The following is a 72,089-nucleotide window of genomic DNA, read 5'->3' on the forward strand; positions in this document are numbered from 1 at the left end:
TTTTGATATAAGGTTTAGAACAGAATTTTATATTTAATTTAATTTTATAAAATCAGTTTATAAAATGAAATTTGTATCTGATTATAAATATGATTGGGTTTTATTTCGTGAAATCTCCAACTATATTAAAGATTAGAGATGAAGATATCAAACTTTTATGATTTTTAGAACAATGTATCCAAACTTTGTTAGTTAATTTCACCTGTGTGTACCAGACATTAAATGTTGTGTAGCTACAATTTCTCGATAACAAAATAATGAATATATGGTTATAATTCATATTTATTCAATCTTGCTTAAAAAATTATGTTTGATCTTCAACTGTTTACCCTCTCTTTAGAAGCTTACGTGGCAAAGAAGTTGCATAAAAGAACGTATATAATGATTGATTGATAATAGAGTTATTTTCTCCCTTTAAAGAAAGTAGAAGCATGGAAGCTTTGTCGCGTATGGCCTTAATTAGTGCCAACCAAACAGGTCATACGAGTCAAACATCGACCTTTCCCAACTAGAAATGTTTTTTTTCCACGGAAATTAGGGTTGTGGGTGATCTGGATTAAATTGTATTTATTTTAATTTATGACTCAATCTAAACCTTTATGATAGTCTAGTGGGTCAAATCAACTCATAATTAAAATAAATAAAAGTGAAAGTAAACATGTTGAATGCATAAAATTCTAAGATATTTACAAAGTTTGCGAAAAGAGAGTTCCAAACTTTATTTTTTTCTTTCTTTCTCGTCAACATGGAAGAAGACACATTATGTCTTTTCTATCAACACTAAACATACGAAATTTTGAAGTGAAAATGTAAGAATACTGATGTCATACCCATTGCCATGACAAGAGTTGGAGATATCTATAGAAGATGAACCTAGACTTTTTCTTTTGGGTCATATTAAGCCATAATGAAGATTTAGTAGAGTAAGAATAATTTTGGACTAAGTAGTTCACCTTATTGTGCTTAATTCAGCACCTTCTCCTCCGGCTTCCTTCCCTCTTGAAAGGCCTTTGTTGATGGATTGACAAGTGTACCAAATCGCACAAGTAATATAAAATGGTAAGATCAAGTATCGTATCCCAAAAGACTCTCGGCACTAAATAGTTGTGTGGTGACTCGATTAATTAAGACTTAAATAAAATGAGATCATTGGTTTAAGATGCAAAGACAGAAAATTAAATACGAATGCAGTTTGATCAATAGTAGAGTAACACAAAGATGAACGGATTTTGTTTATAATGAGATGAGTATGTTGTTGGGGTTAGATTTCACTAAGTTCCCTCTCATGTATGTAAGAATTCTTCTTTATGCATTAATGTTAACGTCACTCACTAAATCACCTAAACCCGATCTCTCGGCGAATAAGCTTGTCCTTAACCACCAATTCATGCAATTCCTAGCATTCCTAGCAATTAAATGTGAAGATCAAGAGCTTAAAATGGCCAAGACTCATACCCTCATCCTTGAGAAATATTACTCTTGGGAGAATTCAACAAAAACCTGAATTGTAAGGAACCTTCCGACACTCATGAAATTCATAAATCATGCGATGAATGAGTTAAACAAAGCATGTAATAAGCACAGATGAATTACTCTAACAATTAATGAAAAATCATATGGAATTAAGAATCAATTCATATACATGAGAGTTTATAAGGTTACATCATTTCCCAACAACAAATAGAGTTTAGTTCCCCATAGACATGGAGAAACTAGATGAATAATGGAAAAGCATGAGATAACAAAACCCTAAAAGTAGAGGAAGGATGCTTTCGCATCCAAATTTGCCTTCAGAGAGTGGAAGAGTGTGCTGTTGGGCTGCTATAGCCAGAGATGCAAAACCTAGGACGCTTGGGTCCTTTAAATAGAACAGAAGCATAATAGAAACAAAGCCCAAGCCCGGGAGAATGGCGCTTAAGCACCCCACTTAGGGCGCCTGGGCAGCGAGCGGTGGTCTTCCACGCTTAAGCCTATCAGAGATCGCCCAAGCCTTCTACGTCCGACGCTCAAGCGCCCCAAAAGGGGCGCCTGGGCGGTGGGCGGCACTTCTTGCGCTTAAGCCTTCTAGAGGTCGCCCAAGCCTCCTTCATCTGGCGCTCGTGCGGTGAGCGGCACTTCTTGCGCTTAAGCCTTCCAGAGGACACCCAAGCTTCGTGTTGTTGGTGCTCAAGCGCCCAAAAAGGGGCGCCCAGGCAGCGAGCGGTGGTTTTTTGCGCTCAAGCCTCCAAAAAAGGCACCCAAGCCTCGAGCTTCCTTCCTTCTGGTGCTTTTTCTTGACTTTTCTGAGCTTTATCTCCTTAGCACTTTATCCCTGCTTTCCTTATTAACTCATTTTCTATCAAAACAAAGGGAATTAGTCATAACATCATCAAATTCAACCTCAACTCTCTTATTCACACAACTTAACAGAAAAACATGATTCCTAGCAAGTTTCTAAGTAGAAAAGGGTGTATTTAGTATCAAAATTAAATCACAGATAGCAGTATTTTCAACCGTTAACAGCCTTCTAAGTTTGTGAGGCTTCAATATACACCAAAACACTCACTGAACCTTCCATCGAACACCTAGTGTGCACCTGCGTCTTCAATCATCTTTCCATCCCGCTGCATTCTTCTGATTCGTGGAGCTACTCTCGCTTAAAGTGTGGAGCTGCTCTCGCTTGAAGTGTGGAGCTGCTTCCATCATTTGGCATCAAGAGCCAGGTCGGCCACGTGTGTCTACAAGAGCTAAGTTGCTCTTACGCTAATTTTTATTCACTTTCGTCATGTGTTGTTCTGTTGTCATATTGTGTTTGATTTTTTTTTCACTTCTGTTTTGGCTTAAATTCATGTTTGCTATTGTTGTTTGTGTTCCTATAGTGTTCCTTAGTTTTTTTTCATCATTTTAATCGGTGCAATTCATTTGTTTCAGCTTCATTCCAACTTTAATTTCCAGTTTTGTCACGTCATGTGCCTTCTATGTAGTTTTCACTTCTCTCAAAATGTGTTTGAATTTGTTTCAGCTTTCATTTTTCATTTTAATTCGTGTTCAATGCATTTGCTAGCTATATATTGATGATATAAAGTAATGAGACATTGTCTACCTTTGATGAAAAGAGCTTTGAGCATTGACCGAGAGTTTTCAGTTTCAAAAATCTGCATCAAAATTCTTTTCTTGTTTCGAATTCTGCCAACTATTTTGTCAGATTTTGTGCTTCTGAACACTGCAACAAGTTTTTTTAATGTTCTTAAACATGTATCAAGTGATAGCAACTGAAATTACTCACTAAATTGCAAAAAGTATGGTTTAGTTGTTCAAAATGTTGCAGCAAAGTGTTGTTACGTTTTTAGTCAAGTTTTTGCACCGTGCTTGTTGTCCTAGCTTGGTTTTAGGCTTTAAAAATCTTCTAGCTAAAATTCTGAAGCTAGATCTAGTGCATTAGGAATTCTTTGGGTCTTTGATTGAGCCATCCCGCTTTGACTCCACTGATTTCTCAAATCTTATGCAATTTTTAGTGCATTTTTTTGCACTTTTAGCAACTACAACTGTGTTTTGATGAATCTGATTGTTTTGGTGCATTCTTACCTTTTGACCAAGTTTATTTTACCATTTTAAACTTGTGTGCACTGTTCATTTGGTCAATTTTGAGCATATATGCAAAATCACCGTCCAAACCATCAAATTTTGCCTAAATTTGGAAGTGAACTAGTGATTTTCTGCTGCAGTATATTTCTTTGTTGTTTGAGTGTTTAAACACTTTCAAAATGGTGATATAAAGTTGTTCAAAGCATCAAATTGAAATTCCAAACACGTTTGTGCAAATTGGCCATTCAAACCACCACTTTTTGACACTTTATTTTTTATATAAGTTGCAAAATTTATGATTTAGTGTTTGTTGTGATTAATGCCTCTAATTCAGTATTAAATTGGTAGCAAAAGCTTGGTTCAATTGAGTTATAAGAAGTGCACAATGCAAATTTAACAAATAGACCTTATGTTAAAAAGTTGTGTGAATCAGTGCCAATCCAGTTTCAAGTTTGATGCATTATTCACAGAAACTCTTTTAGGCATTTCCTCGAACAACTTTGCCTATCTTGAAATTGAGTTTGAATTAGTAGTCTATGCAACTTGTATTCGTTTTTTTCTTTCTAAATCCATTCTAGAGAATTTCCTAAGTTAATTTTGAGTGCCTACATCCTTTAACTCCCCTTAATTGCTTGATTTGCATTGTTTGAAATTCATGCACCTAAATTGTTTGATAAAAGTCCAATGGTGCAATCTGGTTCGGTATGATGTTGGTGTAGTAACCATGATTTTAATGTGACTGGTTTGAATTTTGTGCATTGGTGTGTGACATTCTTGAGGTCTCCAAGCAGCAGAATCCCTCCTCCAACAGGGTAGCATCTTAGGAAGGGGATATTTTTTTTAATTAGCTTCAAAAGTGGAACTCCAAGCTGCATTTTTTTTTTACATCACAAATTCAGCAACACTTCATCCAATTTTGGCCAGCAACGTGCAGAGTTTTTACAGCCACATTCCAGATTTAAAAGCTTCCTCTTTTATAGAATTTTAAGCATGGTTTCAAGTCATTTCCAACATTGTATCACGAAACCTTTGAGGTTTAATTGTTTTTTTTTTAATTTGCAACTTAAAGTGGCTTGGAAAAATGCTTTTAAGCAATTTCAAGTACACAATCAAACATTCTAATAGCTTAGTTTCCACTTCTTAGTGTGAAAGTGTGTCAAGGGGCTCAAAGTGTCACTTGCACTTTCACTTAGGACCGCATAGCATTTTCTATTTGCATTGTTTTACTTTGCTTGTTTGCTTGCCTTTTATGTTTTAAGTCTCCGTGATACATAGGAGCGCGTTTCATTTAGAGAAACCTTCCTTTGGTTTCTAGGTGCATTTCATCTTGCATTCAAAAAGCTTTTGAAAGATTTCTACCTAGAAACTAAGGTAAGAAACAACCAAAAAAACTCTGGCTAGGAAGGACAAGGTTCTTAAGCTTGTCCATTTGTGACTCATCTCTCCTTCCTGGGAGCTATTTGGTTCATTTTACCTCTAGACACTTTCTAGAAATCTTTCACACAAAAAAAAAAATCTAAAACAGTTTGATGTCTTGTTATAGTTCCTATAAGTGTTCTTGTTCATATAGGTCCTCTCGATCTTCTAATTTTGATAAGCCTCTTAGTTACAAAGACATTAAAAGAGAACATGACAAAGCTAGAAGGAAGACTTGTTCATTTCATGAATTTGAGAGGATTGAGGATGATTTATATCGTCAAGCTAGGGAAAATATTCCATTCTTTGGTGAGGATATTAGTGCATTAACATACGTAGCTTGGGAAAGGGAAATCGATGGCATGCATCCATTCATTGCTAGAAAAAGTAAACATGAATCCTATTTCCATTCTAGCAATAGTGAATCTTATGTCCTTAGTCTCTACATTTCTAGATTTGAAGAACATGCAAGAGAGTGGTGGGATGAAAGACAATATCATGTTAGGATTGGTAGAAAGTCCCTCATTCGTAATTGCTATGAATTAAAATCTTGCATAAGAAAAGAGTTTGTGTCTTCAACTATTAAGAGAAACCTATAATTACTGAGAAATTACATTGAAGATGGAAAAACATTTCTTGAAAGTTTAAATGACAATGGTTTCCTTATTAGAGAACTAGAATTTGAGATTAACCTTAAGGAGCTGAAAGCTAAGACGATAGAGTTGAAGGTTAAGAGACTACAAAAAGAGGTTGAGGAAAAGAGAAAAGAAGAAGAGAGAAAGGAAGAAGAGAGAGAGAAAGGAAGAAGAGAGACGAAAAAGAGAGAGAGAAGAGAAGAAGAAAAGAAAAGAAGAAAAGAAAAGAAGAAAAGAAAAGAAAAGAAGAAAAGAAGAAAGAAGAGGAAAATAAAGAGAAGGATCTATTGCTACTGAAGGCAACTCCTACTCTTGCAATTACCATGGAACCTAAAAGGGAAGGGTTCTCATTCTTTACATCTTTTCCAATCATTGTGCACTCTTCCAATATTAATTTTTCTTTTCAATTAATTGTGATTACATATTCTATGCAATCCTTTTCAAAATATGGCAATTCGAATCTTGAGTTAATGTTACCCTTGTGTAAACAAGTAACTCAAGATAAAAATCAAATAACCTAGGCATATGGAATTCTCCATTTTTCCAAGACTAATTCTCAGAAAATATTTTTCAAAACTACAAAACTTTCCTTTTGTCTTCTTATCTTTACATACATCTTATTAATCCTACTAATATTTGCTATCTTTTGTAGATATACTTTTGATCCAGGAGGAAAACAAAACCCAAAGTTGTGTTTCTTTCTTTCTGCCCAATTTGAGGACAAATCATTTTTAAAGAGGGAGGGAATGATGGCAACTCCTTTAAGGAATTCTCATCCAAAGAAGTATCAACTTAGACTAAGACTAAGAAAGGGAAGTGAATAAAGACTTTCAACAAAAGCTCTTTCCTTATCTAAGTCTTAGATAGATTTACTTTGCTAAATAACATTTACATTGTTTTGTAGGCCTTAAATAAAGGTTGAAGACCATGGAGAATCAATCAAAGAAGCTTAGAGAGCCAAAGGAAGCAAAGGAATCAAAGAAGAGTAGAAAATAAGTGTTTTCCGGATTGGAGAAGTTGGCTTCTGGTTTGGAAATACAAAGGAAAATGGATTCCGGAACAGAAATTCGCTCAGCCACCTGCTGCTCACGCTCAGCCATTCTACACCAAATTTTTCAGCATTTAAAACACGTTTTTAATGTGTTTCATGCGAGACTTGCGGCCCAAGCTTGGATTGCATCTTCAACACACTTCTTTTGGCATTCTTTAGAGCTTTGTAGATCAAGTATAGAGCCCTCTCTTCACCTATAAAAGAGAGGCACTCTCCTTTGTAAAATCGAATTTGAAAGATATGTTGAAGTGTTGTTGAGATTTCTCCAGACTCTATTCTTCAAGTTCACCTTATTATGCTTAATTCAGCACCTTCTCCTCCAGCTTCCTTCCCTCTTGGATGGCCTTCTGAGCTTGTGAGGCTTCAACATACACCAAAACACTCACTGAACCTTCCATCGAACACCTAATGTGCAACTGCGTCTTGAATCGTCTTTCCATTCTGCTGAATTCTTCTGATTCGTGGAGCTACTCTCGCTTGAAGTGTGGCGCCGCTTCCATCAAACAATCACCAACCAAAATGAATATGGTGATGCAGACGCCTGAATACATAGAGTAAAACCATCTGAAAAGAGACCAAGTTGCACGTTACGAGCATCACTAGCAAAGGATGGATGTTTACGGTTGAAGTGCTTCCAGGCTTCACCGTTAGAAGGATGACGCAAAACTCCTTCAGTTTTGTTACCATCATGCCCTATCATGTGTTCTGCTATTTGCATTGAAGCAAACATTCTTTGTAATCTTGAAATGATTGGCAAGTCGAACATGGACTTGAATGGAATTGGTTTTTTTTGCCTCCATCCTGGATGCAATGTTTGAAATCGAGGATGGCCATAGAACTTGCATTCCACCAACGATGCATCATTTTTGCCATTGTAGTTGTCATAGAAAAACATACATCCATTCACACAATAATCAATCTTCTTCGCTTCCAATCCCAGCTTTGAAACACATTTTTTGGCTTCATAATAATTCTTTGGCAAAGAATTGTTTGGTGGTGCAGATCTAACACCAATTTTGTAAAGAAGTGCAACGCTTGATTGGGAACGTTCAAATTAGATTTACCATCCATGAGTCTAATGCACACTGGCAATTTTAACTCAGATGAACCTTCAAATATAGGTTGGTTTGCCTCACCCAAGAGATCATAAAACCTGAGTGCTTTCATTTGGAGACTCTTCATCAAGACTATTGTCTGCTTCTTGTTCAACATGTCGACAAAGATTATTGTCGACCATATCTTGCATATAGGCAAATTGATCTATCTCAGATGTATGTACAATAGTATTCAAACTTGATGTAGGCCGCTTTTCATGAGCATTGGAGGTAGAAGGCATTTCTTCACCATGAAATGTCTAAACCGTGTAATTTGGCATGAACCATTTTTGGTATAGGTGAACTTTGACGACTTCATCTTTCAAAATCCTTGTACATTCACACTTGATGCATGGTCATCGAATCCCTCCATCAAGAGCATAATATTGATATCGTTGAGTCGTCTCAACGAACTCTTGAACTCCGACAACAAAAGTTTCCTTCAAACCTCTCCTTCTGCTATAACAACAATCGTACATCCATGAACGGTGGTTGGGAAAATGGGCCATGTTCTGTGACAAGTCAAACAAAGAAAAACTTAGCCAAAACAGCAACACTCCATGTGACATAAGTAATAAACCTATTACTACTTAAGTCAAACATGGAACGCAATTTGAACACTATTGTGATAGGCATACAATAAGGGTCATGCAAAGACAAGTCCTCCGTATTGAAATGCCTTAGACATCCTAAGGGGTTGTGTATTGTAGCTTTTAAGTGTTTATAATACTTTTACCGTTCTCATTCCATTGAGAATGTGTGTAGGTACTACCATAGGATTTTAAATGACTACTTAACTTAATAAAGTTGTAGCCTAATAAAAGAACATAAAATATATACATCAACATAAAAAAGTAGTCACACCTACACAACAAAAGCATGGATATAAAATACATACACCAACATTAGTTAAATTTAGTGTACAGTAGGTCTAGTTGCAATTTGTCATCTATTTAGTACACTTTTTTGGTTCTAAATACTCAAACTTTGAGTTTAAAGTATTCTTTGCTTTTGACAAGTTTCCTAGCTTCATTCTACTAGTTTAGACTCGTTAGGATGTTAACATTACCTAAAAGTAGTGTACATTATGTCTAGTTGCAATTTCTCACCCTTTGAGCACACTTTTTGGGTTCTAACAACTCAAACTTTGAGTTTTAGGTAATTCTTTTCTTTTGACTCTTTTCGTAGCTTCATTACACTACTTTAGTCTTGTTAGGATGTTAACATTACTTACAATTGGTCTACTTAAGGTCAATTGCCAATTTCTCACCCTTTTAGTAGACTTTTTTAGGTTCTAACTACTAAAACTTTGAGTTTTAGGTAGTTTATTGATTTTGAGTAGCAACCTAGCTTTATTTCACAACTTTAGACTTTTTAGGATGTAAAATGCACACTCTTACGTTACTTTAGGTGAATTCCCAGTTTTTCACCTATTTAGTACATTTTTTTAGGTTTTAAGTAGTTTAATTTTAAATTTTAGGTACTTGATCCAATTTGACATGTTTCTTACCTTCAGTTTACTAGTTTAAACTTGTTAGGATATGAAGATTATACATTCTTAGGCTAATTTAGGTGAATTTTGAATTTCTCACCTATTCTAGTGTATTTATAGGTGTACAATAGTCAAATTTTGCTTTTGTTGTTATTTTTGAATTGAGACTTCATTTTTATCTTTCTTTTATATTTTAAAATTTGTGTAGATAGTTAGTTTACTGTTTTGGTTAGTACTTTAATACACTTTGCATTCTTAGCACTTTTAGTGTATTATTCTAGGTAATACTTTTAGGTTCTAGGTTGTCATACTTTGAGTTTTAGGTACAATGGTCTAGTGTGAGTTCTTAATTAGCTAGGTTTTACCATTCTAAAGTTGTTAGGATAGTTTCTTTTAAAATTCTTTTCCTAGTTTAGTGCACTTTGCAATTCTAGTAGACATTTTTTAAGGTTTGAGTAGTGATGTTAGAAGTTGTCTTAGGAATCACTTCTTCACACAATTCTTTGTCATTTCTAGTCCATTACAACTTATGTACATAGTTTTAGTTATCTTGTACATATTGAACATCTTCATGCTTACCATAGTTACCCTATTCTAGTGTAATTTGAGGTGCTCAATGGTAAAATTTTGATTTTCTTGGTATTTTTTAATTGTCACCTCAATTTTATCTTCCTTTTATGTTTTAAAATTTGTGTAAATAGTTAGTTTACTTTGTGAGAGACCAACATTCTGTACTAAATTGTAGACTTGGACAGTTTATTATATGGTTGTATATGTATAAATTGGCTAGATATGTTGTTTTCATAGAAGTGAGTTTCACGATGGGGGCATGCATGAATAGGGTTGTTTCGGTTTGATGGTGATACACATGTGTGTTTATATTTGTGTTTAAGAGTACCTCATTTTTATGTTTCAGACTACTTCCTTTTAGCTATAAAATGGTCACTATGTGGGCACATTCCTACACTTCTTACAAACAGTGTGATGGGTGTGAGGGTTGTGGATTTTCTCTTCTTCGAAGTGGAAGAGAAGGTGGAGTGAGTGTAAATCAAAAGTAAAGAAATAAAGTGAGAAAGGGTGTGTGATACATGAATATAGTAGGGAAGAAAGAAGAAAGGGAACAACAATATGTCGGTGACACCTAAGCTGGACATCACAAAAATGCTCCCGCAATAGTTGCTGAACCAAGGCTCTTGAACACGGTTTTTCTTTTCACTTTTTAGTTCATAACAAATCATTACAATAATTCATAACAAATCACACAAAAAACCATACAGTTCTTATTTGGTTTGATCACATTTAGGGTAAAAAAGTCAACATGAGCAGTCAAGCATGATCAATTTGAAAAATATTCTGGATCTAAAACAGTGACACCATTATCTTGGGAAAAAGAAAATATTCCAGATGAAATGCTTTAACAAAAAATTCACGGGTTGCAGATTTTTGTACTGAATTTAGCACTTGCAGTGTGCTGAAATTTCCCTATTCAACCCAGATTTTGTTTCAGCTCCTATTCCTAAAGATGCTACCTCAGATGAATAAGGTCTCTAAGTTGGAAATTGCACCACAGATCTTAACAGCAGCACAAACCAACAATATAAACATCAATCCAAATCTTAACACTACACCAGTAAACAATCAGGGCAACACCAATTTTGAAACATAGAAGTTGGCACTTAGAATGTCAAAAATTGATACAAGTAAGAAATAACAGTTATGAAACACGTAGGGAGTCAAAAGGAACCTAAGAAATGTGCTAGAATACATTTCAAAAGCAAAGAAAAAGGTAGAATCAAGGAAAAATGCAAAATCTGGTTATGACTAAATTTTCACGCTAAAATTGGCCTAGTGCAATGACTAATTTGCATATTTTCAATTCAATGCACAATTGGCTCATGAAAATTCATTCAAACAAATTTAATTATGCTTATTACAACTACTCAAGGTCCATTTGCACGAGTTTATTGGCTTTTAAGGAATTTCTCATCTTCAATTCATTTATTTGATTTGCCTTTTCTGATTTAAACAACACATATAGCCCAATTCTATTTTTTACCAGATTAATGAGTAACAAGCACTTCAACAAGTCAGTTTTGCAATTTGCAAGGTGAGGAAAATGTTTACAAAGACTCTAATATTGATTAAGAAGAATTTCAACATTGAACTAATGTTGAAATGAATGAAAAACATAAAAGGACACAACAACGAATGTGCAGTTCGTCCTACTGCATTATAGAGTATTTTGTTGGGACTGTCATAAAGGCAACCAAGCTTATGTTGAGTACATCATTGCTTGTATGGTTTGTACTTTAATTCAAACTTTAAACACAAACCATATTCAAATTTTTAGCTTCAAAATAATGTATTAAGCTAAAATTTCACAGCAGCAACTGAAGATTAGATCTAATATTCATTGAGTGCATCTGAGCTCTCCATTTAAATTTTCATAGCTCATATGGTATGCACTTTGAACATTCGAACAGATCATCACTGAAAGCAATTCAAAATCAAAGGTACTTGGATTTTCTGAACAAAATAAGAAATTAACAAAACTTGACCAAATAGAATTGAGATTCAAAAATTAAATTGACTCAACATTTATATGAACCGAATAAGATGATGACAAGGTGGGAAATAGCCTCTTTCTGATAAACTAAGTAAACGTAAGGTAAATGTGTAAATGTATTTGATACTTTGCAAAATGGACTAATGCAACACAACAATCTTATTCACGACACATGCACAATCATAGTAAAACAATGAGCACTTCGTTCACAGAAAGAGAACTTACTTCCACGCTTCAACCTCCCTAGACGAAGATAGCCTCCTAAGACCACGATAGAGGAAAAAGAGAACAGTGTCCGCACCTTTGCCCATGAGTGTGCTTCACTCAACCTTCGATGCCCCACTACGCAGGCATGCAAAATGCATTGGAAAAACATGGCAGTAAACAACACCCATTTGAAAAGTGGAAAAATGACACACTTACCAATTCTACGAATGATCCTCTACGAATGGCTCTGCCTCTGTATGTGAGGGAAAAAGATGGACACTCTGCTAATAGCCCAGACTAATGGAAACATTTAGCCTCGAACAAACCCTCAAACGAAGCGCCTCTGTGCGAATGAGCTCACCATGGTCAGCCTCTGCAACGACAGAACGAAGTGCTACCAAAGAGGGGGAGTTTGCAACTGCCTGCGCGAACGAGGGAGACAGCGTCCGTGAATGAAACCTTTCGCTATGGTTCGAAGCAACCAATTTGGGGGAATCCCTGGGCGAGGGTTCTCTGGCTTGATTTCTGAAAGGGAAGGGCTATTTGGCTTGAAGAATGAAAATAGGGGGAGGGAAACCCAAGTTTGGGGGTTTAATGAACAACCAATGTATCGACAGCCACATGTCCTTCGGTAAATTGCATTTACTAAGGGCCTTTACTCCCTCAGTAATGTATCGCAGGTAATGTATGTTTTCCCTGTAGTGAACCAAGGTGGCTCTTTTAGGTTAAAGTTTCAGCCCATTTTGAGACGCCTTAGCCTATAAATAGAGGTGCTCTCCATCATGTAATCACCTTTGATTTAGAGTGAAGTTATGCTGCCATTTTTGTGTCATACTACTCTTTTAAGGTCACCCTAGGCTAAAGCAACCCAAGTGGCCTCCTCTAGACACCTTCCTCCAAGAGTTGGCCCGACCTCTCTTAGAGAACCACCAAACACACCTTCCACCTTATACCACCATCACTCTGCATTCCATCTAAAACCTTGAGCATCTTCTTCTTGTTAACTTGGTTGCTTCTAGACTTGGCTTGTCCTAGCTAGAGGTTTGCCATCATTTAGTATCAAGAGCCTTGGTTCTTCAAAGAGCTAAGTTTCTTGGTTTTGATCCTTTGTTATTTCCTTGTTATTTAATGCTTTCCTTACTTGTCTTGTTGTGTTTTTTTCTCCATCTATCATTTCTTTCTTGCAATACACTATGATAATTTTGAAACTTAAACTGCATTTAGCCAAGTTCTCCAAAAAATACGTAAAAATACTCAAATGAAAGCCCTTTGAGTCTAGTTTCAAACAAAAAAAAATCATTTCATTTGGAGTTTTGTCGAGAAAGTTATAAGTAAAATACTCAGCAAAGGTCAAAGCTGCCAGAATGTTGTCATTAGCGTTTTTCAAGTTCTATTTTGGTAGTTTTGGCTACTGTTTTGTGCTTTTGCTTTTTGAGTCATTCCTTGCTATTTTGTTTAGTCTTATATGCTTTATTTTTGTGTCATTTTAATTTTTGAATCCATCCATGTTGTCTAGAGTCATGTTTAGTCTTTTACATGTCTTTATTTCCATGTTTAACCTTTGAAAAATCATCAAATATATATATATATATATATATATATATATATATATATATATTGAAAAACTGCACCATATACAACCATTTGAGGGTCTTATGTTTTGGGTTAATAGATAACAGTTGAAAAACTGTTATTTTCATGCTTAAAATTGATACCAAAAGCAACCTTTAACACTTAGGTTTATGCTTGATTTCAGTGTTTTATGCAAGTTTTAAGGTGAATTTGGTGAAAGAAGTGAAGAAGGATAGAGATGGAATCAGAAAAGAACTCAAAAAGTGCAAAAGGAGAAGTCGCAAGTACCGCTCAACGGCAGTTTACCGCTGAGCGGCACTCAGGAACACCCGTTGGCTCCGCTGAGGGGTGAAAATGCAGTTGAGGGGAAAATTGACTACGCGCAAGTACCGCTGAGCGGTGGTCTTTTGGGCTTAGGCCCACTTTACTGTAATATTACGAATAGTATATAAGCTTTAGGACTTCCTAGGGTTTGTATCTTTGGCTGAGACGAAGCAAACACTCACTTTTCCACCCCTTGGAGGAAGATCTTGGATGCTCAGGCTACCTACTCATCTTTCTAGGGTTCTATCTTTCATTCTTTCATTATTGTTCATCTAGTTTCACCATGAATATGGTGAACTAAACCTTGTATTGTTGTTGGGGAATCAATGTAATCTTGTGAAACTCTCATATACGGAATTTGTGTTTAAACATCTTATTTGAGATACATGCTTTCTTTCATCATTAGTTAAGAATTTTCCTCTTTGCTCAAAGCATGCATTGTTTAACTCATTCGATGTTATGATTATTGATTTTGTCGATATGGGAACGTACGGGGAAATCTAGATCCGGGGAAATTCTCCCAATAGCATATTGCCTAGACATAGGAATATGAGGGTTGGTTGCCTTTAAGCTTTTGTGCTTCAAAATTAATTATTAGGGATGCTAGGAATTGTATGAACTCGTAATTAAGGATAGGCCTTCTTGCAAGGTGATTTAGAGAGTGGTATTAACATTGATGAAAAGAATGATGAATTCCTAAAAGTATATGAAAGTGGATAAGATGAAATTGATTACCCCAACAACATACTCATCCATCTAATTCGTTCAAGTTTTTGTGTTCATCTTTTCCATTGATCAAAACTCATGCATACATGTTTACTTATTGTCTTTTGCATTTGAAACCTCAAGAATTTATTCACAAGTCTTAAATAATCAACAAATCATATAACTAACTAGGCCATCAGTCCTTTGGGAGAACGATACTTGGTCTTACCGAGTTTATTACTTGATACGATTCGGTCACACTTGCCGAGGGTTAAACAAGTTTTTGGCGCCGTTTTTCGGTGCTCATAAATTTGTCATCATTAATAACTTTCATTAGATCATTGACAAGCTCTTAAAAACAATTCCCTATTGACGTTTCTATTTTTCAACTCCATTTTGATTGTAGTAGGATTCTCTTCTATTTTGTGTTTCTTGTCTTTGTGGCTTTTAAAACCCATAAATCACCTATGTTCCAAGTGTGTGGTGGTCTTATTTTGCACCTTAAAAGAGTGGAAAAAGAAGTCATAAAAGCTTTTAAGCAAAAGGTCTCAAAAGAGTACTAAAGAGACCCTAGAAAAATGCTGAAAATTATTGTGTGCTTAGACAACTACAACTGTTTTTGTGCAATTTGTTTTGGAACGTGTTTTGCTCACTGTTTTGGGTTTTTATCTTCACTTTCCAGTGGCTAAAAGTCTTGGCTATGATGTTAAAAGAGTGGCCTTAGTGCCTCATTTGTTCAAAGTTGCCAAAAGACAAGAATCACCCACTTTTCTTCTAGTAACTTTTGTTTTCTGAATCTATTCTAAGACCTTTCATTAAGATTTCTTTTGAGTGTTATCCTTTCTTTCTTAACCTTTAATTTCTTTCTTGTCTTCTTGGATTTCTTAGTTTTGTCGTAATTAAATTCCTTTTACAAAGCCTTTCTTGTTTTTTGACCTTTTTATTGCTTTTACCCCTTGTTTCTTCTTGGACAATTTCGATTTTGGTTACTTTGTGTCGTTTAGGTTCTCTTTATGAGGTAATCCAATATCTTAGAGGTATCCTTCTAGGTGGTGGAGACGCAAAGGGAGATTGAATTCTAGAGTGGTAGCCAAAAAGAAAGGAGAGAAACACCTTGGGAGGTAGCTTTGATTTGGTTGTAATTTTTAACTTTGTAATCTTTCTTTCTTTTTTTTCTCCTGTAACTCACGGCCTTGTTAGGTGTCTTAGGGGAGTCTTTGGTGCTCAATCCCATCTCCTAACAAGAACATTTATTTCTTAGTAAATTTTGTTTTTAGTTGATTGATTGGAGGAACCAAAGTTCTTCTAACTCAATCATTAGGCTACATAACTAGTTTATTTTCTTTCTTTAATTGTGATAGCTTAGTGTGTGTCAACTTTAGTTCCCTTTGAGAAATTTGGTTCAAGAGTGCCTAAGGTAAACTTTGTCTAGGAAAGGTTTGGTATTTAAGAAATCCATTGTGATTCACCTCCCTTTCCTAGAAGTGAACTTGGGTGCTTTTGCCTCCTTAAGTCTCTTAAGGAACTTTCTTTGAAATTTAAGTATTTGTTTGTTGCATTGCATATTTTTGAAAACCTTTAAGGATGTCTAAGACTGATTCCTTTGAAATTGGAAGTGACTTTAGTGAGGATGTAAAACCCACTTTGAAAAATTTATCAAAAGAGCTAAAGTCACTTAAAATTTGGCAAAGGCAAGAAACTCTTCTCAAAGAAAAAGAAAGAATTGAAAGAGAAGGGTATCTTGCTAAGCTGGAAGAAGAACTTAGAGTCCTTAATGAGAAACAACAAAAAGCCCAAGAGGAAATAAAGAGAAGTAGGAGTCATATAAGGATGAGTTCTAAAACTCCAACTCAACTCGCACACCATGAGGTAGATAGTAGGCTTGCAAACGAATACTATCAACCTCACCCACAAAGAATTCATGATAAAGAGAACACTCCAAGAGAGGTTAGAGTAGACCTCCCCCATTTCCATGGTAAAGAAGATGTTGAGGCGTACTTAGATTGAGAGATGAAAGTTGAACAACTCTTTGAGTGTCATCAAGTGAGTGAGGAGAGAAAGGTCACATTAGCCTCTTTGAGTTTCCAAGGGAATGCCATGTATTGGTGGACCTCCTTTGTGCGAGAGAGAAGAATCTCTAATTTTGCCCAAGTCACCTATTGGAATGCCATGAGAAGAAGGCACATTCCCTTATACTATCATAGGGAGCTAATGGACAAAGCCTAAAGGCTCCAACAAAGAGACATGAGAATTGAGAGCTATAGGCAAAAGATGGAGCTCTACATGTTGAGGGTGGGAATTAGGGAGGAAGAAGAGACCACCATCTCTAGGTTTCTAAGTGCTCTTAATCTTGAGATTAGGGATAGAGTGGAATTGTTGCCCTACCAAGACTTAAATGACTTGGTACAAGTTTGCATTAAGGTATAGCAACAACTCTTAAGAAAAGGTTTGAAAGCTTTCCACTCTAACTCTAATGTTAAGAAAGACTACAAGAGGGAGGGTAAGCAAGTGGTAGAAGAAGAACCCTCTAGGAATATAGGGAGGAAGAAGAGAGAAGAGAAAGAAAAAGAGAGCCCAACGGTAGGAACATCATCTCACACTCACACTAGTGAAATTAAGTGTTTCAAGTGTCTTGGTATAGGTCACATTGCATCACAATGCCCCAACAAAAATGTTAGAGTGGTCGTAGCGGAATGGTTAGCGTGGGATAAAAAACCAAGAAGGGGTGAATTGGTTTTTAATAAGAACGTGTGTCTTTTAAAATTTCTGCTCAATTTAACTTACTAAGCAAATAATAATGATAAATAAAAAGACTAAGGTTGAGAGAAATTTGCAAAGATGATTTTATCCTGGTTCGGATCTTGTCAATCCTATGTCCAGTCGCTTACCTCAAAACAAGATAAACAGTTCACTTCTCAAAAAACAATTACAAATTACATTCACAAAGAAACAATTTGTAAAAGTTTAGAAAACACCTCTCTTGATACCACAAGAGATGAACCTGCACCTCCTTTGAGTCTTCACAAAGGATGTGTTGAGATTGTTGATAGGGGGAGCAAAGGTTCAGCTTAACCCACAATCTCAGTGATATTTGTGTTTTCTATTATGACAACACATAATTAATAATACATGTATACTCTGAGTTACATGTTCTATATTTACATGTTATATGCTTTTGATCAATGTGTTAAATCTGTTTAAGCATATATGAGAGCATGTTTGTGTTGTTCATTGCATATCACTATGTTACATATGTGTTTTTATATGTGAATGCATGACATATGATGTTGAAAAGGAAAACCACAAGCACTTATGTTGAACTTTAAATGTGTGGCAAAATAACAGATTTAAGTCGATTTCATTATGGGATGAATCGATTAAAACTCGTGTCTTTGCACAAACTATTTTCAAGTGTGCTATGAGATTTTTTCAAACAGAAAGTTTTTCAAAACTATGCTTAACATTGTTACTTAGTCGATTGCATGCGTGTTGTATTCGATTAAGTCTGTTATTGTTTTGAAATTTTGTTAATGCTTGACATAAATGTCTAACGGTCATATTTTTAATTGTGTTGACTAAGCATTAAATGATAGTCGACTGCATTAATTGCGCATTCAATTAATTATCGTGATTGTTGCTAACTATTATAACATAATTGTTGTATTCGAATGCGTTAGTAGCTAAATCGATTAAAATGCGTCTGATATGTGTTACACAACAAATTGACGCACATTTGATTTCTGTAAGAACTTTTGTGATTCTAACATTTTCATATCTTTTGCAGAAAGTGTTACCAATGAGGAGCATTGATGTCTTAAAAGATAATGATTTTGATGATGCTACAAAGTGAATAATATGAAGACTCTTGCAGTATTAAGTTTAAAAGCATTTTTGGACAACTATCGTCAGTAATGACCGAGTGGTAAGCACCAAACGGTAGACTTCATGACCAAGACCAAATTGTCAAGACACGAGCAGTCATGACCAAGAACTTAGGACCGAGCGGTAAAGTTATGACCGAGCAGTGGAGGGCATGACGGAGAGCACGTAAGACATGACGAAGACCAATCAGTCAGGACTAGAGTCGAACACAGATGAAGACTGAACGGTCACTATCAGTCAACAACCGAACGCAGATGCAGACCGAACGACTACAATCAGATGAAGGCTAAACACAACTGAAGGCAGAACATTGTTCATTGCTATTGTCAAGTCTTGTGAACAGGAGAAGCTCGCGCTTTGTGTGTCAAAGGTCGGAGCGGTTCTTTTCAAGTTGGCAGAGTTGTTTCCTTCCGGTTTGTTCATCGAAGGAAGGTCTTTTTGTTACTGTTATTGTCAATCACTGCATTGTAACTGTAAAACTATTTTTAGTGAAAAGGTTAATCACTCTTCATAGTGATTAACGACTGGATGTAGAATCTTTTGATTCAAACCAGGATAAAAATCATTTGTGTGATTTTTCTACTCCCTGCACTCTTTGTATTTTCTACTCATCAACAGTTTAATAAAACGTTTAAGAGAAAATTAAAGGAACCATTTTTCAAGTGACCGAACAAGCTCTTTGCTTTTAACAATCTTTATCGAACTCTGTTTTAATATTTCCGCTGCGCAAAATCGGTATCGATTGTTCCAATAGAAAGTTGTGATCTTATAGAAAGAAAAGAATAGCTCTAAGAAATAAGAGTGACCGTGGCGATCAACTACTTCTGATTTCTTGAAGAGCAAGACTGTTGTGGTTTTCAAAGGTTGATCAACTTGCACTTTGGGTGTCATTGAGCGATCAGATTCTGCAATCTTTTGAAGATTGGTTTGAGGTTTCTGTTGTGATTACAGGAAGAAGAGTGTGTGGCGTTCTTGACTTTGAGAGTGTCTCAAAGGGTTTATACAGTAGGAGAGGGGATTCTTGTTGCTGGTCTTGTTGTGTACTGCCTATATTTTGATTAGAGGGTTAGAGAGGTGTTTTATATTTTTGACGTGTGGACACTATAAAAGCCTTGTTGTAAAACCCTTGATCATTATAGTGCATTGGCTTCTTGTGGTTGGAAGGACACTGGATGTAGGCTTGTCCGAACCAGTATAAAAATATAGTGTTTGAATTTTCTCATCCTTGCTATCTTTATTAAATCGATTATATTCTGCATTCATTCGACTAAGTTTCCGCTCCATTGGAACTCTTTTACCTTGAAATTTAAGAAAAGTATAAAGGCATCATTTTTGTGAAAAAGGTTTTAAAAGATTTTGTTTTTTACATTTCACCAATTCACCCCCCCCCCCCCTCCCTCTCTTGGTGTGAGAAATTGAGCCATTCTATTTTTAACAGGATGAAACACTTCCTTCGAATACTTCACGAAGGATGACTTTCTCTTCCAATCACTTCCTCAGACGCACCAAGGATGAATCAGTTATTCCTTTATCACCGTAGTAGCACTTCAATAGCTCCAAAGATAAGAGTTTCTTTATCTGAACAAGATCACACAATTCTCAAGAGTTTCTGAGTTCTAGAGAATAAGGGAAGAGTTATTGTTGAAGGAAAATGAGAGCCTATTTATAAACTCAAGCAGAGACTCTTTCATTCTTCGTTTCCAGCCATTTAATGTTTTTAATCGATTAATATACTTGTTAATCAATTAACATGAGTACAATGGCTATTTAAACGACTAGAAAATTATGACGGTCACCTTTAATCGATTAATCTACTTGTTAATTGATTAGCTAAATTTTAATCGATTATTACAGAAGTAGTTTGAGTTTTTAGCTCTAATCAGGAATAATCGATTAACACTAGGTTTAATCGATTAATACAGTGCGTTTTTTACTCTGAACATCAATTTTGAAATATGAAAGTACATGGAATCAAAAGTACTAAGAACCTAAGTCCTATACATTAAATTACAATTATTACAAAATCTTTTTATAACAATACAAGTCTTCAAAAGATCTTCTTGAATTTTGATTTCTCTTGACTTGATTTGGACATCATCAAAACTTTAACTTCATTTTGCTAACAAAAAAGAACATGATCTTAAGGGGTATTGATTTATATAGTAGCCAAGATGAGGAAAGTGAGAGTGAGAAAAGTGGTGCAAAGAAACAAGAAGAAAGCCCAAGTGAGGATGTCCATCCTTGTGAGGGAGAACTTCTTATGATAAGAAGGGTTCTTCATAATCAACCTAGTTCACAAGAGCACACACAAAAAGATAACATCTTCCATACTATATGTAAAATCTTAGACAAAACATGTTCCCTTGTTGTGGATAATGGCTCATGCTCAAGTTGTTGTAGCACTAGGTTGGTTAACAAGATTGGATTAGCTACTTTTCCTCATCCTCAATCTTATAAACTTCAATGGATCAATGAGGACAAGGAATTGGAAGTTAATCAACAAGTGATTGTCAAGCTATCCATAGAGAATTATGAAGATAGTGACCTATGTGATATAGTACCTATGGATGCTTGTCACATTTTATTGGGAAGGCCTTCACTTTTTGATAGAGAATCTCTACATAATGGTCACACCAATGAAATAACCATCAGTCATAATAAAAAGAAGTTTGTACTTCATCCTCTCACACCTTCTCAAGTGGAAAAGGATCAAGCACAAATAACAAAGAAAATAGAAAAAGAAAGACAAAAGGAAGAAGGAAAAAGGAAAATAAAAGACACCTTTTGTTCTAAGTGTCAAAGCATGATGCATAACTCTCAAGAATGCCCCCAACAATAAAATTATGATTTTAAGGGCCAAAAGCTTGAGTAAAAGTGTAAAGGTCTCCTTGCTATCTTCCTCTAGAAGCATGGCAAGAAGAAACTCAAAGCATCATTGTGTGGGAAATAAAACTTTCAAGAAAAATGCTCCTACTTTCCAAGACCTTAATCATTCATTTGTGTTGAAAATAGAATGGTTTAATTTCTCACACCAAGAGCGGGGTGAATTGGTGAAATGTAAAAACAATGTTTTCTTTAAATCTTTTTCGCAAAGTGGATGCCTTTAAAAGCTTTCTTGAAATGCAAGGAAAAAGATTTGTTTATGCAGCGAAAATTAAATCGATTAAGTACAGTAAGAAGTCGACTGAATAAAAGAGTGTCGGGATAGAAAGATCAAACGTTGAGTTTTTATACTGGTTCTCCCAAGCGTACATTCAGGGTCCTTCCAACTACAGGAAGCCAATGCACTATAATGATCAAGGTTTTTACAACAAGGCTTTTATAGCGACCTCACGTCAAAAATATAAAACACATCTCTAACCCTCTAATCAAAATATAGGCAGTATACAGATAGACTAGCAGCAAGAATCCCCTCTCCTGTAGTCCACACCCTTTGAGCCACCCTCAAAGTCAAGAACGCAACACGTTCTTCTTCCTGTAATCATAACAGGGAACCTCAATCCAATCTTCACAAGATTGTAGCCTCTAATCTCTCAATTACAACCAATGTGTAGAAATGATCAGCCTTTGTACTTGCAGTTAACTTGCTCTTCAAGAATCCACAAGTAGATGATCACCATGGTCACTTCATGTTTCTTGGAGCTCTTTCTCTCTTTTTGTAAGAATGCACTTTCTGCAAAGGATATCACAAACTGTTAGATTCACAAAAGTTCTTACAGAATTCAAAATCGCGTCTATTTATAGATTTTCTCAATTCAGATGCATTTTAATCAACTAAGCTACTAATGCAATCGAATATCACAATTCAGTTAAAGCAGTTAGCAGCAATCAATGCAGCTAATTGAATGTATAATTAATGCAGTCGAATCTCATTTAATGTTTGGTCAACATATTAAAAATATAGTCGTTGTAACATTTAATACAAGCATTAACAGAATTTCAAAACTGTAACAGACTTAGTCAAATGCAGGTTGCATGTAATCGACAATATAACATAGTTAAACAAAGTTTTGAAAAAATTTCACTTTGAAAATCTTACAGCACACTTTGAAAATGGTTTGTGCAAAGCCACGAGTTTTAATGACTCATCCCATAATGAAGTCGACTTAAAATTGTTGGTTTGCCACACAATTAAAAGTTCAACATAAGTGATTGTGGTTTTCCTTCTATAAAATATCAGACATGCATTCACCAATAAAATCAATTATATAGCATAGTGAAATGCAATGTATCAACACAATCATGTTCTAAATGCTTTAAACAGATTTACACAATGATTAAAACATATAGCATGTAAGCAATAGAACATGTAACACTTAAACAACACATATGTTATTAATTATGTTTTCATCATCAAAAACCAGAAGCTCTGAGATTGTAGGTTCAGCTATAGTAGTGTTCCCCCTATCAACAATCTCAACAATTTGATTTATGGTGTATCCTCATTGGAAGCTAAATCCTTCACATACTCACTATTATAACACTTGTTCTAACTTGTGTTATAAAATGGGTATTTGATCTTGATGGAAAATTAAGGAAGAATTGAAGATTATGAAGAAAAGGAAGTTGACTTTAGCCCATGTTGAAGATTTGAGGGTAAATCCTTTTCAAGAAGGAGGGGATGATGGCATACCCCTTGTCATGACCTAGCACATGCATGAAGAGTTAAAGACATTTATGGAAGATGGGCCTAGACTCTTTCTCTTGGGCCATATTAAGCCATAATGAAGATTTAATAGAGTAAGAATAATTTTGGGCTAAGTAGTCTAGATTTTATTTGGGCTTTGTATTTTGGGCCAAGTAGTCTAGATTTTATTTTGGCTTTGTATTATGGGCCTAGTAGTATAGGATTTCAATTGGGCCTTGTATTTTAGGCCAGAATGTTACTTCCTTCACCACCACCCACGGCTCTCGGCACCTCCCCAATTTTTTTTTAATTTCAAAAATACCCTTTTTTACTTTTATCCTTTACCTTTTTTAACTTTATCTTAAAACCCTATCACTCAGTCGCACCCCACCCCACACTCTTACTTTCTTTCTTTCTCTCTTATTCTCCTCCTCCTCTTTCCCCAATTTCCCATTTTCTGTTGAATGGTTTACTGCAACCGATTCTGCTGAACGGATGACTTAGATTTAACGACTGCACGTGCATCTTCTTAACGACAGCTTTTTGCATATCGTGGTGTTTCATGCCAATTTGGTGTTGTTTTTCTGCTTTCAATTCTTAAGATGTTTTTTTTTTGGTCTTTAAACGTTGATCCTTATATAATAATTATTTTTTGGTTTTTTTTTGTTGAATTATGGTCTTTTTTTGCATATAGAAGTTAAATCAAAATCCCCTCGTGGAGATAGGCGGTAAACTATAGCTTGTGATACTAAGGTAAGAAATGTTTTTGTGGAAAGCTAACCTTTCAGATGATGGAGAAAATCTCCACTTTATAGCTCAACTATTCCCAATGGTGAAAGCAGATTTAGATTCATGTATCAACTAATAATTGTTGTACCATTTTTGAGTTGCAGCTTCGAGATGATGGTTCTTCTAGGGATGCTTCTATTCAGCATCATGTCACGGTGATGTCACGGGAAACATTGACCACAAACTACCAAAAGTACATATTCTAAAGCTGAAGAAATGTTAAGATGTTTTTTTTTTTGGTCTTTAAACGTTGATCCTTATATAATAATTATTTTTTGGTTTTTTTTGTTGAATTATGGTCTTTTTTTGCATATAGAAGTTGAATCAAAATCCCCTCGTGGAGATAGGCGGTAAACTATAGCTTGTGATACTAAGGTAAGAAATGTTTTTGTGGAAAGCTAACCTTTCATATGATGGAGAAAATCTCCACTTTATAGCTCAACTATTCCCAATGGTGAAAGAAGATTTAGATTCATGTATCAACTAATAATTGTTGTACCATTTTTGAGTTGGAGCTTCGAGATGATGGTTCTTCTAGGGATGCTTCTATTCAGCATCATGTCATGATGATGTCACGGTGATGTCACGGGAAACATTGACCACAAACTACCAAAAGTACATATTCTAAAGCTGAAGAAATGTTATGTGAGTAGAAGAGTATGGAGACAAATCATGATGACGTGGTTGATCATAATATATTTTCTAAAGTATGTGAAGATTTCATTTCAAACACCAAAGATTATATAGACAGTGGAGTAGACAAACCTTCTGGCCATATACAACATTCACTGTTGGGTCAGTTTCTCGAAGAATTTAATCAAACTAACAGAGAAATTGAGGAATCACATTCGACCACACAAGTGCAATCACTTACTGAAAACCCAATGTTATACAACTACAATAGTAAACAATGTCTTGTTGTTTCTGATGGTAAGTTTCCATTGGCCGACAGAGACCGTATAAATGAAAATTCTACGGATGTCAATATCCGTTTATCCTTCAACAGATGTCGATATCGGTCGACGAATTTCGAGATTCGTCTAAGTGTTTTACGGATATCAATATTTGTTTAAGGTAAATAGGTTTTAACCATCACAAATTAAATATTGGTTTAAACCCTTTGTTAGTAATCATATTTGTTGGTGAATCTCAAGTGGGTTCTCGTTTTTTAAACTGTCAAAATTAGGTTCATATACTTGTAAATTGAGCCAATTAAACCCTTTCCGTTAAGTTTTTTTTGACGGTGTTAAATTGTGATGACGTGTTTATGCTGATGTGGATTATTTGATTACATGAAATTTTTATTTAAATTAAAGGATTATGACATGGAAATCACTCCTCGGCTCTTAGTGTTCTTTATTGCCGTAGAGGGGAAGTGAGGAATGTGGTGATCTTGGTTGAAGGGTGAAATGGAGGATCTCAAGTTAAGTTCAGCCATAATCGTGAAAACCAAAACCCCAATAACAAAAAATAGAAGCAAACGTTCCCAATCATTCTGACCTAAATTCTCATGCGGGAAAGTCCCGGTTCTAGAAAATGCAGACCGACCCATCATTCTTATTGTGTATCAAATCACCCGTGAGACATGTATCCTGCAAGAACATAGAAAACAATGATACCGAGGAAAGTAACAAGGATTATGACAGCGAAAAGGGTTTAAAGTTGTCATTTTTATTAGAGAGAAGAAATTATGAAATGAACAATCAAAGTAATTTGAAGATCTAAAAATAAATGAAGCACAAGAAACTAAATCTTATGAGAGTGAACATGTACAGATACCCATTTATCGAAATTGCAAGATCTCACCCATTAACTTTCTCTCACTCTCTTACTTTTCTCTGCAACTTTCTCAGCACCCTACACTCTCATGTCAGCTTCGATGACCGAACCACACAAACATTGCAATCTAAAGCTTCTACCTTTTTCAGTATAAAGTTTGTGCTGCATATAAAGTTTTTGTGATTTTTTACAAAACTCAGAATTCGTGTATGGAGAGACATGAATGTATTGAAAAGGTGAACGAAGTAGTTAAAGTGGGAAAAGCAAAGCAAGCAATGATGAAAATGTTGAAATAAAGTGTATGGAGAGAGATTGATACTCACGTTAACCACTGAGGGAAAGTAAAAAACCTGAGCTTTATGATTCAAGACATCAACAATGGCCTCTCGGATTCCAAGTAAGCGTTTGATGGTTTTCTCAACCGATCCGGCGCACACAGCACACGTCATTCCCATATCGCCGAACAAAACCACTTTGCTCTCTGATCCTTTTAATTCTGCAACTGTCTTTCCCGCTTCCACCGCCGTCATCGAAGGATAGCGTGCCTTAGGCCACAAATTTCCACAGCACTGCAAACTGCTCATGCACCCCCAACATTCTAAGCCGGTGAAGTCGTTGAAGAAATTGACGGCGGAGACAGAGAAGAAGCCGGTGGCGCTTTCAAACGCACCACCGCAATGCATCTTCTTCGGATCCGTTTATTATAATAGAATCTGAAAACACTATTGTGCAGAAAAAATAGAAAAATATATATTATTTATGATTAATTAATATATTTATTTTAACGTTTACGTGGAATGAAAATTAAACTGAAAAAACTGTTATATATGCGAAAGAGAAGGACATGGAAATAGATTGATTAGTACACATGAACAGTGTCTGATTGAATCTTTTGACGAAAGACGCAATTTCTGGATTTCAAGTTTCACATTCTTTTCCTCTATTTTTTGTGTTAGTAAAAGCTTGGTCTCGCTGCAAAAGGGAAAAAAAGAGAGATACAGACACAATATAAAATCTGAAAAACCTGTCTTGGATGAACGCTTTGTACTCCTCCGACGGGTCAGATTGTCAGATTCTTCCACTCACAGTAGCGGCTCGTTGTCAAGCGGGAAGGTGGCTCGTCGGGGTGTGCAGTTGAGGAAGAAGCAGTGTAGTCTGAATTTACTTTTCCACGTGGAATAACACATGACCCATTCGATTTAAATTACAATACCACGGTCATTTAAAAAAAAAATTACAGAGAAGCATCTCTTAATGCTGTTTATAAAAACGGAGAGAACAAAATTAGCTCAATTTTATGAGTGTATGGACTCAATTTTGACAGTTTAAAAATAATGACTTACTTGAGATTTATTAACAAATATGAGGAATAACCGAGGGTTTAAACCTTCAATATTTTATAGGGACAAAAGATGAATAGAGAGGTGTAGAGAGTAATGTGTGGTGGTGGAGGGAGTAACTTCCTTTAAGCCAAGTATAATAGGATTTTGACAAAACAAGTTAACAAAGGGCCAATGCCCAAAGTTGACTATGCTTGGATATCCAAAATGGGTGTGTTGACCAAGGAGTCATCATTTTGGTTAAGCTTGGAGAACAGGAGAGAAGAATTTCGTCCTAGACATGTGGAAGCTTCCCATTAGAGAGTTTTCCTCCTAGTTAGCGATCATGTGTCACTCTAGGAATGAAGAGTTTTTCCATAGGTAGTGGCCACTTGTCACTCTCTCATTTTAGAGGATTTTTGCCACTTGTCTCCTCCTATCAGAGAGGATTTCTCCTTGTTCTCCAAGCCAACCAAGGTGGCTCTTTTAGGTTAAAGTTTCAGCTCATTTTGAGACACCTTAGCCTATAAATAGAGGTCTTATCCATCATGTAATTACCTTTGATTTAGAGTAAAGTTATGCTGTCATTTTTGTGTTATACTACTCTTCTAAGGTCATCCTAGACTAGAGCAACTCAAGCGGCCTTCTCTAGCCACCTTCCTTCAAGAGTTGACCCAACCACTCTTAAAAAACCACCAAACACACCTTCCATCACCATTCAAACAGCCAAAACCATGACAACCTCCACCTTATACCACCATCATTATGTATTCCATCTAAAACCTTGAACATCTTGTTCTTGTTGACTTAGTTGCTTTGAGATTTGGTTTGTCCTACCTAGAGCATTGCCATCAAATATTCAATGCCAACTTGCAATTTCACATTATATTATTTGTTCCTCTCATATTTTCTTCATTTAAATCACGTAATTACTACTATTAGTGCTACATCCTAACCTTTTGGAATAATTAAGAAATAATGAAAGAGTTTATGGCTATATTAAAAACCAAATCAGACATTGAAGTAGTAAAAACATAAGGATTAATGGTTGAGCTGTGATTCAAGCAGAGTCAAACAGTATTGAAAAAAAACTATTACAATAATTAAATAATAAATAAAATAAAATTAAAAATGGAATATCATAATTCTAAGAGTCATACCACTGAGTGAAACTCAATTTTTTTTTATAAGCAAGTTTTTACATAATTTTATTAAAAAATAAAATAAACCATAAATTTACAAGTTTGTAACATATAAACATGAAATAAAATAAGTTATTATACGTAAATTAAATATCAATATTTATTTATTGTAGTAAATTACATGAAGAATAAAAGGAAAATGACAAATGTTTAAGATTTAATTTTATTTCTTTAATGAGAAAACTTAAAATAATTAAACACAGGCCCATGGTGGACATTATTATTGACTATTCCCAAGCCCTCGAAGGCCTTTTCTTCCTACAACGCCCTCTTCTCTTCCTCCAGCTCCATATATCTTATAAACCCCAGATTATCTCCATTAAAATTATAAAAAAGCATAAAAGATATTTAAAATTAATCTTTTATTTAATTTTATATTTTAAATATATTTTTAGATAATTTTATTTAAAATTTTAAAAATAAAATATTAAAATATTTGATGATATCTTTGGATATTCACAAATATAGAAAACACTTGGAAATATATTGTTATTGCAAGTGGTTCGTGAACATACAAGGGACACAAGGAGAAGGTGACTTAGGCCTACCATCTCAAGTGGGTCATCCCCATGGAATTCATGATTTGTAAGAAGGTTAATGGTTGTACCGCTAGCATTGAAATATTAAAATACCTATCTTTTTACTACATCGTCAATGCACTCTTGAGAGGAGAAAGAACAAAAACTGTTCTAAAAAGTTTTCTCCAGATTATCTAAAATTATCTTATAAACCCCAGATTATCTCCATTAAAATTATAAAAAAAGCATAAAAGATATTTAAAATTAATCTTTTATTTAATTTTATATTTTAAATATATTTTTAGATAATTTTATTTAAAATTTTAAAAATAAAATATTAAAATATTTGATGGTATCTTTGGATATTCACAAATATAGAAAACACTTGGAAATATATTGTTATTGCAAGTGGTTCGTGAACATACAAGGGACACAAGGAGAAGGTGACTTAGGCCTACCATCTCAAGTGGGTCATCCCCATGGAATTCATGATTTGTAAGAAGGTTAATGGTTGTACCGCTAGCAATGAAAAAGATCAAGATCAGACTTATTAACAGAACGGACCAATTGACCGATATGGATGGGGAAATAAAGAAGCCAGCACTAGAACGAGTTCAGCCGCTTGACCATCGGGATAGTCTTCGGCTGACAACTTCATTTACGAGGAATTAACGGAAGAAGCGGATCACAACTCAATTCCTTGTGACATTGAGGTTTAGGAGCGAAAGGGATAGGCTTTGCTTTTGAAAGAAAGCCAACCAACCCGCGATAAGAAGCAGAAGAGGAAGCTACTCTTTAGCAATCTCCTCGGAAGGATGAGTCGATTAGATTAAGAGGAAGGAGGAGTAGGCATCGACCCAGTTAGTCGTTCTGAGTGAAGCTGAGGAGGTTCTTGGACTAGTTTCTCATGTATATAAATAAGAAGGCTCCTTCTTTCTAGTCTAGAAAGGGTCGTTTTTCCTGCCTATCTGTTCCTATGTGTGAAAACGAGTATGTGAACAGAACATCTTTCAAACATCGAGATTGGGTTGGTGTTCAGTATACCACGTCAAAGAAAGCTTCTAAAACAAGGTTCAAACTTCACGGATTTAATCAGGATTAATAGGAAACAATTCAGGGGTCCAAGCCACAAACACGAATTGGATTAGATTAGTCTTCTTCGGACCTCCGTTTTTCTTTGAAAGGCTATCAATTCAATAGCAAGACTCGTCTGGTTCTTATATTCTTGAATTGATAGGTTCGGTTTTAGTTCACACCAAAAATGGATCCGGTCGGGTCTGTTTTTCGTCTTTCAGAAAGGAAAGAAGTCGATTCATAAGTCTATTTTCCCTTTTGTTATGTTTGGTTTGAACTATTGACTTGACTGATTGGATCAATAAGTGCTTGGATCTGCTTCTAAGCTAGAAGTCAGATTTCCTCTTCGCTTTCTAGTTCTCGAGTTATAAAAGCTCTTCGATCTCTAATCTGACCGGCCTAGTGAAGCAGTTTTCAACTCAAGGCGAACCGTCAGCCCTTGTTCTTTGCCCGGACAAGTTTTGGGAATAGGAGATATCATAGTAATGAATGGCATTTCCGGGATCGGGATCTCCTACCCATAGTCATAGTGACGTATGTGAGTGATACCAATGCAGGTCCAACATTTCATTCTTTCTGTTAGGGATTCGATTGGAATTGTAGAAATGAAAGAGGAATGCGAACCGAACAATCATATAGTCAAGATTTGATCGCATCAAACGCACTACTGGGCGGAGCTTCTCAATCCAATTCCTTACCACAGCTGCTTTAAGCTTTCGTTCCTTTCGTATAGTGGAAAAGGGCTGGCTTTCCCTAGACGGAAGAAATAAGAAAGAAACTTACTAAATTAAGAAGACCAAAGAAAGCCATAAGCTACAGCTTCCCCTGCCGGAGTTGTGCTTGGTGGAATTCAGGCCTCAAATCATAACTTTCTCACCGACCTTTACCTATGCTAAACGTGTCCCAGTTTACTAACGAACCGGTGACGTAAAGCTTCTATTCTCAATTGATCCTTTTTTCTTCCCCTCTGCAGCCTCACATCTTTGATTGCCCATCGATAAAGGAATGACTCTTGGTGAGCCAATGAGCTCAAATCAAGCTAGAGAACTTCCTGAACCAGATAGTGTGACGGCGGAACTTATTGCTATCTATCAATTCCCAGAGTTTAGTTCAGAACCTCGTAGGCCGGGAATGCCATCAAGAAGCCTTTTCCTCTCGGTGTCAGTGTCAGCCAAGTTAGCATCGGCTTCGCCAAAGCCATCATTTTAAGCTGATGACATTGATGAGTGTGAGCTACCCAACTAACTCTCTCTAAGTAAGAGCTCGCCCTGACTTAGTCTTCTCGATAGGAATTAGATAAAAGGTCAGTCCTTCTCCTGTGAGAGACTCCGAAGTGGGCTGCTTTCAAGGGCTAGAATTTCCCTGTTTCGACGTGAGATTGGCTTAGCTTGGTCTTTCTGTGTACCTATAGTAAGTCTGCCCATAGAGCTTAAAAGATTCTGGTCTGGTTCGAGAAGCTAGCCTTCCTCTTAGATAGCAAGCACTAGCTCCCGGTGCGACTTCATAAAAAGCAATCAAAGATAAGATCGAAGAGAATGAAACGCACGTAGTGGTCATTATAGCGCTTCCTTCTGATCCTAGAAAACGTCCGAAAAAACCTGCAAAGGAACTTCGTTGTTGCTCATTCCCGTTAGGCTTAGGCCGAAGTGTTTGGCGTTTCCTTCTCCGCGCCCGCTCACGCTTTGCTCCAATTCGAGCTAAGCTAAGTTTACTTAGCTTGGGTTTAAGAGCTCCTTAGATATGGCTGACTTACTTATATGATGCGTGGGAAGAAAAGAGAGAGCTACGAAGGATGCTTAAAAAGTAGACTGACATGCGCTCATCTACAACAAATAGAAGAATGACGAATAATATCCCAATAGGAGAAGGAGAGTGGATAGGAAGAGAATTCCTAATTGAATGCTTGATCCATGGGAAGGAAGGAGGATGGATGATAGCATCAGTAATTGAATCATGAGTCGAGATCATAAAGAGCATACTGCGAGTAGGAAGTGGAATTAATACAATGAATTCAAAAGCATCAAACCTCAGTTTGGATTCGTTCTGGCTTCCTGCTTGAGTTTCCTTGAAAGAGACTCCATTCCTATTACAAAAAAGATAAGGCTATACCTTGTCTTATTCCTCTATCAATTCAAGCAGGAAATCCTTCTCACGAACTAGAGATTTAGCAATCAACTGAGTGGCTTTCGCTCCTTGGTCTATTGTCTATCGACGTCTTTTCAAGAAGCCGGGTACGGCTTTGAAGTGGTCAAAGACCCTAGGAAAAATTCATTCTTGTGGTCAGAAGAGCAAGAGCTTCTTTTTGCTATTTTCCCGCGGGGCATGCTTTCATTCAAAGAAAAGAGAGGTGTCAGCAGGCTAGCTTTCCTAAGCTCATTTTCCGGAGATTCATCATTCAGTAGCTCTGAAGCCGTTGAATGTCTAGCTCAAGAAGGGAGCATTGGGTAATGCGCCCGATTGAGCGAGTTACAGTCAGTTCAGTCTAGCTGAAGGCCCTATTGAGAAGGGGAGGATAGGAGTCTTCTTCAGCCTTTGTGGGAGTTGCTGGGGGACAGGAGAGCCAGCCAGGAGAAAGAGTATGGGGAATTCGCTGCTGATAGATCCCGCCCAGTGTCCTCCTCCTTCCCCCGCCGCCTTCCGACCCGCGGGAGTATACAATGACAACTTCCGGACACTCATGCCCGATCGTGCGACTGCCTCTTGAACGTCCGATGGCGCGTTGCTCCGACCTGAGCTATGCAACAACGAGATCCCCCTTGATCCTTGCCAGATGTGCTGGACGGTCCCCCATAATACGCTGACTTGGGGACTTCTTACTCCAGCTGTTCCAAGAGTCTCCGCTAGTGGAACCCCGTCCAGTAGACTCCCTGTTTCGCTCATCCCCTTCGTCAGCTGTTTGATCGGGAGACTATTCCCTAGGTTCCTAAACTTGGAATGGATGGCGGAGCGTAGGTGGCAAACAGTTATATGGATACGGTGCTTTACCCGTAGACGCTTCTCCAGCTCTCGCAAGAATTGCATGGGAGTCGTCCTCGGAGGGACTTCCCGAATGACCGTACCGGGGAATTCTACCGTACTCCGTGCAGCTACTGTTACAATGGTAAAAGTTCGAGCGAGTATGGTTCTTTCCCTATTTATGGCCATATATCGCTAAATCTACTTTCGTATTCATAAGCATACTTTTGATCTACTTCGAATTTCAAAGAGGGGTTGGGGATCCACCAAAAACTCTATTGACTTACGCTATTTAGAGTGATCACCTGCTTTAGTTCGTAGTCTCAATCAAATAGGGCGTGCAGGCCTGCCTCTTTTGTAGGTAATTCACTACCGAAGCGAAGAAAAGGCTGGATCAATCAAATAAAATAAAAGGGGGTACTACGAGCCCTCTGCCCCACGCATCTAACCAGCTCGCGTGGTTCACCGGTTCCACCGACTAGACTCTTAGAGTGATTCAGTCGATACAGAGGTGCGCTTGAAGTGGGGGGTGTGCTGTCCCTATTGGGCTGGGCCCTTCCCCATAAGGCCCCACCGTCGGGGCATAAGCGCCCTCTTGCTACCCATATGCGAGGCGCCGTCTTAGCCTTCCCTGACCAGGATCGCTCCCACACCTGTAGCGTTCGTGATCGGCCTACTCAACTGTGTATCGATCGAAAGGCAGGGCGGCACAGCCGCCCCCAAGGGAGTGGTTACGTCCAGTATGTCCCCCCTTCTTCCCGAGATGCTATGGTGCCCCGGGGTGGGTAGGAGCGGGTCGAGTCCGTATCGCCGCGGAGCAACAGCCGCGTCCGGATCTGAAAGCAGGGAAAGGGGGCTTCTCCTCACAAGAATACACGGAATAGATAGACGCTAAACGATTCCAATCTTAAGGATCAGTTTCAAGCATAGACGCCTTCTCCACCCACAATTGGACTCAACAATCTCTTTTATCATAAGAAAGGGAACGGGGGACTTAGGGTTTCAGCGTGCCAAATCCAATCCCTTCTCCCGTAGAGTACCTGTATCCTGTCTTTCTGGCATATCTCTCTTTTTGTGCCTAGACATCTGATAATGGATGCCCATTCCCGGGATTGCTGCCATGATATGGAATAGAATAGCGGACAACGCGGAGCCCGTTCCGAATGCTTCTCCGATCCGGAAGTTCTCGCGAAGAGAATAAGATGCTGCTCCCCCTACCTCTGTCTTTTCTCGCTTTGCTAATCTTCCCTTCTAACGCGGGCCGGGCGCTTCAGTAGTTAGGGGGCGCGGGAGGAAGAAACCTAAGAGAAGAGCGTCTTCTCTTAGGTTTCTTTTTTTTCAGTGCAACACAGGAAAGCGCCCTCTTTTTGTCATCCCCGCAGCTTTCCAGATTTTGTATTGAACGTATGGCGTAGCTAGGATCTTCAAATCATGTTTGAGCCTAGCCTATCCTATACAGAAACAGAATCACCTTGATACTAAACCAGATTGAGCCCGGGATCCTCTTGAAAATGGGAAGATCTAGGATAGGCGGCCAACCTCCTGGAGAGAGCGATGTGCATGGACCAGGTGAGTAGGGATGCAGCTCCGATCGAAGTACTTCGCTCACCTTCGAAGAGTGAAATGATCATTCAATTCAAAGCAGACTATTTGGAAATGGGCAAGATAAGCCCTTACTCGTGCTGCAATCAGGCTTGGCACCTTCCTTTCCTTTTGGTAGTGCTAAGTCATCGAAAATCTCCTGAGGCTATTAAGGATCGCCTTTCACCTGTGTGATGCAATTCTTTAGCGGGGAAGTTTTCGTTAGCTGGTATAAGCCACCCTTCTGTATAACTTGCGCCGGGAAGGAATAGAAAGCGGGGAGAAGGTCTCAGTGTAGTCGATGTCCTCTTTCAGAGTGAACCCCTTGGCGACAAAGACCTTCCAGCTGGGGTTCTCCGCTCCTGCTTCCATCTCCATCTAATTCCGAGGGGACCGGGTAGATCAAGACTAGGAGATAGGATCCCCAATTCGATGGACGAGAAGAAATGGAATCAATACACTCGATCCATTGCTTCCACCCATCTCCGATGCAGCCAGCCCGGGACCCGGACTCGGATTGAAGCCACTGTAGTTCAGATACAGCCTTACGACTGACTGAGTGAAGGTTGGTTGGGAATATTTCGCTTGACTTAGATTATCATATAAGTAGAAAGGCCCCATTCACTTAAAAAATAGAAATCATATCGAGACTATAGCTTTCAAACTTCCTTAGCTTGCGTTTGTATTTGATGGACCCGAAATAGAATCCTTCTTTTAGGCTTTCAAAGCTACTGGCCCGGGAACGACAACTTCCACTGGATTAGATGTAGGGGGAGGCCCAATGGAACTGGCTATTATAATATAAGGTCTCACACAGACTCAGAGATTGCCATTTTATTTCCTCCTTTCCTGCCGGATTTATTTTATCAGCTTGAAAACTTGTTAGCCTAGCATTGAAATACTAAAATACCTATCTTTTTACTACATCGTCAATGCACTCTTGAGAGGAGAAAGAACAAAAATTGTTCTAAAAAGTTTTCTCCAGATTATCTAAAATTATCTTATAAACCCCAGATTATCTCCATTAAAATTATAAAAATAGCATAAAAGATATTTAAAATTAATCTTTTATTTAATTTTATATTTTAAATATATTTTTAGATAATTTTATTTAAAATTTTAAAAATAAAATATTAAAATATTTGATGGTATCTTTGGATATTCACAAATATAGAAAACACTTAGAAATATATTGTTATTGCAAGTGGTTCGTGAACATACAAGGGACACAAGGAAAAGGTGACTTAGGCCTGCCATCTCAAGTGGGTCATCCCCATGGAATTCATGATTTGTAAGAAGGTTAATGGTTGTAACGCTAGCATTGAAATACTAAAATACCTATCTTTTTACTACATCGTCAATGCACTCTTGAGAGGAGAAAGAACAAAAACTGTTCTAAAAAGTTTTCTCCAGATTATCTAAAATTATCTTATAAACCCCAGATTATCTCCATTAAAATTATAAAAAAAGCATAAAAGATATTTAAAATTAATCTTTTATTTAATTTTATATTTTAAATATATTTTTAGATAATTTTATTTAAAATTTTAAAAATAAAATATTAAAATATTTGATGGTATCCTTGGATATTCACAAATATAGAAAACACTTGGAAATATATTGTTATTGCAAGTGGTTCGTGAACATACAAGGGACACAAGGAGAAGGTGACTTAGGCCTACCATCTCAAGTGGGTCATCCCCATGGAATTCATGATTTGTAAGAAGGTTAATGGTTGTACCGCTAGCATTGAAATACTAAAATACCTATCTTTTTACTACATCGTCAATGCACTCTTGAGAGGAGAAAGAACAAAAGCTGTTCTAAAAAGTTTTCTGGAGAACTTATCATATTTGAAAAGTTCGTTGTGACATTTTCTGTGTTTCAAAAACTCATGTTTTACAATTTCCGGAAAGCTTCTTATGAAAAATTTCTGAAACAAATAATTCAGAAGTCTCATTTATAAAGAATAAAGCGGTCATTTAAAATTATGATAGTAGACTTAGAATTCATGTGGGTGCAGGAAACAAAACGCTTTTGTTGTGGCCACTGGACCAGTCCTTATCTTACAATATTGGTACCCTTTAAATATTAAAATAAGTTCAACGTTATATTAACTATATTTTTATTTTTATTTCATTTTTCGTTAATTTATATATATATACACACTAATTTATAGTTATCGAAAAATTTGTTAATTTCATTAATAGCATTAATTTTTCCTTTTTTAATTGTAATCTTTTTCAAAATCATCCTTAAAATAAAACTGTATGCCATAAAATAATAATAGGAGGAAGAAAAATACGTAAAATTTATGGAACAAATTATAATAGAGTGATAAAATAAACAATTTGTATTAATAATATATTATATAATGAATATTTTGGAAAGCCTTTAACTATATGACAATATCGGAGAGTCATAAGGTTGGTCCATCAAGTTGTCAGAATAAAAATGATGCATTGTTGAATACAGGAAGCATCTTCCGAAAAGTGGCAAAGAGATGGTAAATTTGAAAGAGGAAACTAAAAGACAAAGTTGCTTGAGTCAATACATAGAAAGGTAGGTGGAGAACAGAGAGAATGAAATAAAAGTAAAATAAAGGTTTAAATATTCATTTGTGTAAAAATATTTTAAATTATTTTTCTAATTCTTTTTAGTATTAATTAGGTTTTAATTTTTAAAAATTTAATGCAATTAGAACAAAACTGCGTCAAACTTTTAAAAATTAAAATTTAATTAAGATTAAAAAAATGGAGAGACTGATTTAAAATATTTTGACGAAAATTTGGATTGAAGAAGTATTTAAATAAAAACAATTACTCAAATGTAGAGAATAAAAAAATATTGAATGTTATTTTGCTTTTAATTTTTTTTAAAACTTATTCACTAACTAAAAAATTAAATAAAAAATTAAATATGTTTTTAATTCCTAACGTAAAATTGAAATTATTTCAAATTTTAATATAGTTTAGTCATCAAATTTTAGAAATAGATATAGTATTTCTAATTTAATTACGTTATCTATTTATTTTTAAATTTTAAGACCAAAATGTAAGCATGTGACACGAAAAAAATTTAATTTCACATTTAAGTTTAAAAACTATAAATATATATAACTCAATATATTTCATATTGAACTTTCATGATTCAATTCCCTAGTTGTCAAATTTCATGTTGGGGTTAAGGTCATGAATTGACACAAGCACCACACCATATTATCTTGAACTATGGGAATGTAAGTGCAAATTCTCTATGCTTTTTTGCAAGGAAGTCATGTTGGAAAATCATATGTTTTTTTTTGTTTATTTTGATCAAGTTAACTTTAGATTCTTCTTCAAACTTACTTTTCATGAGAACATGAAAAAGTACAAGTTTGGGAGAGTTTATAAGTGTAATAACTACTTATTTTTTATGTTTGTTTGAACTCTTTATTTGTCTTTGTATCATGCATTTTGTGTTAATTTCACGAAAAGATGTGTTATTTAAGCATTTCTTTTTAAGATAGATGTAATTATCTTTTTTATTGAATTATTTTGCAAAAAAGTGGAAGATTAACTAGGATATCTCTTGCCTAATGAGAATTATCTCAGATTGCCCAACAAGTCTCATTTTCACCTAACAAACAACAACTTACTCGCCCAACAAGAAGATTATGACACAAAAGCAACCTCTTATCTCGCGGGAGGTTATGCTTGCCCAATAAAAAATTGTTTTAAAGGAGTTGTTTAAAAGTTCGAGTCTTGACAATATAGAGGAGTTTATGGGAGAAGAAACTCATCTAGTGACCAGAGAAGGGCATAAGCGTATCCATAGCTCAAGAACCTTATTCATCTTCATCCATTCCACTTCCTTTTATCATTTTTGGGCTTCAAAGGCATTGGAGCAATTGACTCCCTTATTCAATGGGGTTGGATGTAATATATCTATAAACTTGATGTAATTTCTCTTATGCAATGTAAATTTCTTTCATGACTCGTGTCATTTCCTTATACTTCAAGTGCATGAATCATTATCTATGGTATTCTGTATTATCTAAACATTGAAAAATGCTTTAAAACTTAAATAAGGATAGAGCAACTTAGAGGTTTGGTTCTAAACACAAACTATAACCTTTTGGTCATTCTCAACACATTTTCTTAATGCAAATCTTGTGTTAAAATAAATAAGGCTTTAGTATTTTTCACATAGAGATTTAAAATTTGTCTCTAAAGAATTAGGACTTGTGAACATGTCATGTGAATGCTCGAGTTATGTTAGGAATATATTTTGTAAAGTATTGCATTAGTTTAGTTCATAAAATCTAATCCTAGTGAATTTTTGTCTTAATCGCTTAATATAAATTTGATTTAGTAAATATATATGCTTTAATTTAATTTCATCTCTTACAAAATTTCAATGGAATCATGCTTTTTATATTTATAATTTGAATCAGTAAATATCCATAATTAACTAGACACATGCAAATTCAATAAGAGACAATACTCAAACTTTCTAAAATGATTCTTGAATGATTTGAAACATTTACCAAAGAATTAACTTATTGTGACAAGTTATGGAGTTAAAGTTTACAAAATAGTTGAGATTAAAAAAAACTTAGGTTTAAACCCTTCGTTGGTCCTCAAGTTTGTATGAAAATCTCAGTTGGGTCCTCAAGTTTTTTTCAGTCTCAATTGGGTCATATTTTTTGTAAAAGTGAGCACATTTTGCCATAACCGTTAAGTGTTGTGAAACGGTGTTAAAATGGTGTGAGCTGGAGCACAGAGAATGTGGTGACGTGTTTAGGGTTTCTTACGTGGACTGTTTTGTTTAAAATAATAGTGGTGATGTGGCAACCCTTTATTCATATTAGGTATATCAGAATTAGGGATTTGAAAATTGGAATTGGGGATTTAATTTGGTTGTTGCGAGACGAAGCGGAGGACGAACAAGAACTCCAATCTTGAACAAGACGAAGAGGGCAGCTAATAGTTGACGCGACTAAGGTAAGATACCTCGTTTCGTCTTTGGTTTTGTGTTTCAGTGCATGTGATTTGTGGTCTTCGACAATTGGGTTTTTGTCTTGGTCTGTATGTATTTTTATAATGCTTTGTGGTCCCCATTTTGCATGTTCAATTGTTACATTGTTTATCAGTTGTAGTGGTCCCAAATTTTGTTTCTTGAATTGTTTTTCAGTTGTAGTGGTCCCCGTGTCTATGAGTGTTTCGTTAGTGGGGATGTTACTTTGTTCCCTGTCCCCCTGTCTTTGTCGGTGTGAGTGTTTAGTTAGTGAGTGAGTGTTTAGTTAGTGAGTGAGTGTTTCCGTAGTTGTAGCAGTGTAATATTCGAAACACTTGTTAACCCCCATAATGTACAGGTTATAAAAGGAAGTTGTTGATATGGATGAGGAACGTATTAAGGTGGTGGTCCACCATTCTGGAAATTTTGTGAGTGATGATAATGGGAACTTAAGCTTTGAAGGAGAGAGAGCAGAATGGTCTTGTGATCCAGACTTGTTTAGCTATTTTGGCATAGTAGCGTCAGTCAAAGATTTAGGTCATATGGACATCAAAGAGTTATGGTACGGTTTAGGAGGTCAGTCTGTGCACCCAGATAGGTTAGAATTATTAACTGATGATAGGGGTGCCATGCACATGTTGAACATTGCTAGGTTAAATGATGAAGTTCATCTGTATGTGGTTCATAATATGATGGAACCAGAAATAATAGAAATGATTGATTGGGTTGGTGGTCAAGTTAATGATGAAGGTGATGTTGCAAGACAAGTGGAGGAGGTTGAGGTTGTTCGTGATGTTCAACTTGGAACAGAAATGGTGGAGGGTGAGGGGGATACCCATGAGGGTGAGGTCCATACTGAAGTTGAAACAGAAATGGTGGAGGGTGAGGGGGATACCCATGTGGGTGATGTTGAGGTCCATACTGAAGTTGGAAGAGAAATGGTGGAGGGTGAGGGGGATGCCCAGGAGGGTGATGGTCTGGATCATACTGCAGTAGGAAGAAAAATGGTTGAGGGTGAGGATGATGCCCATGAGGGTGAAGGTGATGGGTATGAGGGTGATGGTGAGGATCATAGTGATGTTGGTAAAAAAATGGTTGAGGGTGATGGTGAGGATCATAGTGATGCCCATGAGGGTGAAGGTGATGGGTATGAGGGTGAAGGTGAGGATCATAGTGATGCCTATGAGGGTGATGGTGAGGATGTTGAGATCCATCATGAGGAGGAAGCTGAGGTACATGATGTAGATGATTTTGAGCTAAAGGATTATGAAGAGGATGATGATGTAGAAGACAGTGAGGGTGATGCACATCAGGCAGAGTCTGAGGACGAAGATGTAGATAGAAGTGAAGGAAGTCTAATTGATGTCAGCGTGCATTGTGACATTGGGACTTCTAAAGGAAATGTGGGAGAACAAGCTTCCAGTGCCTTACTTGAGTCTGAACGGTCAACAGATAATGAATTTATTCATGATATGTGTGGGTTGTCTGATAATGAGTGGTTATCAGAGGAGTTGTTGAGTGGATCAGATAGTGAGGACAATCATGTGAGGACTAAGATAAGGTTTCCCACTTTTAGTATGCCTAAAACTTTGGTGGATTATAAATGGGAAGTAGAAACCTATTTTCCTGAGAAAAATGAATTCACAGATGCCATAAGGACTTATGCACTAAGTAATGGGAGAAGTTTAAAATTTATTAAGAATGACAAGAAAAGGATTTCTGTCAAGTGCTTGGGTGGAAGAGGAAATTGTAAATGGTATGCGTATTGTTCCTTTAGGACTGATATCAGTGCATGGCAACTGAGAAAAGTGTTTGATAACCACAACTGTAGTAGAGATTTCAATGTTAAGTTGATCACTTCAAAGTGGTTGAGTGAAAGGATGGAGAAAACTGTGAGAGAAAATCCTACAATGAAGGTCATGGACATTAGGGACAAAGTTACTAGGAAATGGAATGTAGGAATTTCAAGAAATATGGCGTTTAGGGCAAGAGCAATGGAAAGAGATAAGGTTGAAGGATCATTCAAAGATCAATATAGAAGACTTCGCGATTATGGTCATGAGCTGCTGAAAACAAATCCAGGAACAACAGTAAAAATCAAAGTTGATAACAGTAATGGTGAGGTCATATTCCAAAGATTTTATGCATGCTTGAAGGCATGCAAGGATAGCTTCATTTGTTGTAGACCTATTATTGGCTTGGATGGATGCTTTCTGAAAACCAAGTATGGAGGGGAGTTACTAACAGCAGTGGGAAGAGATGGAAACGACCAAATGATGCCCATAGCATATGCTATTGTTGAGGTAGAAAACAAAGACTCCTGGACTTGGTTCTTGGAGCTCCTTATTGAGGACCTTGGTGGGGCAGCTGTATGTGCAGGATGCACATTTATTTCAGACCAACAAAAGGTCAGTGAATGTTCAATATGTTTTACATATAACTGAATATCTTCATTAAACAAATGTTAATTACAATATGTTGAATATGTCAGGGTCTTTTGCCAGCAATCCAGGATCTTCTACCTGGTGTAGAACAAAGATTTTGTGTTAGGCATTTATATTCAAACTTCAGAAAAAAATTTCCTGGAAAAAACCTTAAACGTCTGATGTGGCGGGCAGCAACAACAACACACCCACAACAATAGGAGACTGAAATGAGGAATATTAGAGACATAAATCTTGACGCATTTAAATATCTGATTGCCATCCCACCTAGGTATGCATTAAGTCTTCTAGTTATTAACTCTTAACCATATTTCAATATTTGCTTCCTTGCCATGACACATAGTTGACTACTTATATTCACTTATCCCAGGTTTTGGTCAAGATCTAGATTCACCTCTAGATCACAATGTGACACTCTTGTCAACAACATGAGTGAGGCCTTTAATAGTGTGCTAGTTGATAGTAGGTCTAAGCCTATTATTACCATGTTAGAAGACATAAGGGTTTACATAATGAAGAGATGGGCTGCCAACAGGACAAAGATCACATCATATCAAGGTTCAATATGCCCCAAGATTTTTAGCAGATTTCAAAAGGAGTCCTGGTTAACTAGACATTGGTTACCAAGGTAACTTTTATGATGTGTGTTTCCATTCATGTTAACTTTCTTTCCATTTATTGTGATCCATCTAATTGTGTTTTCAATTGTGTATTACATATAGGTGGTCAAGAGAAAAATTATTTGAAGTGAAACATCTTTCAGAATTTGGTCAGCAATTTGTTGTGAATATTGACACCATGGACTGCACATGTAGAAAATGGGCAATTACTGGCATTCCGTGTACTCATGCCATCACTGCAATGAAGTTTTTGAATATAAATGCAGAAGACTACATTGGCAACTGGTTTAGGAAGTCTACTTATGAAGAGACTTACAACACAATAATTAACCCTATCAATGGACAACATGTCTGGGATGTTACACCCTATGCAGATATATTACCACCAAAGAAGAGGACAATGCCAGGAAGGCCCAAGAAGAAACGAAGGCTAGAGGAGTGGGAGTTGAAGAAGAATAACAGTGAATTAAGAAAGGGTGGCCAGAGGAAAACATGTGGCATCTGCAAACAACTTGGACACAACAGAAAAGGCTGTCCACAAAGACCTCCAACAGTAGAGGTTCCTACAGCCCAATCTTCTCAAGTCACCCAACCTCCAGCAACACATGTTCCTATTGGTGACCAATCTTCTCAAGTCACCCAACCTCCAGCAACTATGCCTTTATCTGATGAATGATGTACTGATCAATGATCTAATGTACTGATCCTAAATTTATATTTTGTAGCAAATGTTTGCTCTATCATTTTGAACACAGTCTGTGCAAATGTATTGTTATGATGTATTTTGGATATGTAAGACAATGTTGTTATCATTTTGAACAGCTTCTGTTATCATCTAATACAATGTTTGTGGTTATCAGAAAGTGATTACTGCCCAATTTTGTTATCACTCATCAACTTTATTTCTCATTACTTTATTGCTCATTGCTTTATCATTATTCCACTTAAAGTAACAATACAATTAAATGAAATTAAATGACACACATTATCACTGTAATAACTCACCAACATTAATAAAACACACATTACATATAAGCCAAGTTTCAAGTCTGATAACATTAATAAAAAACACATTACATATAACCCAAGTTTGAAATCTGATCACAGATGACACACCATCAACCAACTTTCACCAACATTGCTAATACAATTACATTCAAAACAAATATGACAAAGATCATCCCCACCAACAATTTAAACCACTTATCTAACTTAACTAAACTTTTCTCTATACAACCCAGTCTGATCTTTGGACAATATGTTTCTTCCATTTGCAACACACTGTCTTCCATGCTCATCACACCCACTTCTTCAGTTCTTTCACTATCAGTCCTTTCTTCTACATTCAGCCATTTTCCTTCATTTCCTTCGTCAATGCACCACTTGAAGAAGTTGCAACCAACCAATTCTCCACTCCCACCCTGTTCAACACCAACACACACACCTTCGTCAAAACCCAAATAAATAGACATAGATTTATTGCGATATCAAACTGACCTTGAAGTTAGGGCAACCCCAGAATTTTTTCCCCTTGTTCTTAGGGGTTCTCGCAGTACGAAACACTGCACTGTGACCACAGAGGCATCTTGGGTTTCCATCGAAGCTCCTAACACTGCCACTACTACGTTGCATGGCCGAACCCAAACATTGGCAAGAGGAAGATGAACGAGACATCCTTACCACCTCCTCAACAGTGCTTGCCCAAGACGTAAGACACCAGCTCTGGTTCACCAAGACGAAACACGATCCTCTCCAACAGGAGAATATACTTTGGATGAGATGGGATGCCCTTAAATGTTAGGGCTTCGTAGCCTACGTGGATAAAAACAACAAACAGTCAATTTTAATGCACAATGCCACGTCCGTAAATTGAAAAATCCAGCTCACACCATTTTAACGCCGTTTCACAACACTTAACGGTTATGGCAAAATGTGCTCACTTTTACAAAAAATATGACCCAATTGAGACAGAAAAAAACTTGAGGACCCAACTGAGATTTTCATACAAACTTGAGGACCAACGAAGGGTTTAAACCAAAAACTTAATAAATATCTTTAAGAAAATAAATTTAAAAATTATGAGATAAAACAATTATTTTAAATCAAAAAATTTATATATGTAAAGTAAATTATGAATTTAATCGCTCTCTTTGACTTAAACTTTAATATGGATAACAACAAGTTTTCTTTTAGTTCTTATATTTCTTGCAATAGTAAATCAACATTAATCCATTTTTAACATTTTCCTAGAAGGAGAAAAAGTGTTAAGTACTCTATTATTTATAACAAGGTTAAGATTTATGATTGAGCCTCATGAGTCATGAGTCCAACAAAGCATAAACTTTATTAATTACATTATTTGCATTTTAAATAATTAGATCACACTTAATGAAATCACTCATATAAATGCTAAGTGAAACTTTGCATGAAATCTCAAATAAAATTCCTAGAGCACTCATCATTACTAAACATGAATGTATAGTCAAATAACATTAAGGCGGTGTTCGCTTGTATTGATTTAACTATTTAAGAGGAATGGCGAAAGACAGATTTTTGTATAAAGTGATGTTCACTTCCAACAATTTGAAAGGAAGGAAATACTCTGATTAGCGGGATACATGTTTAATTTATCACTCCGGATGGCAAGAGATTTGTAGAAAATTGATATAAAATGTTATATTTGCCCTTCTTTTATTTTATGATTTGTTGTAGGTGTAATCATTCAAATGCGATATTTTTCATTTCGTTTGTTTGAAATGGGATACTTTTTCAATATTAATATTTATTATTTTCAAGATATAAAAAAAATTGTTTTCCACTTCAAAGAGAACTTTGTCACTTAATTTGTTTTTAAAGATAAAAATTGTCTTTTTTATTTGACTTTACTTAAATAAAAATTATTTTATTTTAAAAAATAAATTTAATTTTTTTCCTCCTTATAATATTTTTTTCAATAAATTTATTATTAATAAATATCATTTTACACTACTTTTGCCACCAAGGATATTTTGGTATTCTCTATTTTCTATCAATTAAAAAAAATTATCTGACACATTAATCAAATCCTACACTAATTTTTACAAACTTTCCTTCCAAATTCATTCACACTCACCTCCAAATCCTTTAAAAAAAACAATAAACTTACTCTCAAATCCTTTCAAATTCATCCACTCCCTCTCCCCCAAATCTCTCCTTCAATATGAACACACCCTAAATGACAATAATTATGAGAATATAATATGATTGATAGACCATTGAAAACACCGAGTATTTTTTGTTTATACAATTTTCTATACAATAATGTGAACTAATTACTATCTCTCTTTATAACATGATTCATTTACACTAAATTTGTGAAGATAATACAACATTGAATCTAACACCATACGTCCTAAAAAAAATGAAAAGCTTAAGGTCGTGTTCGTTTGAGCGAAGTATACTGTTTAAAAAGAAAAGCGAGCATCTTTCATATGTGTTCACTTGATATGATACGCGAAGAACGATTTAAGCGAATTTGCGAGATATGTTACTTTTTTATCACCGGTGGAGCTGCTCAGATTTGGGGTGATTATGTTTAGAAAATCAGTTTTGCCCTCAACTTATTCTAAAATATCATGACCAAACATCATATAGGATTCCAACATTTTGATAATCAATTGCAGTTAATAATAAATAAGTTTTTATTCTTTTTCAACTTGCAGGGATGTTGGTTGGAGATGAAGACCAAGAATGGAGGTTGGTTTATGGTTGTTGCGTCGAGGTTGATGACCATATGGAAGATGAAGATGAAGACGAGAGTGATTGAAGATGAAGAAGACAAGTTGAAGATGAAGAACGCAAAGACGGTATTTGATTCTTCATGGTCGTATTCGGTTCCACCTTAACTGTATTCGGTTCCAGCTCCTCACACACATGCAAATGGCTTGTATTCAGTTTCCCATTTGGTGTATTCGGTTCCAACTCCACACACATGCAAAGGGGCTTGTATTCAGTTTCCCATTTGGTGTATTCGGTTTCAACTTCACACACACACATGTATTCAGTTTCCCATTTAGTGTACCATTTTTTTAGATTTTAAAAAGTAATTTTTATCTTTTTTTCTCCTTATAAACATTTTTACAATTATATATAACATTAACAACTATTATTTTATATTACTTTTATAACTAAGGACATTTTGGTAATCTCCAATTTCTACCAATTAAACAATTTTTTTTATCTGTCACATCAGTCAAATTCTACACTAATTTTCACAAACTTTACTTCCAAATCCACCCTCATTTGCCTCCAAATCTCCTAAAAAAACAATAATCAACTCATTTTCAAATTTCCTCAAATTCATCCACTCTCCTCCAAATCCATCCTCTAAAATAAACACAACTTAAGTGTACCTAAACTTAAATTTAACACAATTAATTCCATACTCATCCAAAAAGTTTATTAGAATATATTTATTATTTTCAAGAATCAATATCTTAACTATCTTGATCCATTAATAGTAAAGTCTATCCTAACACGCAAGGGTCGATCATTGCTTCTAAATTCAAATCCTATAATAGTGTTAAAATTAAATTTTAATAGAAAAAAGTCACGCTTCGCAACGCAAGCATAGATTCATCAAATTTTACTAGTTTGATAAATGTGTTTGTGCAAATATCCAAATAACTTTTAGGTTATATTTAGAAGAGAATGACCCTTTAATCGCACTTGAGATTTGAAAGCATGAGTACGGGGACATCACGTCTGAAGAAGCACGGTGGATGCTAATCATGTTAGTTTTTGTTTGGTTATTGTGTTGTTTCTTATGCTTCTTTATTTTCTTTTCTTTATTCTTGTTCAAGCCATTAGGACAATCATATATATACTTCATAAGTATGCCTCATCATGTGCTCAACTACCTTTCTCGTTGTAAATTACTATCATTAGGTTTTCCAAATACCCTTCCTAGGAGATACTCTACCTACCTAGTCTAATTTTATAGATTAAATATATTTTTAATTCATAAACTATAATGTAAAATTAAAATTTGTTTTTGTTTTAAATTTTGATATAATTCTTCTAAGTTATTTGCATTAAATTTTTTATATATCTCAAAATAATATTTGAGTTGTTTATAATGTTTTGACACATTTAAACTCAAATGTCAGTTTGAAACATCGTTTAATAAGTTTAACAAAATTAATACTGTTAGGTTAAAATAATTATATCAATTCATTTTTAAAGTGTGGAAACCAAAATGTATCAAAGTTCAATATATAGACGAATTCTAATTTCGTACCCAAATTTAAGAATTAAACATACATTTAACCCCATTTCTCGTTATAAAATGCTGAAAATTAGGAAAAAATCAAATATTTATAAATGCATTTCATTACTCATGTACGGATTAGTCTCTTTTGATTATTTTTCTCTCACAACTTTCTTAAGGTAAACTTCATTTCTTTCTTTTACAAAGTAATTTAGATTCAACTTAACTCTAATAAAGTGATTTACTAGGTAAAAATTGTTTTTAATTTTGTACTTCTCATGTTTTTATTTGGTTCTTTTAGGAAAAACAATAAAATGATTTATCATCAATAAGTTGCAAATAAGTTTATCCATTCAACATAAAATCTTAAGATAACATGCGTATGAATTTTTTTATCTATATATTTTCATCTTTCTCGTCTCTGCCCCATTAAACTTCTATTTCAATATAAATTCCTAACAATCTTTTTCTCAAATGTGAGTATCTTTCATATTGAAAACATTTTCCTTTTAAGCGGGATGAATTTTTTAAGCACGAATATACTAGTGAAGAATAATTTTTTATATCATACAACAAAACATATACTTTTCTTAAACAGTATATTTTTGATACAAGAAATTTTTTAACTTCAGAATATTTCATCTACTTTATGTCATACTTATTTGGGTGTATAGAATTATCGACTTTCATATTATTGTTGAATCAACTTTAATGAGCAAACTGTATAAAAGATATTGAAACAACTTTCAACTTAACAGAAAGAAATTCATGATTAAAAGGAAAATTGTTAGAAATTCAAATTAAGTTATGATATCACAAATAATTGTTTACTGCTAATCCTTTCGAGTTAACACATTGTTAATATAAATTTAAAAAAATAGGTTTTGTTGTAAATATATTATAAGGAGTATGTTATCTTTTTAATGTTATGTCTAATAAAGAAGCATGCATGGAAGAATAGAGGTACAGTTGGTCCTTGGGAAGGGTATGGGTTGGGTATGATTGTGTCTCCACTAAGAAGCCAAAAGGTTAAAGGTGTGGTGTGGGGAATCAACTCACATTTTATGCCAATAATTTGGTTTTCTTCGTTGTATGCTGAAACTTACACACACTTCTCATTAATTATATCTACCAACTACGTTATTAATCAATGTGTTCCTTAATAATTAACACAACACAAACAGTATTTTCATTCAACAATATTCCAACTAATTGGGCATTTAGTAGTATTAAGTGTGTCAGATTATAATGTGACCATCTCTTTTTTTCATTGCTTAAAGTAAAACAAATACATCGAGAAATTATAATCATTTTAAATGGAGTAATTTATCTTTATTTCAACGTCAATTTTAATAATTTGATAAAAACATATAACTACACTTAACGGTTTGATTGAAAAATAGAAAATTTATCAAATTTATGGTGTCAATAATTTATATAAAAAATAAATTTTATCTAATTACGCGAAATTTTTGTTAAAATTGAATAATAATAGAAAAAAATATAATAATATATATTTCAATATATTTTGAAAAAAAAAGTAATATTTTTTCTATTTTAATTTATATAAATACGACATTAGATAGTTTTATATTGATATAAAATTTGTTGTGTATATTATTTATTTGGAAAAAAATTAATCTAATTGATATACACCACAAAACGGGTAAGCTTATATTCTAAAATATTCTTTTATAGGTTTAGATATCATGATCATAATAAAATATTTAATTTATGCCAGAAAAACTTGAACATTATTTTATTTCATTCATGAATAGTCTATCATATAATACTAATATTATATTTCTTTTCATCACAAAATAACTTAATCATTCATCAAATATTACAACATTTCATACTTATTCTATCTATAGACATTACAACTAAACAAAGACTTCCAAATGACTAAATGTATTTATTAATTCTAAGACTATGCACATGTTATACTTAGGCTTGTCTTTCAAAAATATTTATTGTTAGTCATATCTCAATCCTACATGTATAACATAGCAAATAATTTATAAGTAGTTTTTAGTCATGAAACTAAAACTACCCATTCAACTCTCTCACTAAGGATTTTTCTATGTAAGTTCAAAACTTAGTAGAGTCAAGATAGTCTAATCTAAGTCATTTCATCAATACATTTTACACATCTAGCACTACTTTGCCACCTTGAAGAATCTCAAATCCCTACTTAGAAAATCATATAATCAAGATAAATTCAAACAATCTCAACATAAATATTAGAGCCCAACGATCTTACCATATTGCTCAATATTGAGAACATTGGAGCTCACTTATAGAGCTCACTATGATATAACTTGAATTTTTTTCTACGCTATGATGCTAAATTCAAATTGTCAAATTGTTTCACTAAAAATCAATCATAGTTTAGAATTCAAATCATCTGAGTTAGACAACCTGTTTGAGTATCACAATGTACACACCATTTATTGAAGGTACTAAATTTTTTTACAATTTATCTCACTCAATGCAACTACATGTTCATAAATCCACAAATTAATATTTTATCAGACCTAACACACTCGTATATGCAATATTACTACACGATGAAATCAAATTCACAATACAATACATATTATATAAATTCTAGTTTCACTTACCTTAAAGTTAAACATCTAAAGCTCTACAATTTTCCCTTCATTGCTCATTTGTCTAGCAACTCTAACTACATAAAAACAACCTTAAATCAGTTATGTGCGACTTGCCTAGCTTACATGCTTGGACAAAACAAATCAAATTTTAGAAAAGGGGTAAAAGGAGAACTTACCTATTCCAATCAAATGGATACGTAGAGTTCTCCACTGTGAGCTCAAAGTTGGTCTTTGATTGAAAAATAGAAGAGATGAGTGTGGAAGCTTAGAGAAAAGTCCGAGAAAATTTAGAGAAAGGTTTTTAGAGTGATAAATAAGAATTTCTATCTAAACTCTTTATGGTAAAACATATTTATAGATTAACCTTTTATTACTAAAATATACATATATTTCATTTCATTAAACATTCTATAATCTTATAGTATCAATCTTCTACTTCTTCACATCCACACCTTCTAAGATTTATTTGTTACTCCATTTTCAAGTATAATATTTTTAATTTGATTTAATTAAAATTTAATTATTTCATAAATTCAAATATTTTTAATTGGATTTTTGTTAGTATTTCTTGTCTATTGAATACTAAAAAAATTCTATTTTCAATTAAGCTTTATTGTTTAGTTTTTTTATTATCGAGTGATGTATTATTATTTTTTCTATTATCTAACTTACTTATCTACATGTTAAAAAATGTGAGATTTTTTAATTAATATAAAATAAAATTATGGTTTGGATAACAAAATAGTTACAAGATAATTTTGTTATTTGACAAGTTTTGAATGAGAACAATAAAAATCATTTGTCATTGTAAGAAAATCTTTAAATAACAACCAATTTTGGAGAAAAGAATAATCGTCACTATAATAACTAATTTATATACTAATTTCTTTGATAACCAAAATCTTGTTAGTTAATATTAATGACCAATTTAGAGTCTAATTGATCACTAATTATAATTTTTTTATTTATAATAGTAACTAATTTAGAAATCAATAATTTTTAGTTTATAAATTAGTATTTAAATTAGTTACTATAGTAACCAATTATTTTTTATCTTTAAAATTAATTGTTATTTAAATATTTTTTGCGTTAAACTACTATTTTATATTAATCATATAACCTCACATTTTTTAACAAGTAGAAATAAGTAATAAAATTGACAAAAACAATCACCTTCACTTAGTTAACAAAAGAGTTATATCATATTACTAGATTAAAAAATATAAAAAAATTTAAATACTTTCAATAAATTAAAAAAATTAATATGAAGAAACTTGAAACATAATTAATCCTTTCATTTTTAAGAACAACCCAGTTATGGGTATGCATTATGCATCATAATCTTAATGAGAATATGTTAGAATAAATGTTAATGACTAAGATAGAGTGAAGAATACCATAGTGTTGTGCATTGAATTAGACAGCAATAATGAAGAGTGGAAGGTGTTTGAAGATGGTTATGATTACAAATCAACTGACCAAAATGTTGGCATTTCAAAAAGTGAGTTAGTTGGTGCTGCTTTTAAACACTTTCATGATGTCCAACACCCTCCTCTTACTTATAGGATTCTCTTTTCAAGTCTTGTTTTACCAAAATCTCTCTAATTATTCAATTTTGTTTTTTTACGGAATAATTAATAACCAATAAATACACTAATGGCTACTTTTAGATTTTTTTTACTCAAAAACATTGGATTGGAAAAAAATTAATTGGATAGTTAAATAAACGCTTTAATTACATTTTTAGAATGTTCTAAATTGAGTATGTTTTTGGTTTTTATTTTATATTTTTTTATTCTTGTAACATTCAAAATACTTGTTTTTAATGATTATAAAATGCGTAATTTTCATTTTCATTTCTTTAAATTTTCAAATGACGTTCTATGATGCTTATTTTATGATAGACTAGCATAAATTGTGCATGTGTACTCATTTTTTAATATTTGTAAATTATTTAAATTTTAAAAGTAGTAATTAAAAGGAGAAAATTAGAAAAATAAAATGTATATATATATATATATATATATATATATATATATATATATATATAACTATAGATATATAATTATAGATATAGTTATAGATAAATAAATTTTAATTATTAAAATAAAAAATATGATATAAATTTTGTTTTATCATGAGTAATTATTTAAGTATGAAAAAAATAATTACTAAAATGATAAAAAGAGTAATCATTTGAATTAAAAAAAAATAGTTACTAAAGTGATAAAACTGAAAAATAGGTTTTTATTATGAATTATTATTTAAATATAAAAAATAGTAATTAAAAGGAAAAAATTAAAAAATACACTAAAAAGATATATTCTTTTTATATATAGTTATAGATAAATAATATTTATTTTACATTATTACAAATCCTCACTTGACCTTTTAATAAAGAGATAAGCAGTTAACTAATATCATAACACTAAAAACTAAGTAACGATTATTGATTTTAAGGAAATTAAAATGAAATACCTTTTTTCAAAAATAAGAATAGAAACATTCACTCAATGTATGAAGAAATAAAAACATGTTTAAACCTTACTTTATGCTTTCTCCTAAAGTTGTATTTTTAAGTTATTTGAGTTTTAATTTTGTCAATATAGATTATAAAGTCTTTGTCACTAGAAATTTTGTTAATAGAGTATTTGTCACTTGAGATTTATTAATGACATTGATTAATAATTTATCAATAAACTAAAATTACACAATTATATCATTGGTGATTCAACAGAGACTATTGAAATTCAATGGACTGAAATATGTAGAGAAAAAAAAGTACTCTTAACATTAATTGAAAACTTAAAAAGATTTGGCATCTTAAAATCTTAAAAACGATTCTAAAATATAAATAAATTATCCACCAAATTAGTCTATTAATAAACTTGCTTAATCACTATAATTATTAATGGGGCCACTTAGAGAATTAAGTAAATTATTAGTACTAGTTTAACAATAAGGAATCAAAATTGAGTCCCATTCTAACTTTAAGTGTTAATAAAGCAAGTGAGTGCTTTTTCACTTTACCTTTTCTTTTCTTTTCTTTCTCATTCCCTCTCTTACTCTTCTGGGCAAGTTGCTTTGTCTTTGTTCCCCATTCATTTCGTTTTTCCAAAATTTCTCAAGTCTTTGTCTCATGTGGAAAGGACACTTGGAGAGGAAGAGATTAATTACCCTTTTAATATTAAGTTAAATACATAACTCAACTAGTTTTAGAGATATAAAAACAAGGATTGTTCATTATATATTATTGATCTTGTATAGTATATGTACATATATGTAAGGATTTAATCACTAATTAAGTTTAATTATTTCTTAATTATATATGTTTGGTATAAATATTTTCAGAAGAAGAAAAAAACGAACAAAATGGTTTTTCATTAATTTATGTCTAAATAATTTTACATGCTATAGTGATAGCGATGAAAAATAGTCTACAAAAATCTCATTAAAGCTAAATTAATTAAGTTATAAATAACTTAAGTAAATTAAACTCAAACTTAATTTTTTTTCTGATAAATTTAAGCTTTTAATTATACTAAATTAAATAAAGAGGAAAGTGCACATATTTTCTTAGAAGATGAACTAAATAACACCTCCTCTCGTTTTAAAATAAGAATTAATTTTTTATATTTTTAATAAATTACAATTATCTCTTTTAAATTTTTTTTAATAAAAGGGTATTCACTTCTTTTTCCTTTGTTTTAAAAATTTTATATTAACTAAAGTTTAAATAAAAAGTAAGAAAATTAAAAACGAAAGTTTTAAAATACAAAAATTAAAGAAGTTTTTATAAACAAATAAAGACTATACCTTTTTTAATAACCTCATCTAAATAGGTAAAAATGAAATGTTCTTTTCTTTAATAAACAAGTGAAATTGAGTGCTTCAGTTTTTCTTAAGGAAAATGTTTTTTTTAATAACTTTTTTTTTTACAACTCTTTAACCACTCCTTATATGATAACGTATAATGGATCTGTTTTAAATATATCGACTAATAAATTTGTGAGACATATTTTATGTTAAAAAGTTGTTAACCTGATACTTTTATTACAAACCAGTTTTGCATGCATGTTGTTTACTAGGGTGGCATTAACCAGATATTATGCGGGTTTCGTACCAACATGAAACACTGTCTCAGAAGAACATAAAGCAAACAAAAATGTCTAGAAAAAAAATGAAAAATTCATGCTTTGTAGGGAAAGAGAATTATTGAAACACTGTTGTATTAGCAGCCAAACTGGTGAAGAAAAATCCAGCAGTACAACTTGAAACGACCAAAAGTAAAAACAACAAAACTTACAACAACTGAAGCAACAAACAAAAGTTGGAAACAAATTAAGTGAATATTCTCTGCATGATTCATATTGTATAATAGCATTAAAGCAAGAAAACTGGATTGTTCTTCACCAGGTATGCAATATCTGTTATGTCTCAATCACTATAACTTAAAATTCATTGTATTTCTTCTTGTTCTTCAGAAGGGCATTGGATCAACTCCAATATGTTGATAACCTCAGCCATATCTGGTCGCTTTGAGGGAACTTGTGATGCACAAACCAACCCCAGTTTTATCACAGGAACTGCTTCTTCTGCAGCAAAATTACCCTTTAGATTTTCATCAACACATTGCTCCACTTTGCCATCATCCAATGCACTTCTCACCTTGTCACAAAGAACAACCACATCATCCTCCATGTATTCCACTGGTCTTTTTCCTGTCACCACCTCCAAAATCAAAATTCCAAAACTGTATATGTCACACTTCTCAGTTATCTTCACTGTGCGGCAAGCAAATTCAGGAGCCATGTAGCCGAGTGCACTTTGAATTTTGCTGCTCAAAACACAAGGGTCTAGCATTGGAAGTAGCCTCACCAAGCCAAAGTCTCCTATTCTTGCCTCATCAGAACAATCTATGAACACGTTTGTTGACTTTAAATTGTAATGAATCAATTCCATTTGATGCAAATAGGCCAACCCTCTTGCAATTCCAAGTATGATCTTGAACCTTTTTCTCCAAGAAAGTATATTTTTGCTGCTATCATCATCATGTAGAAGCTTCTGCAAACTCCCTCTGGCTAGGTACTCATAAATTAGGAGCTGCAAGGATGGAGTCCAATAATAACCTTCAAGTGCCACAAGATTTTGGTGCTTGATCTTCCCAAGCATTTTAACCTCCCTCTCAAAGTCTTCTTGTGACTTGGTTAAGGTGGACACTGTAAGCTTCTTGATTGCAACACAATGACCATCTCTGAGGACAGTGCAATAAACAACTCCAAATCCACCGCGACCTATTTCACTGTCTTTGTTAAGAAGATTATGAGCACCATCAGCAAATTCTGCATCACCATAAAACATCACGAGCTTGCCATGGTTTGGATCATTCCCGGGTGAACCGCTATAGTCCTCACCACCAGAGAATATAAATGGAGTAGCAGAAAGAGGCATTGAAGACCTCACATGGATATTTAGAACAGTAACAACCACCACACCAATGACAATAAAAATAGCAGCACCAATAGCAATGAGAACAGAGATACTTAGCATAATCTTATGGTGATTGTTCTGTAATGAAGAGCCAGAGTTGGAGTATGAAGAATTGGGGTTTAGGACAATAGGCTTTGGATGAACAGAAGGGCATGAGTGATTAACAACAGAACCACATAACAATGGATTACCAGAGACAGATGAAGGAGAGATGGTGTTGAAGAAGCCACCCACTGGTAGCTCACCTTGAAGGTGGTTGTGTGAAACATTAAAGGAGAAAAGGTTTGAGAGATTTGTCAGCTCCTTTGGTAAGCTTCCAGAGAGTTCATTCCATGAGAAATCTACATCCTGAAGATTGGTTAGGTTTGCTATGGCTGAAGGGATTGAGCCAATAAGCTTGTTGTGAGATAAATTCCTGTACCATTCCATTGAAATGCACAAAGGGGAAACATTAGAAAAAAATTGTAGACTCATAAACACCGTATTCACAATATTTCAATTTTCATAACTAAAATAGAACCAAGGAAAGGTTTTTAAAACAACTCAACTAAATTATATTAGAAGAATAAAGCATGAAAAATGGAAGCTATGAGAGAGTTCTTACAGAAATATTAGTTCTGAACACTTGTCAATTTGGGCTGGAATTCTCCCACGTAGGAAGTTCTTTTGTAGCCTCATTTCACTGAGTGATGTTGCTCCTTCTATTTCAGAAGGAACGCTTCCATTAAGCTTGTTGCCACTTAAGTCAAGATTGTACAAAGATTTAAGGTCTCCTATACTCACAGGAATAGAACCTGAGATATTGTTGGTGGACAAATTCAAGACTTGCAAGCTACCTAGACCTCCAATTCCAGATGGAAGTTGGCCAAAAAATGCATTTGATGACAAATCCAAAACCTGAAGGCCATGAAAAGATACAGGAATGGAAGTAAGTGAGGGATAATTTCCCTCACTGAAGCCATTCCCAGAAAGAGAGATACTTTGTAAACCCATCCGAAATATCCATGAAGGAAGATGGCCTGACAAGTGATTGTGGCTGATGTCAAGAGTCAAAAGCTTAATGCAGTTCACCATCAACTCTGGCAGGTTTCCTGTGATCTGATTCCTTGAAAGATTCAACCTACTCAGCAAGTCAAGATTTCCTATTGACTTTGGAATCCAACCAGAAAATCTGTTTGTAGAAAGATCCAATGTATCTAGACTTTTCATTTCTCCAATCCAATGTGGAATGCCACCTGTGAATGAATTGCCTTGCAAGCTGAGAAATGTGCATGAGGTGAGCTTTTGCATTGATTCAGGAAGTCTCCCAGAGAGAGAATTACTGCTGAAATCAACCAACTTCAAAAGCAAGCAGTCACCAATATGCTCAGGAATCCTACCAGTGAAGAGGTTCTTCCCCAGCCTCAATTCCCTTAAATCAATCAGATTCTGAATTCCTTCTGGAATCTCTCCCTCCAGCAAGTTGTTTGAAAGATCAATTGATTGAAGTCCCCTCAAAAACCACATTCCAGATGGAAGTTCCCCATGTATCTGATTAGAGGAAAAGTTCACAACTGCCAAAGAGTAGCAGGAGCTCAATGAATCAGGAATCTTACCTGCGAGGTTGTTGTTGGCAAATGATAGTACTCTCAGAGACCAACATTGCTGGAAAATCTCATCTGGAATTAGCCCAGAGAGGTTGTTCTCACTCAAATCAACTACTTGTAAATCACCAATGCCGAGAAGGTCAGGAGCTATGGTCCCTGTGAAATTGTTCCTCGAAAGGGACAGAATCTGAAGGAACTGCAGTCTCAAAAGTCCTCTATCAATATGACCAGAAAGTGAGAATCCATCAAGAACAAGAGAAGATACCCTATTGTTTACAGGGTCACATTTGACACCAACCCAGTTGCAGGGACTATAATCATCTTCATTCCACGTAGAGAGTTTTCCTTTTGGGTCTTCTAGACCAGCCTTGAACATAATCAACCCCAACACATCATCGTTGAAAGAAGGATTTATAGAGATCACTAGCAATGGACAATAGAAAACAAAACAAAGTGATAGGAATGGGATGAATTGCACTTGCTTCATCAGAGTAATATCTATCTTGTAGCAATGCATTCAGTGGAGCGCTTCATGAATTTTTCAGAAAGCAACTATTTCCTTACAGAAACACACAGCCATTCCATTTTGCTTACATACGGTAGATAAAGGTTGGCGGGTCCCATAAAGCATAGTGTCTAAACCAAAGGAAAACAAGTCACGCACAAGTATAAGAAAGTTTGAAATGCAAGAAAAATAATGAGAGAGAGAAGCACAAAGGTGCTAGTGTTATTATACAACTGCAACAGTGGCAGTAGAAAGGACACGAAAAAGTGGGAGGAGTAACAATCAAATCCTCGGTGGATATAAACAAAAAGAGCAGTAAAAACAAACAAAGGAATAGGCTATACTAGACATAAGACAGTAACCATGTGAGGATGAAAAAAAAAAAGAACAAAGTAAAGTAACTTCAGCAAACTCACTTTCTGCTTTTCAAACTTCAGAATTTCCAAGGAGGAATGGTGATCATTGCACTCACAGAAGAGAAGAACTTTTGAATATTTTTTATTTCAAGTGGGGTGACGCAACACAGTGTTTTCAGAAAGAAAACAAAGAATTGGTGGTTGTAGAGAAAAGTGCAGTGAAATTACACAAGCAAAGCAGAAACACGAGATCGCACCACATGCTGTGACATGGCGAAGGAAGGAAGCCTTCTTGAGAGTGTAATATCCATTTGACATGAATAAAACAGTGGTTAAAAGTTGAGGGCGTGATTGAGCCTTGTGAGCTGAAATTGGAACCAAGAAGAGTTTGTTTTATAGAAGCTGCTAAAAGAGCATGGATCGGGAACAGAGTTAAAAATAAGAAGCTGACAGAAGGCAGAGATGTTGAAAAAGAAAGTGAGTACAAAAAACCACGGTTCCAATCAAAGTGCTGTTTTTCTACAGCTTGTTGTTGTGGTTGTTCATCGTCTTCTGGTTCTGAAAAAGAGAGTAAAGTGATAAATTTAAAGAGAAAGAGTGAAAGAGAGAGTGTGACAGGAGAGAAGCTTTTTTCTATTGTGTGCTTTGGCATGGCCTATGAGGGAAGTTGCTATGGTGTGCATGGCGTGGCATTTGGCTCTGTGGGTCAAACCAGAATCATGGGTGTGAACAAGATTGTTGTGCTTTAAGACAACTTTTTCATCTGACGTGGTTCGGACGCATGATTATGATCCTTATTATTCATGGCCATGCTATTTTGCAAGTAGGAGCAAGAGAAAATCATATTGAAAAGTAGTTAATAGCATCTCCAATAGTGAACATCCTTGCAAGTTGTTAATTCTGTTTTTCTGAGTCCATCTATGTTACATCAAGTTAAAGAAGTTTAGCAACTTTTCGCTTCAATTGTTCAACTTTTTTATTTTAAATAAAACGAGTCTGCCAACACAAACCTTTAAATTATTTTTTGATGTAAAGAAAGAGTTTTTAAGAATAGTTCTTCGTCTACGTGTTATCTATCTAAGATGTGTAAAGTTATAGAACAATGCTGTTACTGGGTATGTTCACAAGAAGGAAACCAACAAACAAAAGTGGTTCAATGGGTTGGAGTCAATTCGTCATGCAGTAGCAGAAGTTGCAGATTCCATATTTTTGAAAGGAGGCAATCTGTTGAAGGTATGTAAAAAAAGTGTGCAACATGTTGAAATTGATCTCAAATTGGAATAATAGATGTTTTCTTCATCGCAGAACAAAATTCAAGTCTAGTTCATGCAAATAACAAGATCCACACATAAGTAGAAAATGTGTTGCCAATGGCAGTACCACACACTAGGATCTGGATTAAGAAATCAAAAACGAAAAACCTTTAATTGAAAAATTGGTTTTTTTTTTTTTTTTTTAACAAAAGGGATCAATTTGCTTTTGTAATTACGCAAAAGAACACTTTTTTAAAATATTACGGGATTAGGTGAAGTCGTGCAAGATGAAACGATTTTTAAAATGTGAAGTCATATCACTTATCGACTTCAATTATAGGGTATGAGTTAAATTTGTTTTATTTAAAGTCATGTATGTTAGTATGACTTTAGACTAATGAAGTCGTCATAGTTGACTCAACTTGAGTTCGAAGAATTTTTTTTTATAGCTAAAGTAGTAAGAAGTAACAACTTTAGTTCTATTTTTTTAAGTAAAACCGTCATAAAGCAGAAAAAACAAATACTCTTAACTGAAGTTGGGCTATCTATTAAAAAAAATACACATAGGACTTTGAATAGAACAAATTTGACTCATACTTGAACTGAAGTCGTTTCGGATTATTCTTGCACTACTTCACCCAATTCCGACCGTAATATTTAAAGAGCCAGCTTTCATTGTGTAATTACAAAGGAAATTGATCCTTTAGTAAAGAAACCTGAACAATGTATTCTAAGTTATGCAAATATGTTAATAAAAAAAAATTAAGCAATGTTAAGTACATCCATCAACATTTTCCAACTTGAAATTATGTCTGGAAAATCTGACTGAAATAATTGTATGGAATTTCCATGTTGATTTCATCACTCACTTCCCCAAGGACATTTGTGAACTGCAAGAGTTTACAAAATGCTTAGGATTATCAGGAATTCTGGCCTCCTCTGTTATGCGAGCACCTTTCAGATAATTCTAAAAATTAAACGTTTTAATAATTGTTTACATATATATATATATATATATATATATATATATATATATATATATATATATATATATATATATGTATATGTATACATCTAGATATATAAAAACCACTTTTCTATACGAAAACAGTTTTTTTTTTCCCTTTTTTTGTAAATTTAAACAAATATTCCAAGACACATTTGTTAATTCTCAAACAGATTGTTTCAACAAAAACACAGTTAATGTCCAAAATTCAAGTTATCCCTGACAAGCTCTAATAAGACATAGCAAGGCAAGTACACGAGTAACACCATCAGCCTCATAAATTTGAATGAGGTCTGTAAAATCTAGAAATTCTGCAATTGCTTGGATTCCTTACTAAGGGAGAATGGTTAGAAATCAATCACAGCATACTTTTTAATAATTCAGTTTTCATCTCAGTTAAGCGACTAAGGGAAACTAACGAAATGCAACAGAAAATTTCTTCTCACTACCAAAGTATTTAAACTGTTTTTACCTTTAAAAATAACGAAGGAATGTACCAAAATACAAAAGCAAGGAAAAGTTCTGAGACTGTTTCATAAGAGAGACTGTGTATTAAATATCCAAAAATCGACCTAAATCTTTTCTCTTCTAAGCCTCCCTACGCACAAAGTACAGCTTTCCCATCACATGAAGGATAGCAACAAATGCTATAAAGCCAATGCTCATTACAAGAACCACATTTGGGGAGATCTTGAGTCCAGGGGCATCATCAGTGTAAAATTGGAGCATAGTTCCAGCTGCTCCTCCAGAGGCCCCACCACCGGCTGTTCTCCTCCTCCTCATGTTTGCAGTAGCAGCTGCACTTCCTCTTGGGGGAGCTGTTCCACCTAAAGCCATTTTCTGAGACAAAAGTTCCATACATACATTAGGAATCTTGAATTAAAAACAAAATATAAAACCTAAAAAATCAACTACTACAACTAAATCTTCTCACAGCTAACTCAGCCGCCCCTCCAGAACAAATACAAACTCGAATTAGTTAGATATAAGTAAACCAAATATCAAGTAGTCACAAATCTCAAATGAATGAAAAAGCAACGTATATCTTATTCAAATTCAAGATTTGACATGTATACGTCTAAGTTTAACAACCATCTCTCCTTCCAATTCATTCATCTAAGTTTCACCAAAGTAATTCACATAGTAAAAATTTGCATCAAAGGTCAACATAGAATATTAAGATGAAACAGTAATTCTGATTGAATAACACCACCAAAATAACATCACTCAACAGTACTAACAAACATTAAAATTCCAGATCTGCAAACTCTAATCTTCTCTAGATCACAAACCTACCCAGATCCCAAAAACAAAAACGATCGAATTTCCCTGATCGACGTACCCCTCTGTTATACAATAATAGAACCTAAAACCTAGAACCTAAAAATCAATGTAGCACTCTGTTACGATAAAAGGCAAAACAAAATTGGATCTACAACATCACAGTTAACAATGATTACAACAACAGCAAACGGAATCATTCACGATACGATTACAAGAACTAAATCAACGCAATTTAACATAAGAAACAATTCAAAACGTGAAAATATATACTACATTCACATTTATATAATTTCAACGACACACAAAAGAAATCATCGAAGCAGAACAGATGGATGATACAAAAATTCAATTTCAAAACCCTAAGATTTATAGGAAAAAAATTCAGATCTATTACCGGAAATTATAATACAGGGGAATAAATGAACCTTTATATGAATTTCTGGTGAGTGATATTAGAGGGTACTGCAGATTTGAGAGAAGAATTCGCCCGCCGGAGATATAGAACTATGGTCACCAACTGGTTTCTTCTTCCACTGTTTCGCTTTATATAAATGAAGAAATTTGACTTTGCGTAGTCCACGTCAAAAAACCCAATCACGTTATGCCATGTCATCATACCTTGCTGATTATTGATTCCCTAAGAAAATTTAGTTTGGGTCATGTAAGTGAGCCCAGTAAAGTTGGAATTTCGGCCCATTAGTACTGGTAAAGTAATGTGGACTTATTGGGGCCATTACCTACTACGTTTCCATACTTTTTACTTCCACCACCACAAATTTTTTATTTCTTGATTATGTTTTGTAGAAATAAAAAATTATATTTTAGATTATAAATTAATAAAAAAATATATTCTGAATTATAAATTTTAAAATGCAAAACTTTTATTTCAGATTCTGAGATTATGTAAAGATTTATGAAGATGCAAGAAGATATGTATGGAGGTACAAAAGGAAGCAATCCTAATTGGATTATTTCAGGGGTGTTGCTCCCTCTACCATCACCCCATGCTTCCTCCACCATCTCATTCCTGTTTTACTCCTCTCTTTATTTTTTTGATTCTTATTTTACTTTTAGTAAAATTTTAGGATTAATATTTTTTAACCTCTACCCACTCCAATCCTCTATATGTATGCAACGACAACTCTTCTTCCTCTTTATCATTCGTCTCCTCATTGTTTCATTGTGCTCTTCTTCCTCTTTTTCACGTTCCACTTCTTCTTCTCATTCTTTAATTGTGATAGGACTTTCATTAGCTGGTGTGCTCAGTGAGAGATTACAAGTGATAGTGGAAGCAATTGATCAGCCGTGCCAAGATCGGTGTGTGGTGGTGGTGCTTGAAGGATTCGTCGTGAAGGTGTGTAATAAACCCTAAAAAAATAATCATACAATCTTTAAACGGATATGAGCATCCCTCACCGGATGTCAACATCCGTTTAAGGGAAAACGCATGTCGATATCCATTTTGCCTTAAACGGATGTTGACATCCGTTGACGGATGCTCACATCCGTTTAAAGTTACATGTTTATTTTCCAGTTTATTTTTATTAGTTTATTTTTTTATATTAATTTTGGAGATATGTTAATAATGTAATTTATGTTTTGATGTATTTTTTTTAATATATTTTTGATGTATTTTAATAATGTATTTTTGAAGATCTTTATTGTTATTAGTTTATATTTATATTTTTTTTATTTTGCAGTTATATATAATTAGTTTTTTGTTTTAATGTTTTTGTATAATATATATTTTTTATATATGGTTTTTGTATTCTTTAACAATTTTATAATTATATAAAAAATTATTTATTAGTTTAATTATATGAAATCTATAATTTTATTATATTAATATTTTTGTAATTAAAACAATAGGATGTGGTAGAGTTTGGGGGTGAGAATTTGAAAAAAGAGAGGAGGAGAGTTGGGAGGTGGGGCTGAGTGAAAAGTAAAAATGAGTAGAAACATAGTGTATTAGTGTTTAAGTTTAAAGTAAATAATTTTTTTTGCAGAAGATTGGGGAGATGGAGGGAGAAGTGGTGGTGGTGGAGGGAGCAACACCCTTATTTCAATCTTAAAGACTTATCTAACTTCAACTTTTGAAAATTTTTGAAACACACAATTTGATGTTGATATCTAGAGTACAACGTATACTCCAGAATTTTAAAAAGTATTTTTATTTTACTTTATATTAAAATAATATTTCAAACATTTTATTCTCTTCTTTAACATTTTCTTACAATCATTTTTTGAAAGAAACAAAAAAACATAAAATAAAAAAAATGGACCAAAATTTAACTTCAATTATCTAGGAACCAAGAAATAATAGTGTTAATTACAGACAAATTACATTTTGATCCCTTTATACATAACAGTCAATCCTTCTAGATAAAGAAACAAAATATGTTAACTAAGATTATGAATATACTTTATCTGGAAATTAGGAAGACAATGTTATCGTAAAAAAAAATTATTTAAATAATTTATTAAGAGTTAAACAGTTTAGAATATAAAAGTGATATCTTAGTGTAGAAATGGTCTTTAACATCACCCATATAACGTCCGGACTATCAAAAATTTAACTTAAAAAATGACTGGTGATATTTTTATAAATAAAACGTCATTATAAAAACCGGTTCCCCTAGGATCAGACGTCAAATCTTTCTTTAGACATTGAACCCTCCATATCAGACGTTAAAAAGGTCTGAAAATATCTAATTATAACCATCAATATTAATTTTTTCTATGACATAAACGTCGGTCCAGATCATGTCGAAAGTTATTAACAAATATAATTAATCAATAGATTACTAAATAAAATATACTTTTATATAATTAAAATATTACTTTTAGATCAAATATATTTCATAAAATAAGATAAAAAGAAGATAGAATGATTGATATGGTCGTTAAATAATATAAATTTAATATTGTACAATTAGAGGTTATGTCAAATTAAATAAAATCCACACAAAAAGAAGTTAATTATATACTCAATATTTAGGAATAAAATTAATTTATATCCAAATTTAAATAAATTAAAATATTTAATCAGTAGAATTTTAATTTTTATTCAAGGGTGTACGTTAATCAAGATATTTACGTGAATACACATGTACATCATAAACAAGTTAACTATTTCAATAGAATTATATAAAAAATATTGATAAAAATTATATTGATATTATAAAATTAATATACAAAAATATAATTATGAGTTTTTTGAAGTTTTATAATGTTATCATTATACAAAACTTGTAAATGTTGATCAAAACAAAAATAAAAATTCAATAAAATATAAACAATAAATTTAAAATATTTTATTTTATTTAAAAATTTATGTTTAAATAATCGGATGGTCCTCATATTTGTATGGGAATCTCAGTGAGGTCCTCATATTTGCAATTGTCTGAATTGGGTCATAATATTTGTAAATTTGAGACGGCGTTAACTTGAGCTGACGTGTTGCATAGATAATATGTTGATGTGTATTATTTGATTATGTGGATTTTTTTATTTAAATAAACATTGTTTGACATGGTCCAATGCCTATTGTTTACTTTATTCGAATTAGGGACTTCATTTTCTTAGTGTGCGAATTAGGGATTTCATATTGGAATTAGGGATTTCATTTGCTCAATTTGAGAAGAGGAACTACAATATTATAGAAGACGAAGAGAATCAGGTGTAGGTGGACGAGCTGAACCGAAAGTTGACGCGAGTTAAGGTTAGTTTCGTTTCATGTTTGGTTTTCTATTTGAACGTATAAATGGTTGATGGGTTTTTGGTTTTACGAACATGTGCGTCTTTGTTTTAGGGATGGATAATCTGAATTGTTTTTTTTTTTGTTTTGTGACTATTTATAATGCTTTGTGGTCCCCATTATCCATGTTTAGTTGTGTACAGTGTAGACATTGTGGTCCCAATTTATCATTTTTGAATTGTTTACAAGTAGTGGTCCCCTGTCTGTGAGTGTTTCCTTAGTAGGGATGTTACTTTGTTCCCCTGTCCCCTATTTGTGTCTATGTGAGTGTTTGGTTAGTGAGTGAGTGTTCCCCTATTTGAGTGGTAGGAGTGTAATAATAATCATCCCCCCCATAATGTATAGGTATTAAAAGCAACTTCTTGATATGGATGATGAACGTATTAAAGTTGTGGTCCACCATGCTGGACATTTTGTTAGTGATGATAATGGGAAGTTCAAATTTGATGGAGAGAGTAAAATAGTCTTGTGATCCAAACCTATGGAACTATTTGGCATAGTAGCTTCAGTGAAAGGCTTAGGTCATATACACGTGAAAGAACTTTGGTACAGTTTAGGAGGCCAGTTTGTGGATCCAGATAGGTTAGAATTATTAACTAATGATATGGGTGTCATGCATATGTTGAACATTGCAAGGTTAAATGATGAAGTTCATGATGAAGATCATGTTGTAACATAAGTGGAGGAGGGAGAGGTTGTTGGTGATGGTGAAGTTCAAAGAGAAATGGTGGAGGGTCAGGGTGATAATAAGGTCCATACTCAAGTTCGAACAGAAATGGTGGAGGATGAGTGTGAGGGCCATACTAAAGTTGGAACATAAATGGGATATGGTAAGGGTGAAGGTCATGGTCACACTGAAGTTGGAACAAAAATTGTGGATGGTGAGGGTGATGCCCATGATGTAGAAGAGGATGAGGTCCATCATGTAGAGGTCCATCATGTAGAGGATGCTGAGGTGTATGATGTAGAGAAGGTTAAAGTACATGAGGTACATGATTTTGAGCTAGAGGATTTAGGAGAGGATGATGATGTAGACCAGAGTGAGGATGAGGATGTACATGAGTCTGAGGATGAAGATGTACATGATGATGAAGAAGTACATGAGGATCTTGATGAGGATGTTCAATGTGAGTATCTCAGTGAAGAAAGTCTAATTGATGTCAGCATTCAGTGTGACATTGAGACTTCTAAAGGAAATGTCAGACAAGAACCTTCCACTCTAGTAGGTGAGTGTTCACGGACAACTGATAATGATTCCATTGATGATGTCTATGGCTTGTTTGACATTGAGTGGCTGTCAGAGGAGTTGAATAGTAAACCAGATAGTAAGGAGGAGGATGATTCCATTAAGATAAGGTTTCCCAATTTTAGTATGCCGAAAAGTTTGGGGGATTATAAATGGGAAGTAGGAACCTATTTCGCTGAGAAAAAGGAATTCACAGACGCGATAAGGACTTATGCACTCAGTAATGGGAAAAATTTAAAATTTATTAAGAATGACAAGAAGAGTGTTTTTGTAAAGTGTTTGGATGGAAAAGGGAATTGCAAATGGTATGCGTATTGCTCCTATAGGTGTGATGTGAAGGCATGACAACTAAGAAAAGTGATTGATGATCACAACTGTAGTAGAGATTTCAATGTAAAGTTAATGACTTCAAAATGGTTGAGTGAAAGGATGGAAAAAACTGTCAGAGAAAACCCTACTATGAAGGTCATGAACATTAGGGAGAAATTCAGTAGGAAATAAAATGTAAGAATTTCTAGAAATATGACTTTTAGGGTAAGAGCCATTGCAAAAGATAATGTTGAAGGGTCATTCAAGGAACAATTTAGAAGAATTTATGATTATGGTCATGAGTTGCTGAGAACAAATCCAGGTTCAACAGTAAAAATAAAAGTTGAAAAGAGTAATGGTGAGGTAATATTCAAAAGATTTTATGCATGCTTGAAGGCATGCAAGGATAACTTCATTTGTTGCAGACCCATTATTGGGTTGGATGGATGCTTTTTGAAAGGCAAGTATGGAGGGGAGTTACTAACAACAGTGGGAAGAGATGGAAATGAACAGATTTTGCCAATAGCATATGCTGTTGTTGAGGTAGAAAACAAAGACTCCTGGACTTGGTTCTTGGAGCTTCTAATTCAGGACCTTGGTGGGAAAGTTGTATGTGCATCATGCACATTTATTTCAGACCAACAAAAGGTGAGTCAAAACAATCTTAATTACACAAAACAAATGTTAATAACAATATATTTTACATATAACTCAACTGACTTCAATATTTTAAAATGTCAAGGTCTTTTGCCAGCTATTCAAGATCTTCTACCTCGGGTAGAACAAAGATTTTGTGTTAGGCATTTGTATTCAAACTTCAGAAAAAAAAATCCTGGAAAAAACCTTTATTAATAATCTAATGAAAATATGATCAGTTTTTCCGAGTAGAGTATTTGTTAATGTTAAAAGGTTAGATACAAAGGTTTACTTATGTTATGAGTGTATATTTTGAATTCTTGATTTGTTTTTGTATTTTAAAATAATGTTTTAATTAAGATGTGTTATAATTGAATTTATTGAGCATGGTATAAAAATATATATTAAAAATAATTGTTTTAGTTATTTAAACGTTCTTTAGATATTTTGATGTTTGTTATACAACTAAGTGAAGCTCATGAAAGTGTGAAAATAAATTAGTTAAAATTTGATGAGACGTTAAAGATAAATCCAAAAATAGAAAATAATCAAAACTAGAAGAAGTTAAGCTAAACATTGCATGAAAAATATAAGAAACATGTAAAAAAGTGAAGAAATTTGATTAAGCCGAGAAGAAGGAACAAATAACAAAATTTGAATCTTGCAGTTTAGTTTTCTCTGTTTTTGTGCAAAAAGAGCTTTGATAATTGATAAATGTATATGATAAAAGATGATTTTAGGAAAATGTATATTTAAATACTTTTAAATAATTACCTTATTTAACTACATCAGTACATATGAAAAGATAATATTTGTCAAATATGTTTTAATCTACCAAAAATCTTCTTAAATATTTTTAGATCTCCACAACAATCAAATATATCTTGAAGATATTGAATTATTTAGAAGATAATTGGAGGATATTACATTATCAAAAAGATTGAAGCTAGTTTAATTTCTATATGAAGAAACTTAGGACAACACATTAGGGAAGCTTAGGAACACTTTGTAGGACCTAAATTCACCCTTTCCATCATCTTTCACATTTTCCATCATCTCTTATTCTATTTATACATTCCATGTGGTGGTAAACCTCTGAGGTTGATTTTGCTGTAATTGTTAATTGGATTCTAAGGTTAAATAAATAAATTTGTTTGTTTTTTGAATTTTGTTTTGATTTATTTTTATCTATGTATTTTGATGATTTCTACATTGTAACAAGTTACCATGGTGAATCTACATAACATATCAATCATATAAGTCTAAATGTTTTTAATTTTAATTGAGAATTTACAATGATTAATCTACATAGTTCTTACATTTAATTGATAATGTAATTTGATTAAAAGGTGAAAACTTTAACCAAAATTAATCAAAAATGTACTTTGGTTAATTAGCTTTTTACTTTATATAAGAGATAAAAGAATAACGATGATTAGACATAGTAATATTTAATTGAGAATGTTCTTTGATTAAATTTACTATGATTAATTTGCAAAGTTTTTACTTTTTAATTGAGAATATATTTTGGTTAATAATGAGAATACAAACAAGACAATAATTAATTGAAAAATGATCTAAATATATTTGTTGATGAATCCTATCTTGAAAAGGGAGTGTAATTAACATATTTTCTTAATTATTGTTATTTTTTATCTTTTTTTATTTTTTATTTTTTTATCTTTTTATTTTATTTATTTTTTTATTTAAATTTTGTTACCTAATATTTTTTTTATTTTGTTTATCTTTATTTTTTATATTTATTATTTTATTTGACTAACTCTTTGTATAGTTGACTTTACCTTTTTCTATTTTTGTTGGCTACATTATCTTAATATTACTGGAGTTAGTATAATTTACTAATATAAAAAAATTGTGATTTCTATTTGAGAAAATTGTGACAGCATTAAGTGAGAAAAACTCTCATTAAGAAAGACAATGGTTTGTTGTGATTATATCTCTCTTTTTTGGAAATCTACTTGGTGAAACATTTACATAATATGTCTCATAAGCAATTCATCCATTTTTTTTTAATTTTCATTAAAATATACTAACATTAGATTTGAAGATTTGATTTAGTAACTAAAATTATCATAATCGTGAAATAATTGTCATAAATTGTTAAATTGATTAAAAAGTAACCTAATTAATTCATAAATATAAATTATTAATTGAATTAATTTGATAATTATTTGGTTGAATATTTTGACAAAAAAATTTTAACTTTGTGAGTTTTAAACCTAATTATGAGAGAGGAATCATTCTATCATTCATATTTTTCTTAAATAACTTCATCATGTTTTGTTTATATTCTTATATTTAGTTTGATTATTTTATTTTGCAATTTTAGTATATATGCATAATTTAATTTGATTGAGACATTTGTAAATTTTAACTACATTTCAAATAAACTCACTTTGATATTAATCCATTAGTAACTCTCTAAGTCTTAAGCTTAAACGTTTTTTAATCACGGAAAAACCTTAAAAAAAAGAGTAATATTATTTGTCCCTTACCTTAGAATGAAAGAAAAAGCTAATAGATGAATAAAGTCCACGAATGAGTACACTCACAAAATAATAAAAATAACAAAAAAGAAGAAAAAAGTTTAATAAAAATATATCCATCACATACAAAATTGAAATCTTTTTTATGATTAATCTATATAGTTATTATAATATGTGGAGTGTAAATTAGATTCAAAGGCATCATATTCATAAATTTTCGACAAAGCTATGATATTAGCACGATCCCCCATCATCAGTAGCAATTTGAATTTCATGTAGTGAGGTTACTACGGGGACTAATGGCAAAAACTCCACCTAGTTTCAACAACAAAGAAACAATAATAATTAACAATATGGTTGAACAAATTGTGTCAAGGATCTCATAAAATCGTAAGTACAAACTCTCACTTCGTAGATATGCAATTTGTGCATAAAATTATGGTATATTAAACTTAAATGGATTTTATTAATAATTTTCTTTAAATTTTATTTTATTAGTTTTAGGTATAATAATATTTAGTTTGATTTTGATAGAGATAAAATAGGGATAAATAATTATGATTTTTTGTTTATTTAGGTACAATATTATTTTATGATAGATTAAATAGATTTTATTTTTAAGATAGTTGATATTTTATTTTCTGTTTTTATTTTTATTCCCGTAATATTGTAAATGTCACAGATATTCAATTATCAATGAATATTTGAGTGTGTGTAATGTGAGATTTTCTTAACAGTGGTATTAGATCTTTATGTTCTGAGTTACTATGGACAAAAAGAGAGAGAGGAGAGAGTCAAACACCATGAAAAAAAAAAAGTGCTTAATTTTTTTTGTGAGAGAGATGACAAAGGTTGTCAATGGTGTTAGTATGCCACAATTGACGAGAAGAACCAATTATGATAATTGGTGCCGACAGATAAAGACGTTATTGAGATCCCAAGACGTTTGAGATATGGTGGAAGACGGGTATGTTGAACCTGATGAAGACGAATATCAGACAATGACAGAGATAACCGCGTTGAAGAAATCACGTGCAAGAGATGGATCAACATTGTATTTCCTCTACAATGCAGTAGATGAGTCAGGATTTGAAAAAATAACGAATGCTAAATCAGCAAAGGAAGCCTGGGAGATATTAGAGGTTGCATATAAAGGTGACAACCGCGTTAGACAAGTCTGGATACAAGCTCTCAAAGAAGAGTTTGAACAGTTGAAGATGATGAGCAGATAATCAAGTACATAACTCGGGTGGAGAAGGTGGCCAACCAACTCAGTAGGAATGGAGAACAAATGCCATCTAACCGGTTATGGGAGAAATTTTGAGATCCCTTACAAAAGATTTTGAAAGTATCGTGTGTGCCATCGAAGAATCGAAGGACTTGCCGATTCTCACAGTGGATGAACTTGTTGGGTCATTAGAAGCCCACGAACAAAGGAGAAGGGGTTAGGATGATCAGGTTAAACCCGACGATCAAGCACTATAGGTACAGTTTGACTTGAATAAAACTCGGATTACTCAGAGCTAAGGTCCTGGCAGTAGAGGGCGAGGAGGCCGAGGACGAGGTGGACGTGGTCGAGGTAATTTTGAGGTTGATAGTGAAGAGCAAATCGGTCAACAAAATTGGCATGACCGAGGACAAGGAAAAGACCGAGGAGATCGATTAGGAGTTGAGTATTTTAAGTGACTATTCAAACAGAGTGTGGATAAAAAAAGTACTACAAATGTGGTAAGGTGGGCCATATTGCAAAGTATTGCAAGGCTGAGACAAATGGGGAGACTAATCTCCTTACTAAAGATGAAAACGAATTGTTGCTAGCAAAGAGCTCGGGTGCAATGGACATGGAGAGCACGATCCTAGTAATGGATGAAGTGATC

General features: G+C 33.9%; 5 protein-coding genes and 1 pseudogene across 6 annotated transcripts; 3 read left to right on the plus strand and 3 right to left on the minus strand.

Moving 5' to 3' along the window:
• Nucleotides 1-16,210: 16,210 nt before the first annotated feature.
• LOC148190952 (uncharacterized) lies at nucleotides 16,211-21,347 on the plus strand (annotated as a pseudogene).
• Nucleotides 21,348-39,095: 17,748 nt separating this feature from the next.
• LOC148190953 (uncharacterized) lies at nucleotides 39,096-41,994 on the plus strand. Its single transcript, XM_088101222.1, has 3 exons — nucleotides 39,096-39,337; nucleotides 39,709-41,758; nucleotides 41,842-41,994. The coding sequence occupies exons 2-3, from the start codon at nucleotides 39,731-39,733 to the stop codon at nucleotides 41,992-41,994; spliced, it is 2,181 nt and encodes a 726-aa protein (XP_087957348.1). The 5' UTR covers nucleotides 39,096-39,337; nucleotides 39,709-39,730.
• A 31-nt stretch (nucleotides 41,995-42,025) lies between these two features.
• On the plus strand, nucleotides 42,026-43,247 carry LOC148190954 (uncharacterized). The gene is made up of 2 exons (XM_088102595.1): nucleotides 42,026-42,422; nucleotides 42,517-43,247. The coding sequence occupies exons 1-2, from the start codon at nucleotides 42,223-42,225 to the stop codon at nucleotides 43,088-43,090; spliced, it is 774 nt and encodes a 257-aa protein (XP_087958721.1). The 5' UTR covers nucleotides 42,026-42,222; the 3' UTR covers nucleotides 43,091-43,247.
• Nucleotides 43,248-43,532: 285 nt separating this feature from the next.
• Nucleotides 43,533-44,421, minus strand: LOC148190955 (uncharacterized). Its single transcript, XM_088101529.1, has 2 exons — nucleotides 43,912-44,421; nucleotides 43,533-43,835 (listed from the first exon to the last, which is right to left on the minus strand). Exons 1-2 carry the CDS (start codon nucleotides 44,086-44,088, stop codon nucleotides 43,533-43,535), a joined length of 480 nt encoding a protein of 159 aa, XP_087957655.1. The 5' UTR covers nucleotides 44,089-44,421.
• Nucleotides 44,422-54,451: 10,030 nt separating this feature from the next.
• Nucleotides 54,452-58,943, minus strand: LOC124823784 (leucine-rich repeat receptor-like protein kinase PXC2). Its single transcript, XM_088102537.1, has 3 exons — nucleotides 58,275-58,943; nucleotides 56,372-57,989; nucleotides 54,452-56,182 (listed from the first exon to the last, which is right to left on the minus strand). Exons 2-3 carry the CDS (start codon nucleotides 57,868-57,870, stop codon nucleotides 54,736-54,738), a joined length of 2,946 nt encoding a protein of 981 aa, XP_087958663.1. The 5' UTR covers nucleotides 57,871-57,989; nucleotides 58,275-58,943; the 3' UTR covers nucleotides 54,452-54,735.
• A 1,953-nt stretch (nucleotides 58,944-60,896) lies between these two features.
• Nucleotides 60,897-62,340, minus strand: LOC124823881 (protein transport protein Sec61 subunit beta-like). Of its 2 annotated transcripts, none has more exons than XM_047296229.2 (2): nucleotides 62,183-62,340; nucleotides 60,897-61,313 (listed from the first exon to the last, which is right to left on the minus strand). In XM_047296229.2, the coding sequence occupies exon 2, from the start codon at nucleotides 61,308-61,310 to the stop codon at nucleotides 61,062-61,064; it is 249 nt and encodes an 82-aa protein (XP_047152185.1). In that variant the 5' UTR covers nucleotides 61,311-61,313; nucleotides 62,183-62,340; the 3' UTR covers nucleotides 60,897-61,061. The 2 variants fall into 2 exon arrangements, with proteins under 2 accessions (XP_047152185.1, XP_047152260.1); XM_047296304.2 differs by having other exon boundaries at nucleotides 62,152-62,294.
• Nucleotides 62,341-72,089: the final 9,749 nt, after the last annotated feature.

The sequence above is a fragment of the Vigna umbellata genome, chromosome 11 (genome assembly GCF_029865625.1).
Source record: "Vigna umbellata cultivar VRB3 chromosome 11, Vumbellata_1.0, whole genome shotgun sequence".
In the NCBI taxonomy this organism is placed as follows: Eukaryota; Viridiplantae; Streptophyta; class Magnoliopsida; order Fabales; family Fabaceae; genus Vigna; species Vigna umbellata.

Bases quoted from the DNA above. Each gene is read 5' to 3' on its own strand.
- LOC148190953 (XM_088101222.1), top strand. From the start codon at position 39,731: ATGGATGAGGAACGTATTAAGGTGGTGGTCCACCATTCTGGAAATTTT. The intron at 41,759-41,841 runs GTCAGTGAATGT...TGAATATGTCAG, and splicing joins TTATTTCAGACCAACAAAAG to GGTCTTTTGCCAGCAATCCA.
- LOC148190954 (XM_088102595.1), top strand. From the start codon at position 42,223: ATGAGTGAGGCCTTTAATAGTGTGCTAGTTGATAGTAGGTCTAAGCCT. The intron at 42,423-42,516 runs GTAACTTTTATG...TATTACATATAG, and splicing joins ACTAGACATTGGTTACCAAG to GTGGTCAAGAGAAAAATTAT.
- LOC148190955 (XM_088101529.1), bottom strand. From the start codon at position 44,088: ATGTCTCGTTCATCTTCCTCTTGCCAATGTTTGGGTTCGGCCATGCAA. The intron at 43,836-43,911 runs GTCAGTTTGATA...GGTGTTGAACAG, and splicing joins GGGGTTGCCCTAACTTCAAG to GGTGGGAGTGGAGAATTGGT.
- LOC124823784 (XM_088102537.1), bottom strand. From the start codon at position 57,870: ATGCATTGCTACAAGATAGATATTACTCTGATGAAGCAAGTGCAATTC. The intron at 56,183-56,371 runs GTAAGAACTCTC...GGAATGGTACAG, and splicing joins TGTTCAGAACTAATATTTCT to GAATTTATCTCACAACAAGC.
- LOC124823881 (XM_047296229.2), bottom strand. From the start codon at position 61,310: ATGGCTTTAGGTGGAACAGCTCCCCCAAGAGGAAGTGCAGCTGCTACT.